Source organism: Trachypithecus francoisi, unplaced genomic scaffold (assembly GCF_009764315.1).
Source record: "Trachypithecus francoisi isolate TF-2019V2 unplaced genomic scaffold, Tfra_2.0 Lachesis_group16, whole genome shotgun sequence".
Taxonomy (NCBI): domain Eukaryota; kingdom Metazoa; phylum Chordata; class Mammalia; order Primates; family Cercopithecidae; genus Trachypithecus; species Trachypithecus francoisi.
In genome coordinates, this window is record NW_022681461.1 from 24,549,200 (window position 1) to 24,621,288 (window position 72,089).

At 36.0% G+C, this 72,089-nt stretch overlaps 1 protein-coding gene and 1 long non-coding RNA gene across 2 annotated transcripts in view; one reads left to right on the forward strand and one right to left on the reverse strand.

The window, feature by feature from the left end:
- Positions 1 to 13,230: 13,230 nt before the first annotated feature.
- ANXA1 (annexin A1) lies at positions 13,231 to 31,871 on the reverse strand. Its single transcript, XM_033237093.1, has 13 exons — positions 31,683 to 31,871; positions 24,987 to 25,066; positions 24,785 to 24,893; positions 24,162 to 24,256; positions 23,204 to 23,317; positions 22,690 to 22,780; positions 20,723 to 20,802; positions 20,051 to 20,107; positions 18,381 to 18,474; positions 17,403 to 17,498; positions 16,044 to 16,102; positions 14,469 to 14,591; positions 13,231 to 13,573 (listed from the first exon to the last, which is right to left on the reverse strand). Exons 2-13 carry the CDS (start codon positions 25,050 to 25,052, stop codon positions 13,517 to 13,519), a joined length of 1,041 nt encoding a protein of 346 aa, XP_033092984.1. The 5' UTR covers positions 25,053 to 25,066; positions 31,683 to 31,871; the 3' UTR covers positions 13,231 to 13,516.
- A 38,885-nt stretch (positions 31,872 to 70,756) lies between these two features.
- The window catches only part of LOC117099317, a 21,986-nt gene continuing 20,653 nt past the window's right edge, over positions 70,757 to 72,089 (forward strand). Inside the window, exon 1 of the long non-coding RNA XR_004443762.1 lies at positions 70,757 to 70,862. This is a non-coding gene — a long non-coding RNA (uncharacterized LOC117099317). The remainder of the gene's footprint in view (positions 70,863 to 72,089) is intronic.

Genomic DNA, 72,089 nt, shown 5'->3' on the forward strand with positions numbered 1-72,089 from the left:
TTTTACAATACCTTTATTAATTTAAATTTCCCTCAACAGTGTACAAGAGTTGAAATTGTACATTTAAAATCACTATCAATTATACTGCCAAATACTATAGCTAATGCTTATCAAAAAATATGCTGACATACTTGGGAAATCTATGGAAATACTGAAGCCAACAGATTAAAAATTACAACCTAGTAACGCTATGCCTGTTTGTATCACAGTTGTGTCTTTTACAGATCCCTAGAGACAAACTTACAAGCTTTGTGCATGATATGAGAATCATGTTGAAAATATTGTAGTTCATTTCTGTTCTTTCTGTCAGAAAATATGTTCTGCAAAAAGTACAATAGATAAATTTCTTTAGTATTCTAACATTCTTTATTCCAACACTTTCCTCATTTTTCTAGAATAATTGGCTAATATCAAGTAGTATTAAGATAGTACATCACCATTCTATAGTAAATATATTTACTAGCAGAGTTTTTTTATTTAAAATAATTTCACAGTTCTTAATTTTTGTGCCACCATTTTATTGGAGAAAGGTTATACTATTCTTTACTGTCAAATATGAGTAGTTATGATAGGATATTTTAGTTGTTAAGGCTTTGCACTCTGAATAACACCATTTATCCTCTTTAATCAAAACTCAGAGGATCCTTTTAACACCCACATAGACATATTCACCTCCTACCACAGAAGTAGGATAGTTTGGTGAAGAACCCAGTGAATCAGAAATTCCTCCTCTCAGGTCTGTTTTGATGTCATTTTTCACTAAACAGCCCTTATGATGATTTACCCATTACTTAACTGAAGTGGGCAATGCTGTCCTTAGCTTATGGTGGCAGCAGAAGCCATGGGCATATGTTAGATCAGACGCTATTTATTTTTGCTTTTATTTTTTGCAGATGGAAAATTCTTAAATGTTTTAAATGAAGGCCGAAGAGAACCAATAAAGGAAGATTTAAAGTGCAAAGGAGCAATAATATGCCCCACCAATGTCTTCCTGCTAAATTCATCAAAACAAGTCACAGAGAAACAATGGGCAAAATGTATTCACTTTTTTAAAATCTTCACTTAATACACGGTTTTACTGCGCTGTTCTTTTATATAGGAAGTCAAATTTGTAACTTTTAAATATAAATGAGATTTTTATTTGTTATCTCAAAAGTTTTTGCAAAAGTCACTGAAAGTATAAATAAAGATTTTTTCATACATTTAAAATAATTTTAGAAAAACTATCACATATGACTAGGACATACATTTACTATGAATCACAGCTTATATGTACAGCAAATGTACAATCCTTTTATTTTGTCATTGGTTATTCTGGTCTTTCTCCCTAGTTTTCATACACTAGAAAAAAAATAACTTTGTATCTTACCTTATTTAAGATCTGATGATGACAGTCCTTCTTGGAATAATGGCAGTCCCTCACATCCCAGTTAGCCAGCTGCAGACTTTGGCCTCCAATATCAAGGATCCCCCAAGTGAATAAGAGATGTTAACAAGCAAACAGTAGAGTCAGAAGACACTGGGTCAGAGATATCAACCCTTAAACTCTACAGTGATATCCGTCCCCCTGTACACACTTCTGAGCCAGGGAAGGAAGAGGTGGAAGAGAAATTGAAAACTAAGCCTTGTTTTTCTAAACAAATTGAGAAATAATAAAAGGTAAATTATCGGAGCTGACCTGGTGGCTCACACCTGTAACTCCAGCTATTCAGGAGGCTGAGGTGGGAAGATCACTTGAACCCAGGAGTTTGAGACCAGCCTGGGCAACATAGTGAGTCCCCATCTCTTCAAAAAAAAAAAAAATTAAAAATTAGCTGGGCATGGTGGCACATGCCTGTAGTTCCCAAAACTCAGGAGGCTCAGGTGGAAAGATTGCTTGAGCCCAGGAGTTAGAGGCTGCAGTGAATTATGATTATGCCACTGCCCTCCAGCCTGGGTGACAGAGCAAGACCCAATCTTAAATATGTAAATAAATAAATAAATAAATAGTAAATTATCAGATCAGAGTAAGAGTCATACCAGATGCCAATAAAAGTTAATGTCTCTCCTCCTTGAGTATGAGTATTCATTCAGGAGAATAGATTATTTTTAAGCAAAAAAAGGAACTGTATTCAAGGCCATCTTCATGGATGTGCAATCTGCACACCCACACTCACAGGGCCTTATGCTCAGAACAGCCCCACATTTCATTTACTAATCCACCCTCATCTTCTTGAAATTAGTAATTTCTGGATAGGGGCCCCCATATTTTTATTTTGCATTGTCCCCACAAGTTATGGAGCCATGCTTGACTATATTTTCTTGCTTTTTTCAAATTATGATGTGAGTTCAACTTTTTATCCCACCACACACAAGCCAAAACCTTGTATTCTTTCTCCCTCCCTTTCTTCTTTCTTTCTTTTTCTCTTGAGAATTAACATACAATTTAGTTTTCTCTGACTATGTAGACAGATACTGTGTGTGCTTCTTTGATACTTTTCTTCTATAGTAATACATTTAGAAAGACTAATCTAAAAGAAAGGTCCATAGATGATAGATAAAACAGGATAAAGATAGTTAAAGAATAAAGTTGAGGCATTTGAAATCAACAGCTGGTTTGCATTCTGCCAACATGGAGTTTCCAACGGTCACAATGTCCATGAAAATGGAACGACAATAATCGTTTCCAGTTAGACCCAAGAGACTAAAAGTGTATTTCCATTAGTCTGGCCAAAACCAGTCTGCTCTCCAGATGAGTTGTTTGGTTGATGACATAGCTTGGGGCTAAACCTGAATTTTTTATAGACTCCATAGCTGGAGCCTAAAAAAAAAAGAAGAAAATTATTAATATGCAGGTATATTAATGACATTTTCATTTCCTTTCTTTTCTCTCATATCTATTTTTTTGCATTCTACTCTGCTATTTTTCACAAACACATTCTTTACTCCTACATTGGAGCCATTTGTAGTTCCATATTTGCAGAAAAGAACAGCCTATAAATAAACTTTCTACTACTAAAAAGACTAACACTATTAACTTTAATCTGCAGTGAGACAAGAATATAATGAATATAACCCATAACTTAGCTTACTACATGTGAAAAATCTCATTACATTTTTCTTTGCAATAGCTGGAAATGATCTAATGTTTCAAATATTATAGGATATTTCATAATGCGTTATCTTGTTAAAGGAAGGTTTCTTGGTTGGAAATGCATTACAAGCTTCTTACAGTAGCAGCAGCTACTATGTATTAGTATTTACAGAGTGCTTTCTGTGTGCTAGATGTAGACTATCTCATTTAGTTTTGATCGTGACCTTCAATATCCTTATTTTACGGATGAGCAAACTGAGTTACGTAACTTGGCCAAGTTTCACCGCCAGTGAGGGGTCAGGCTGGGATTTGAATCACATAGCCTAATTCTGAGTTAGGGTTGTGAAGACACTGAACTCTGAGTCAATCTTCAGGGTCAAAAAGTAAGCAATGATAATAATTGTATGAAGGCATGTTGTTTACACATCAAAGCCAAAGAAAGGATTTAGCAGGCAGGTCACTTGACTACTGAGTCAACTTCCCACATCTTTACCATTGAAGTTAAGAGAAAAGGATCATTTCCACATGACTGCATTTTGGGTTTCCAGTTACTAAAAGCCCTTTCTCTTCCTGTATTTCTGGCAGAGCCTGTAGCTAGTACACAAACTCCAGTCCAAAAGTTCCTTCTCAGATCATTCTGTCTTCTGTACAGCAGTTGGTGGTAGTAGTAGTAGTAGTAGTAGTAGTAGTAGTAGTAGTATTTCACTGATGAGAAACTATGACTTAAAAGAGGCAATTACTATCTTTGAGGTCACTTAACCAATAAGTGGTGGAGGCTTGATTCAAACTTAGATCTCTGTGGCTCCCAAGTCACTATCTACTCTGCTCCCATACTATAATGAATCCTTAGCAAACACATACAAATTTTTTTTCCCTCTTATTGGCTAGCAATGTTTCATGGCTTTTGCAAAGGAAAATAATCATGATTCATCTCAATCTTCATTTACTGAGTATAATCTTCAGCACAATGTAGCTAATACATTAAGCATGGCTTGTCAGCATCCCCCCCCCAAAATATTGCTGAAGGCGGTTATTTCTTGGGTTACAATAATAAGCATACGAGAACCTTGGCTTTCTTTTTTAAAGTAATGATGATCTATGAATTTTCATAGCCAGTCTATGGAAGATATTGCAAATGAAGTACAAGGAATGTGATTAAATATATTGTTGTCCTTTATACAGGGATAATAGTGTTTCCTCTAAATGGTTGCAACGATCTCTCTGCTCTTCTCCAAATCATCTAGGATCTCACTACTCACCCTTTGAGAGGTGGAATCTAATTACTGTTGCTTTGAAACTGAGCCTGTAACTTGCTTGTAACCAAAAGAATGTGACAGGAATCATTTGTGATTTGTGAGACTAGGTGGTAGAAGACAGTGTAGCATCTGCCTCCGTAGCTGGAACACTTGTATTGAAGCCCTGGGCTGCTGCCTTAGTGGGCTTACTTCCCTGAGACTGTCATGCAGGGAGGACGCTGAATCTAGTCTCCTTGGACAAGCCCTGAGATTATTATATAAAGAAAGAGATGCCTGGCCAGCCCTGAGCTGCTCCATCTTCCATTTTTCCAGCTTCAGCCACCATTTGACTGCAATTGCAAGTGATTCCTCTAGCCAGAACCACCTGTCAGGAAGAGAAAGATTTGCATATATCTCCCTGCAGAGGTCTTGGTGACAGCAGAGTGGTGGTCTCCTGATTAGGATGTTTGAGCAATGAGAAAGTGGCTGTACGTTTGTTTCCCTCTGCTTCTTGTACTTCGTAACTCCTAAATTTCTTGCCTAGTTCTCCACCTGGGCTTCCAATCCTACACCCATTATGAGTTCTTTAACACTCTTATATGCTTCTATAAGTTCCTCTTTCATAAGTTCGCTCATCAGTTTCTCTTGCTTGCAACCAAGGACTCAACTGCTACTCCTCACATTTCAGCTTTTAGAGGCCTATTGCTTCATATCAGCATACTCACATAATCACCTGGTTTTGTTTCCAAGTAAAAGGATTAGTTTAAGGAGCCACTTAGTCATCACTTTTAGAACTGTATAAAATTTTTGGCTAAGTACCTAAATTATTTTCTCAAATTATCAGATATCCTGTAAGAAAGCATTTTGAATGTTTTTATAAAAGTATTCATGTTTCTATAAATTGAAAGACAATACAGGTTTCGATTAGATGTCACTAGATTAAAAAAAAAAAGACAAATTTCATTCAACAAATAGAAGGTGAAACAGCTTTGCTTAGCTAATAACATTCATTCCCAGAGCTCTTTGTGTGTTACAATGAATACATAAATAACAATACAACTTTCAATTTACAGAAAGCCTAATCTTTGTTTTGTGAATATGGAAGAATGAAGGAACGTAGACCAAACAGCAGATATAGGTAACACATATAGTATAGAAGGAATTGTAGAAATAGTAGTGTTAGATTAATGATTCTTTAAATCCAGTGTTCAAGGGAATGTAAAAGGGACATTCCAGAGGACCAGAAGAAAATTGTGTCCATGATGCTCCCATGGTGCTCTCCTGATCTTTCTGGTCCTATTTTGCTCTCAATCTGTCTCACATCAGCCTGGATCTTGTCTATGCCCAGACCTTCAATAGAGTTTAGCAATGATGTTCATTCAGCTCATCTTATGATTAGCAAAATACAAAATGCTGAAAACAAATGCTCGCTGTCAGTTGGGGCTATGTTGAAATGGTAGAACCACTCTATCCCTAAGGGATCTTATAGAAGCATACTAGTCCTTGATGTAAAGCAACTTACCTGCTGCAGTTGTGGCCCTGGTGGCTTCTCTAGAATGGATCTTTCCTCCAACGTGTTGGACTAACCAAGAAAAGAGAGCTACAGAGACCATATGACAATGCAGTGCTCTATTCTTGTATACTTGGTATTTGAGTATAATTCTTTTTTCTTTTTTCTTTTCTTTTTTTTGAGACGGAGTCTCGCTCTGTGGCCCAGGCTGGAGTGCAGTGGCGCGATCTCGGCTCACTGCAAGCTCCGCCTCCCGGGTTCCCGCCATTCTCCTGCCTCAGCCTCTGAGTAGCTGGGACTACAGGCGCCCGCCACCGCGCCCAGCTAGTTTTTTGTATTTTTAGTAGAGACGGGGTTTCACTGTGTTAGCCAGGAGGGTCTCGATCTCCTGACCTCGTGATCCACCCGCCTCGGCCTCCCAAAGTGCTGGGATTACAGGCTTGAGCCACCGCGCCCGGCCGGTATTTGAGTATAATTCTTAATGTCCACCAAATGCCTTAGCAGTAAAAAATAAACACTTTGAACTGACATGTAATAGTACAAGCTATCATTTTTGGTCATCATTTTACTAAGTACTAGCTATTATACCAGACAATAGCAATACAATAAAAGGCAAAAAAAGAAGAAAGAAAAGAAATAGTCTATGCAAACAAGCTGTTTGTATTCTACAAGAATACAAATATTATTCTTTGTATTGACAAATATTAACTAAATAATCACTTAACCATAAAATTACAACTCTGGCATTTAATATATTACAGAGATATGTAGTGTTAAAAGGGTCTATGAGATATTTGAGCTGATATTTGTAGGATTAGCAAAGTTAACAAGAATGAAATGAGAAAAATACAGTGTTTAGGCTGGGGAAGTCCAAAGCCCTTGAGGCAGGAGGAAGCATAGACAGAGTAAGGCTTGTAGAAGGCCAGTGCAGGGGAATACAGAAGGTGCTGGAAAGTATGCTGCCCAAAGAAGATGGAGAGCTGGATGGAAGCCATGCCGTACTGGCACTAAGCTGAGTGACTAATGAGACTGGCATTTTGTGGAACCACAAACAAAAGCTTCTCAGTATTGTAAGGTGCCACCCAAGGGGTTGCATGGGGCAGCCACATTAGCATCTGCCATCTGGGCAGAGCAAAGTGCGTGAGAGGAAACATGGACATTAGTCACTCAGCTTAGTGCCATTATTGAACTGGCAAGGCTCACACCTGCCCCTGGTAAGGCTCTGTCATCTTTAATCCATTCAAAGTGGATTAAAGAAGTTTCAACATGTGGTCTCTGGGAAAGATGGTTGCCCTAAGTTAAAGAAAAGATAGGAAAGGGAAAGGAGAGAAAGAGAGAGAAAAGCATAGCCTATGGTGCGGTAGGGAAGGCGAGTAGCTCAGGGAGGCCAGAGAAAGACCCACCCATTGTAGCAACACTGAATCAAAAGTTCAGGTGGTCGCTTGTCAGTTGTGAAGGGATCTTTTCCAGGGGTTCTATCAGCTCTCAAGGTTCCCGCTTTGGGGAGGAAAAAGCTCCCCATGTCCCATGATCCTGTACACGCCTAGTCCTTTCACCCATAGCCACCAGCAAATAGTGCAAGGCAGATTAATCCACAGAGAATAGTGTTTAGCATCCCATAGGGCCAAATCCATTTTTAACAAAGAGGGACTTTACTGAGAGGGGCCTCTAAGTCCCTACATTTTAGGAAGGACTCTAACCTTCCTATGCTGGGCCTCAAACCCAAGTTTGGTCAAACGTCCCTGCCTTTTATTCACGGCTGTAATCCTAGCACGTTGGCAGGCCAAGGCAGGTGGATCACCTGAGGTCAGGAGTTCTACCAGCCTGACCAAACTGGAGACGCCCTGTCTCTACTAAAAAATACAAAAATTAGCTGGGTGTGGTAGCACACGCCTGTAATCCCAGCTACTCAGGAGACTGAAGCATGAGAATCGCTTGAACCCAGGAGGCAGAAGTTGCACAGCCTGGATGACAAGAGTGAAACTCTGTCTCAAAATATATGTAAATAAATAAATAATTAAATAATTTTAAAAAGTGGGGGAACTTTAACCTTCTTTGTCTTAGGAGAGACTCTCCTAAGTTGGGCCTCTAACCGAATCCCATCCTTTACTGGGGTAAAATGTACCCGACCACTTGCTCAAAGTTGGTGCTGCAACCTATTTCCTTTGGGTCGGGGGTCTTCTCAGTATAGTCCCTTCATGGTCACCAGGAAGATGTTACCAGAAAAGGGTCCTGATCCACACCCCAAGAGAGGGTTCTTGGATCTCACGCAAGAAAGAATTCAGGGCCAGTCCACTGAGTAGAGCGAAAGCAAGTTCATCAAGAAAGTGAAGAAATAAAGAATGGCTGCTCCATAAGCAGAGCAGCCTTTTCTCCTAAATCTTGACAATAAATATATTTCTTTCTAATATTTGACAGTTACAACTCTCATGTGTTTTTTTCTTTAAACCTAACCATTTAAGGGGAATATGATATCCCCCAAAAAAGTGGAAAATATACAAATGCCCTTCATGGCCTTGTTTGTTAGATTTGCCAAAAAAAAATTCACTGTATCTGTAAGCAAAAGACAATATTTCTATTTTTACTTTTTGGGTAAAAAAGTACTTATTTATATATAGTTCCTAGGTTTTTATATATTTGAAAACATGATTACCATTTTGTTTAAGAGATTTCTCACTGCTTGTACAGAGTTTCCACTACTCCATGCCAAAACCAACTTATTTTATAATAGTATCTTGTAACAAGACCTGCCATCTGAAGCACGTTCTCATTTAGTTTCATTTTTTCCTCATGCCTATGGTCTTTCTTCTCACAATTTTCTTCCTGTAACTTTAGTGAAATGGATCCATAGTCAGAAAGCCTGTGTTCAAATTTGTGTTTATTCATTCACCTACTGTATGAACTTGGACAAGTTAAGTGAAATCTAGAAACTTTGGGTTCTTCATTTGTTAAAAGCAGATAACACCTCCCTCCCAGGTTTATTTGAACACTGAATAATATTTTTGTAAAAACGCATCTATTTATAGCTCTTAGTTCTTAATTCCCAATACAAAAGATAATTAATTCATTCAGGAATATGAAATGCCACTAGCCAATCAGGGTTTTGCTATTTTGTAGCCTTTTCTGATTCCATTACTCTCTCTTGATTTACCAAAGCACTCCGTATGTGCCTATATATTATATATGCCTATATATTACCCTTATTACATTATACCATCATCTTTTGCATAGTTTTTTTCTCCTTGGCTCTATTATGAGCTTTACAATTAGAGAACTATTTTGAATAGACTTTATTTTTATAGAGCAGTTTTAGGTTTACAGAAAAATTGCCCAGAAATTAGAGTCTCCATACACCCTTTCTATCTCTCCCTTATTTTTCCCCTGATACATTATCATTAACCAATATCCATAGTTTATATAAGATTCACTCTTTGCATTGTACAGTTCTACAGGTTCTTAGAAATGTGTAACTGTCATGTATCTACCATTATAGCATCATACAGAATAGCTTCATTGCCCTAAAACTGTTGTGTGCTCCACCTATTTATCCCTCCATTCCTCAACCTAACCCTGGAAATCATTGATCTTGTTACTGTCTCCATAGTTTTGTCTTTTTCAGTATTTTCAGTGTTTATAGAGTTGGAATCATGTAGTATGTAGACTTTCAAACTGGCCTCTTTCACTCAGCAGTATGTGTTTAAGATTCTTCCATGTGTTCTGCTTGATGGCTCATTTCCTTTTATTATTGAACAGTATTCTACTGTTTGAATGTACCCAGTTTGTTCATTCACTCACCTTTTGAAAGACATCTTGGTTGCTTCTAAGTTTTGGAAATGACGAGTAACCCTGCTATAATCGTTTATGTGCAGGATTCTTGCTTGTGAACATAAATTTTCCACTTGTTTGCATAAATACCTAGGAGCATGATTGCTGGATGATGTAAGACCATGTTTAGCTTTGTAAAAAAAAAAAATGCCAAATTATCTTCCAAAGTGGTTGTGCCATTTTGCATTCACACCAGGAATGAAGGAGAGTTTCTGTTGCTTGACATGGAATGGATTTTAGTCATTCTAACAGGAGTGTAGTGGTGTCTCATTGTTTTAATTTGCAATTCTCTAATGGTATATGAAGTTGGACATATTGTCATATGCTTATTTACCATCTTTATATCTTCTTTAATGAGTTACCTGTTCACATCTTTTGCTTATTTTTTAAATTTTTTAACTTTTTTTTTTACTGTTCAGTCTTTAGAGGTTTTTTTATGTTTTTGTATATCAGTTCTCTATCAGATATTTGTCTTGCAAAAATTTTCTCCAGGTCTGTAGTTTATCTTTTTAATCTCATAATAGTGTATTTGCAAAGAAGTTTTTAATCTTAGTGAAATTCACCTTACCATTTTTTCCCATGGATTATGGAAAGCTATATATTTTTATTGTCCAAAATTTTGCTTTTTACTGCTACTTACTGAGGTGGCTCTGCTATTCGTTTGTGTATCCACTTACCTATCACCATGTCTAGAATTTATTCAGGAGCCTTCCAAGTAGTTTTGATAAAGTAAGTAAGTTTAGCACTTTCGGAAGGTATATCAGACAGGGTCCTAGAAGGAAATGGCTAGTATAACAAGCTGGACATTTGAGGAGTGTTTTAATTAAGGGAGTACCGAGGTGTACTTCCTTAGACGTCTGGGCAAGTTAAGAGAACCCACATGCAATATTGCAGTATCCACGGACCAGCAGCAGCAGGAATCCCAAGTCCAAAGGGCAAGGAGAGGAAATAGTTGAGAGCTAGAACCTCAGATAAGGTGACACCTGATGGAAGTTGTGATTGTAGAAGAACACAAATGTTAATCAGTCTTTAGACTCAGGGAGGGAGCAGGAGTACCTCCACCTCATCTCCCATCTCCTGCCAGTTTCTTCAGTAAGCTGAATTCAGCCAGAAATCAGAAGGCAAGAGAACCTGCATGATAAAGCCTTCAGAAGTCACATTTCAGAGCAGAACAGAAAAGAGCAAATCATGGGCAGGGAGGGAAAGAAGGGCACAGAGAAAGTAAACAGCTCAGGCAGTTTCTTTAAAACTAATTGGAAGTAGGAAGAGGTGGGGATGCAATCTTAACAAAGTAGCTCTCTTACTGACTGGCAAAACTTTCGGCGGGGTGCGGTAGCTCATGCCTGTAATCCCAGCACTTTGGGAGGACGAGGCGGACAGATCACCTAAGGTCAGGAGTTCAAAACCAGCCTGATCAACATGGTGAAACCCCATTTCTACTAAAAATGCAAAAATTAGCCAGGCGTGGTGGCGTTTGCCTGTAATCCCAGCTACCCTGGAGCTGAGGCAAGAGAATCACTTAAGCCTGGGAGGCGGAGGTTGTAATGAGCTGAGATTGCGCCATTGCACTCCAGCCTGGGCAACAAGAGCAAGACTCCATCTCAAAAATAAAACAACTACAACAACAACAACAACAAAACACCTGTCCCCAATTATTAGAATAGTGCTGACAAAAGTATCTTGATAACTTCATCCTGCCTTGATATAACAGCTCCAGGTTCCCTCCGATTTACCACATAGGTGCTTCTTCCAAATCAAGCATAAAAAGGCAATATGGTATATAATAAAATCCAGGGCCAAAAGAGGTAGCACATCTGCCAACCCATTTGCCAGTATGCTGTGCATCTAGTAATCGTGACTATAACACATGATATGCAGGACAGGTGTGTGTAGCAGAAAGTTAAGGTCAATGATCAAGACAAGCTACAAGCAGGTGAAGGAGGGTTAACTCTGAATGCATCTCAGGGTGATCAGAATATCCCATGGCCAACTCAAGTCTTTTTTTTTTTGAGACGGAGTCTTCTCTGTTGCCCAGAGTGGAGTGCAGTGACTCGATCTCAGCTCACTGGAAGCGCTGCCTCCCGCAACCCAAGTCTTTTGAGGATGAATAAGTTGTTACCACCTTTATCCAGCTCTACCTGGTAAGAAGATGCTCACAGGAAAGTAACTCTTCCCATTGTCTTTTTAAAAAAGAGCTCGTACCATGGCTGATGCTCTTCTTGAAATAAACAGCGTGACTAAATTGATATCTATAATCTGTTCTTAGAGAATGAGAAATTGCAAGGTCTTATATTTTCATTCAACATAAATATGAAAAATTAAAGAAAGACCAACACAAATGTGTCCAATTGTTTTTGACAAAAGTGCAAAAGCAAATTAACAAAGGATACCCTTTTCAACCAACAACAAATGGTGCAGGTGCAATTGGACATTTATAACAACGCCAGCAAAAAAAGAACCAGACCTAAGTCTCTCCCTTTATACAAAAATCAACTCAAAATGGATCACAAATTTACATGTAAAATGTAAAACCATAAAATTTTTAGCAAAAAACATGAATTATTAAAGCCAAGGGTTAAAGAACTTGTAGACATGACGTCAAAAGTACAACTATAAAAGGAAAAGAAATAATAAATTGGATCTCATTAAAATTGAAACTTTTTACACTGTAAAAGAACCTGCTAAGAGGATGAAAAGAAAAGCTATAGACTACCACAGAATATTTGCAAACCACATATCTGATGGACTAATATCTAGAATGTATAAAGAATTTTCAAAATTCGACAATAAATAAAAAATAAGCGCTGGGCACGGTGGCTCATGCTTGTAATCCCAGCACTTTGGGAGGCCGGGGCAGGTGGATCACCTGAGGTCAGGAGTTAAGGCCAGCCTGACCAACATGGCGAAACTCTATCTCTACTAAAAATACGAAAAACTGGGTGCAGTGGTGGATGCCTGTAATCCCAGCTACTCGGGAGGCTGAGGCAGGAGAATCACTTGAACCTGGGAGATGGAGGTTGCAGTGAGCCGAGATCATGCCAATGCACTCCAGCCTGGGCAACAAAGTGAGGCTCTGTCTCAAAATAAATAAATAAATAAATAAGTAAATAGCAATGCTAAAAATACAAAATAGTGACAACTTCAAATGCTGACAAGGATGTGGAGAAACTGAATCAATGTTAGATTTATGGTGGTAAAGTGGAATAGTATTACCACTCAGGAAAACAATTTGGCAGTTTCTTAGAAAAAATAAATGTAAAATTACCATGAAACAAACATGAGAACGTTTTACAAATATTGCCATTTCATCTTTATACTAGTTAATGAAATACAGAATGTATCAAATTGTTAAAATGCTAGTGCAATACATTTATTATACAGAGACACCATCTCAATAGTCTGTACACAGACGATAAAATGTAGTGTCCCTAGTCAAAAGCTGTAACTATTTTATTCAATTCAGAATGTGAACTCTATTTCATTAAATAATTATAAGGTAGGATTCAGGCTCCTATCACTTAATGTCAAATTAAACCACTGAATTACACATTAAAAATATCAAAATACAAGAGTCAATGACACACCAATTGTCTTGTAATGTCATTTTATTTTTAGCTACATAGACATCTTTTTCATGTATTGTTACCAGAACAACTTGTATAGGGTTTCATGGTTTGGGGTAAACATTTTTAAAAAAGGAACTTATCTCTATTATACAGAGTTATAATATAAAAATGATTTATAGACTATATTTTTCAGCATATAGGTAGCTACACTGTAATCCTGTTGAAGAAACTTTCCTATTTAAGCTTATAGGATGAAAATATATAATTAAAGTCTTCTGATCATAGCTTGAGACCATCAAGGGAATGTTTAGTTTCCTCCACAAAGAGCCACCAGGATTTTTTCATAATCTCCCTTGGTTTCATCCTGTTGATTCAAAAGTAAAGTATGTTACTCGAAACCATAATTACTCTAATTTTTTAAATTATACAAGAATTATTTTTAGACTTAGCTGTAGATGAGATTATACATTACCATTCATTTAATTAAACAATATGTACAACAGATAACTGACATTTTTTGATCATTGCATAAAAAAGCAATAGCCTTCAAGACTGAGATTACAAACTTCTCTGATTTAATTATGTTTTATATTAGTGCCATTATTTTCTGTGAATGAAATATCACACAGAATTAAATAAGTATAACACAATATAATCTCATATCCTATGTGAGGAAATACCTGATTCACTCACTAGAAGAAGAGAAACGTATAGCACCTGTAATTTTCTCACGTTTTCTGGGTAGATTTTAGTCATCCAGTATGAATAATTAATTAAATTTAAATAGTTATCTACCTTTCAATAAATCCAAAACCCTTGACTGCTCTTTGTCATATTTTTTTAAACATTCTTATGAGATAACTGGAGCATAAGTTTTAAACATTTTACATGTGATAAAATTAAGATAAATATTTTGAATAAGAAGTTTCTAATCCTTTGACCAATATTAATAGCAAAATAAACCATAATGTCTATCTACTTTAGAGGGAACACTAGAATATTTTGCTTTCTGAATTTATGCATGAGAAACTAAATGTTTCCATGACTTTGGTTGAACAATGTACCTAGTATTTCAGTAGAGAACTCACTAGTAGATTTTACCAGTGAAAGTTCAATTTACTCATGAAGTATACACCATACTATATTAAATTAATCTTACATAGTAAATTTATAGATACAATAAGTCAATTCTTCTCTTTGAAGATCTTGCAAAAAGAACTTTCATTTGTGGGGATGGCATTAGAGGAATCACAACATACCAGGATGGCTTGGCAAAGGGAGATACCATACATCTTCTGATAGAATGCTTTGATATCATTCATGTCAATTTCAGAACGTGAAACCATAATCCTGATCAATGCCTTATGGCGAGTTCCAGCACCCTGGAGAAAACAAATGATGGTAAGTATCTCTTATATTCAGAAAATGCTCTCATTAAAGAACATGAATTTTAAAGTGAAGGCTTCTTACTCTTCCATATAATTTCTATAGAGAAACTAGCTATACATACACACACACACACACACACACACCCCTTACACAAATGGTAATGAAATGAAAATAAACAATCCTCTACATTAGCAGTAGGTATAGAGAGACGTCACAACTTCCTAACTCGTCTCTCACCATCCAGTCTCTGCACTGTTCAATAATTACAAATAAAGGGAACTTCTAAACTGCAAATCTAATAACCTAATCTATCTATTTAAAACACTGTCAGTGATCTTCTGTTGCTCTTAGGATAGAAACTAATCAGGGCTTACGATATCCTGCCTAATTCTTTTCAGGACTTACAATATCCTGCCTAATTCTACATCTCTTCCACTGTGCACCTTCACTCTATACTTACTGCCTTGAAAAGGTTCTGTTACCTTTTGCCTTCAAGCCTGTGTGTGGGTTACTTCCTCCTCTTGGATCACCCTTGCTTTATCCCCCATCTCTTCCACTCTTGCCCTCATCTGGCTCATTTCTATTCAGACTTCAGGTCTTAGTTTAGCTGACAGCAATGGTATATGAATTTCCAGAGTCTGGAGTATACGTCCCACTTTGCTCTTCCATGGCACCAGGTGTTCATCATTACTCAACGAAATATCACACTAGAGTATCACAGAAAGGGGCAGCAACTATGCTAACCACTACAGAGCAGTACCTAGCATGTCTATCATTTCATAGATGCTCCTTCATATTATTCAAATAGTTAGATCTTTCTCTCTTTCTCTCTCTCTGAAAACCTCTTTATTTTGGAGCTGCAAAGAAAAAACGAAGATAGCTTCATAAGTCTTCATTTATGGGCTCAAACTATCAGTACAGAAATGGCACCTTGTATAATACCATGCATGTCAGAGAGTAAAGTTAAAGTGACATAGCTGATCTCAAATACATCTTTCTACATCCTTAATCATAGAATGACATTTCAAAAGAGTCAACTATTAATCTGTGGCATGAAAGACAGAGTAATAAAAACGATAATTCAGACTCATAAAGTGGGAGATTATAAAACTCACAACCATAGAGGAAGTAGGCCACTAAAATTACACATTAAAAAAGAAAGTATATCACCTTTCTTGTGGTCACACAGGTTTTAAGCAAATCACAAGTGAGCCATAAATCACTTACCAGGCTCACTTTACAATCTCACCTGTAAACAAAAGGGACCTAATCTAACAGAAGTTTATTCTAAGAAGGTAGTGTATTACCTCTTCCATTGAATAGAACAATGATTCTCTTTAATGGGAAGATATTAAATGTGTGATTTTCAAACAATATGAGGTTTTCTGTTCTTTCTACAAATAATTCTTCCTCTAAGCAGGGCATATAAGTAGAATGGTACGTACTTTCATGGCCTGATGAAGTTTCTCTGCAAAGAAAGCTGGTTTGCTTGTGGCACACTTCACTGTAAGAGAAGAAAATTTTAGTTGATGTATTTACCATGAAAAAATGAAATATGCATATGAAAGAAACAGGAAATGTAGAATTTTGCCAACAGAATTCTATCCCTCATCACCATTCTTTACCTGTCATCTCCCAGTGTAGGGCAGTTAACTTATGAGAAGATATTTGTGACAGTCTAGATGGTGGTTTTGAATATTCTCTCCCCTGATGACCAATTTTTTATTACCTTAAATACATTTCAACAGCAATTTCAGTAGTTAGTGCTATTCTGCATATATTCTCCTTGGAAATGGAGAAACTGCTAGGTGTTCAAGACCACATAAGTATATAAGTACTTTATTTATGTTACTATAAGAACATTTAAAAAGAACATTCTGTGAACAACAGACAGTGCAGACTATGAGAGAGGGCAGGGAGAGAGGGGACATGGGTCAAAAAGCTACTTATTGGGTACTTTGCTCACTACCTGAGTGCAGTACACCCATGGAACAAACCTGCACATGCACCTCTGCATCTAATATAAGAGTTGCACAAACAAATAGGTAAAAATACATGAATAAATAAATAAAACACTCTGGGATAGGATGGGCTTAAATATAAAGCAGAGCCCAAATAATACTAGCACATGTCAATTCATAGTGTTCTTCACCTTGTTGGGATCTATGGACCAACAGCATTGGCATCAATGGGGAGCTTGTCAGAAAAGCAGAATCTAAGCTCCACCCCAGACCTGGGGAATCAGAATCTGCATTTTAACAAGCTTTCCAGGGGATTCAAGTGCGTAGTCATGTGTGAGAAACACTGTTTGAGAACATAGGTTCCCCAACCCTGATGGCTTTCTGAATAACCTGGGAAATCTTTAAAAAGTACTGATTTTTAGAAGCCAACTCAGACCCACTGAACCAGACTTTCCTGGACGTGCCCAAGATTGTACAGTTAACAAGCAGTAGACCAGGACTTGAAGTAATATTTATCTGTTTCCAGATCCTGTGCTCTCAATGACCATTCTGAATTGTCTCTGTGGTGTGTGCCCAGCCTGGTACATTGCTTGATCTAAGTAGGTGCTCAGTAAGTATAGTCTATCTCTCCATATTTTTGAAAAGGGGAATAATATCTGTTGTTATTAACGTTATCCTACTTTGCCAATCTTTTATGTTGCTTCAGTTGAAACAGATGCACTACTTCTGGTTGTTTTTTGTTTTCTTTTATTGGTTTTGTTGCTGTTATTGTTGTTAAGTATAGGATAGCATTGAAAATACAATTTCTAGTTAGAAAACTCTTTCAACTGCAGGACTACATACCGATAGCTGTGAGGCATTTTTCAATGTCACCCTTCAACTCCAGGTCCAGAACTTTGTTCATGTCATGCTTACTGTACTTGGTGTATTTCTGAAACACTGAATATTAAATTTAAACTAAGATACATACAAAACATCCTTTTCTTTAGAAAACTTTAGCAAAATCAAGGCCATTGACTCAAAGAATTTTTTAGTATAGCAACTTTGGCTACAACTTTTGAAGCAATATGCACAATTAATCATAACATGAATACTTAATCCTCTCCTAGGAATGTAACTCACATGGCCATTTTGGTATTCCTGTATATTTTGGGGAAGTGTTTGCAAGCGTTGACAGTTATTAGAAATGGCATGTGATTGACAACCGCAGCACTTCCTACAGCAGTTCTAAGAGCCACAGCAAATGGATCTTCCCTTATATAAAGACCTGTGCACTAAGTTTCTCTTACATTTAACAGTAGAAATCAGTATACTATTATAAGATGATGAACTTTGGTAATCATCACGACTTTTCCATTGCCTTGGATTCCAAGAGGCTCAGAGCTAAATCTTGCACTCAAATGCCGGACCTTTTTCTGAGTTTTGTCTTGTTGTTGTTTTTCCAAAGCACCTGCATATTTCTTTCTTCATTTAGCTGTAAGGGTTTTGTTTTGTTTTGTTTTGTTTTTCTTCATACTAATTTCATTTGTTCTGTTATGCATGTCTTTTCCCAAATATATTCCAAATCTTTCAGGGGAGTAAAAGCAGTGAAAATAACAAAATGATGTTCCACATGCCCAAGTCACAAAATGTATTAAATATTATAAAGTAGTGGCTGTACAAAATTGGACAAATGGACAAATAACGAGTTAGGAACGCTATATCTGTTTGATACAGGAGAGATACTGATAAAGGGTTCTGTTTTTACTTTCTCTTATTTGTTCTCAAAGAAGAAAATTGCATCTTCCATAAACAGATTCCAGAAAAAAAAATTATTGTTACCTCTGCGAAGATGTGGATAGCTTCTAGTGGTAAGGATGGTATTGAACACGTTTACGTCTGTCCCCTTTCTCCTTTCTCCTGCTTCATACAAGGCCTGTCAAGAAACACAAAAGTAAACACTTCACTATCTGCTGAAATGATATCTGCACAATAATGTTAGACCTTCTCAAAGATTATCTAGGCAGTCGCTTTGTGCCCAATACAATCAGAGTAGTCAACAATAAGATTGCAAGTTCTTTAAAGATAGGGACCTTATTTTGTTTGTCAAATATCTCCCACAGTTTCTCTCAAGGTGCCTTGTAAACACTAGAGACTGAATATATGTTTGCAGAATAAATGTTTGCTGAACTAAATTGCTTTAAGATTATGCTCTATAGCAAGACAACTCCAAGGGGATCTCTAAAAAGATTTTTTACTCTGTTGTTCAAAGTAATTGTCAGCAAATGTTACTTATAAATCAATAATTCAACCATAACCTGGACCTTGCATTTTGATGTTAGAATTTCTGGATTCAAATTCTGACTCTGCAATTTCAAAGCCATATAATCTTAGACAAATATTTCAACCTTACTAAATTACAGATTTTTTTCTTTTATATATGAAAAATATGATCTCTGCCCTATTTGTCACAAGCAGTCTCTATTAACTTTGAAATGTTAACTACCATCATTCTCTTGGGTCACACTAATCCATGTAGCCTCCATAAATATATATTAAGAACGCTGATAGTCTTAAAATGGAAAGCAAATTCAGAAATGTCAAAAGCAAATAAGAATTTTTTATTATGGGCAATTATTTAAATGCTAACTCTTGTTCTTTAATATGCTTGAACAATTTCTATTGAAATGATAAAACCTCCAATGTATGTAAAAAGTTATTTTGCACTTTTCAAGCAAATTGATCTGATATGTATGCATTTATTGAACAAAAAGTTCATGAGTGACAATTATGTGCGTGATAATGTACTGGTATAGCAGAAGTGGTGGGGGTACACAAAGAAATCTCTATCCTTAGTGAAGCATTGTAATGAATTCTCTAGAGAATACTGTTCCGTGAGAAGGCATAATGCAAACATTAGTTGTCTGCTTTAAATGGAAATTCCAGACTCTAAAATGGTATGATTTTTCTTATGTTGCCAGTGGTTTTGCATATAAATAACCAGCAATGTCACTGAAACTATATAAAACAATATGTTAGAAAGTATATATTATTATAATTTATCCTATACTTTTATCATTGCAGTAATATTTTAACAATATAAATCGATATCTATAAACCATTCCAAAGTTCTCTGTTAAAAATAATGTTAAGTATGCTTACTCTTTCCATTGCACATAATAAAAAAATTACATTTCCCTTTCTTATACTTAGTTCAATGAAAGGTCAGAGTTTTTTTTAACAAACAGTTCTTGTGAATGACAAATCAAATTTGTATTGTCCTTCTTTAGTTCTCTCTGGTTTTATGAATGATGAGAGATATTGAAAACTTACAAAGACTACGTTTTTTTCTCTTTTGGGCTACAGAAAGTCATGCCTCATTCAGGAAACGAACATTAAGAAGCCATTGGTCTCTCAGGAGATCTTAGATTTGCTTTCACAGGGCATCATGTGGTAGCCCCACCTAAGGTAGGAAGATGGACTGCAGCAGTATTTTGTAAGCACTTCCTTACCCTGGCATCTGAATCAGCCAAGTCTTCATTCACACCAAAGTCTTCAGATCGGTCACCCTGAAAGAAATCCCATTCTATTGTTAAGTTCTTCTCTAGCATGTAATTGCATGATTTACTTAATTCTCTGAACCTCAGATAAATAATATTTTTTGAGAAAAAGATATTCTACTACTCATTTCTAAACGGAGCTCAGATCCAAGATTTTATCTGCGATGGTTTTAGATGTTCTTTCCCTCCAAACCTCATGTTGAAATTTGATCCCCAGTGTTAAAGGTGGGGCCTAGAGGGAGGTATTTGGGTCCTGGGGCTGATCTCTCATGAACAGATTAATGCCATCTCTGGGAATAAGTTCTTGCTCATGAGAACCACAAGAGCTGGTTGTTAAACAGGCTGGTACCTCCCCATTCTCTCTCTTGCTTCCTTTCTTGCCATGTGGTCTCTGCACACACCAGCTCCCTTTCCTCTTCTGTCAGGAGTGGAAGCAGCCTGAGGCTCTCACCAGACACAGATGCCCAATCTTGAACTTGTTAGCCATCAGAATCCTGAGCCAAATAAACCTTTTTATCTTTAAAAATTACCTAGCCTCAGATATTCCTTTATAGGAACACAAAATGGACTAAGAAATTAGTCTTTATAAAACAAGAGGCATTTCCTAAATTATCTGAGTTGTACCTTAGCAAGAGAAAGCAAAGCGTTCCGAAAATCTCCAGATGTGTCTGAGGTTATGTCTTTGGCCAGATCTCTCTTCAGTTCTGAGAAAAGAGAAAAATAGATTTTATAGTAAACCAGTGATGAATAAGAAGAATGTCTGACATCTCTAAGTTGGTTGAAAATTCACAGTGCCATAGTGTTGAATGACTTATGGAGCATGTTTCAAAATATTATCATTTTTAAATAAGAAGAGAAAAATTAAAGCAGATAAATTTTTGGATTATTGAATTTATTTCATATGAAGCAATGGGAGCAATTTAGATAATACTGTGATTGAAAATTCACAGTCATAAAGCTTTTGTTACAAATAAATTGTATAGGTATACATTAGTAATTAATTCTGAAATACAACATGGCAGAATTTAAGCAATAGAATGAATAAAATAATTGTTTAAAAGAACAAAATGAGGTACTTGCTTGAATACAAATTATTTATTTAGTTTAAAAACTATAAATGTCGTATAAGTAACGCAGTTTGATGATTTATGTGTGTGTAAACACTTCTGCTTAACTACGTAAAATTATATTGTAATAGGAAAAATAAATTGAATTTGTAATTGACTAGTGCTATGGTTTTGATATTGTTTGTTTGGCCCTGCCAAGGCTCATGTTGTACTTTATTCTCCATTGTTGAAAGTGGGGCCTGTTGGGAGATGTTTGGATAATGGGGGCAGATCCCTCATGAATGGCTTGGTGTGAGTGATTTCTCATTTATAGTTTCTTTAAGAACTGGCTGTTTAAAAGAGCCTGGCACCTCCTTTTCCCTCTCTCCCTCTCTGCACATAATCTGCTTCTGTCTGCTTTCTCCCATGAGTAGAAGTAGTATGAGGCCCTCATCAGACGCAGACGCTGGTCCCATACTTCTTTACAGTATTTCCTTTCTTTATACGTTACTTGGTCTCAGATATTCCTTTATAGCAACAAACAGACTAAAACAACTTGAAACTGGGCAATTTAATAAGCCATCACTGGCCTATATCATGGCATAATGAAAAAAAACCACTTATTTTTATAAACTCTGTTTTATCAAACAGAAAATTATGATTATTATTATCACTGATACATGGATCTAACATAAACATTGGTAATTAAATAAGAATTGCAGAAAATGAGGTTTAAAAGCTTCCTTATTTTTATTATTTTATTAAATTCCTCTGAAAACGACATGCAAAAGCTATTGTATTCTCCATGCTTGGTATGAGAAGCAAGCAGAAAGATCTTCTATGTGCCACATATTGGGTTGGGAAAGCAAAAAAGCCAGCAGCTCAGGGAAATGAGAGAAGGAAAATGCTAACAGATTTGCAATTACCCTCTTTTTAGTGTTGAGCACGTCATTTAAATGAGATGCTTCACTGAAGAGACAAAGTAAGCTAAGACTAGTCTTTTATTCTGTGAATTTAACTGGTGATAAAGAGTGAGTTGCTTATGTTCATAATGATAAAGTTAAGGTTTCCAACAGAGAATTATAAGCACCTAATTCTTTACTTTTTCAAGGACAAATGAAGAACATTTTGTTAGAAGATTTTTTTTGTTATTATGTATTCTTTTCAAAATAAATGACATTTGGACATTTTTATAAAACACATTCCAGAATAATAGAAAAATGTTTTTCAGAAATTTTTAAAACTTCGGTGCTCTCAATTGAGGTTTCCATTATAATCGTATGTGGCCATTTATCCTAGAGGAAAATTTTATATTAAAACGCAAGCTTGTTGGGGATTGGGACACCATCTCCATTGTCAACAGCCTAGCAACACAAGCATTGCCTGGTAACAGCATTTAATAGACATGCGCCAAACAATAAAGAAATATTTTGATATGTAGAGATTCCAAAGCTGCCATAATTAACATACACATTCAATTTTAAGAACGTATATCAGATTTCCTTTTCAACTAAGGCACTTGGACTGTTGGACATTACAACTTACCCTCTCTGTAGACCCTGTTAATGTCTCTGATTTCTTTGTTAGTTCTTGATGCCAAAATCTCAATCAGAGTGTCTTCATCAGTTCCAAGGCCCTAAATTTGAAGAGAAGAAAAGGAGAAATGTAGAAAAAAATCTTCATTCAAGAGGATCAACTAGTTTTTGGTATTCCAAAATTTGTTTGACTCTGTCATTTAGTACATTTCACCCACAATATTTAATAATTACAATAAGCTCTATTACATTGCCCTAAAACAAAACAAGTTTATCATCAATATTTTGGGTAAAAAAAATGCAAATATATGACTCATACAGTGACATGACGTGGAAGGTGTTAGTGCCAACATTTACGTTTTCATGTATATATTAATTCCTTCATTGAGTTATTAATTTATTTATCCTTCAACCTCCCACTGATTGATAGGCACTGTACTAGATTTTGAAAAGAAGATAAGCATAAGTGACTTGCCCAATACATCCTCTTGAGGAAAGGAGTTTGCTTACATTGGGTGATTTACCTTCATGGCAGCACGAAGTTCATCAGCATCAAATTGCGCTGGAGTTTTTAGCAGAGCTAAAACAACCTCCTCAAGGTGACCCGTAAGGGCTTTCTTCAGTGTTTCATCCAGGGGCTAAAAAAAAAAAAAAAATAGATTAGAATCAGGGCTTCAAATAAGTAATGTGTACTAGGTTAAAAAATGTGGTATTACCTGACTTTAAGTCATCATACAACTCATCCCTAAACCCAACCATCTTTTAGAGCTTCTTTTCTTCACATACAACGTGTACCAAATATTTTGAAACAATATCTTATTCTTTTAGATCTAGAGGGATTAGAATAAAATTTACTGAATTCATCGATAACTTCTTAAAGGATAGGTTAGTAGTCTTTTATACAGGGGAGAAATCACAAAGCGGACTGTGTGCTAACAGAAAACAGAAGTAAAATTACTTTTAAAATAATATATTCATGTTTCCAATCTTTGAGGTTTGTACTTCTCAAATAAGCAGTATAATCAGATATTGAAATTATATAGTTTTCTAATTTCGTCGCTTTAAAAAACTCATATTTGGTATAAAAGACATAAGGTTTATTTTTAAAGTAGAATTATATATAAACTTTAGGCATTAAACAGCTCAGTTTAAATATTAGTACATTTCAATCAGACCATATTCTTTATTGACAACAGCAATCTTGGTGTTAATGTTCAGATTAAAAATTTGACCCCAGAGCACCACATCTGCAGAGAATATGACTTTTCTTTGACTTTTCCAAGACGACTAATGTATAAAAATAGGAAATTTGATTAAATGGATTCAATTGCAACAAAGTGGATAAACACTGCAATCCCAATCATAGATATAATGAGAAAACAGTGGTTAGAAACTTAAAGAACTAGGTAACTGTGCTTCCGAATCCATGGTTAAGTATAAATATGCTGAAATTAAATATCTAACTTTACCACTCTAACTCACCTTTCCTGTTTCCTGGAGATATGCTGCTTTGATCTGTTGACGCTGTGCATTGTTTCGCTTAGTTAGAATGTCAATGATGGTTGCTTCATCCACACCTGGAAATAAAGGGCCGACAGCCTTTAACACCAGTTTTCTTCATCGTCAGTTGACATAAAAGAATTCATTATTGAAATGTTCCAAATGAACTTCTTAACAAATTAAGAGGTATAAATTATTTATCAGCATAGAAAATCAATGTTATACTACATATCAAGGAAGAACTTGGGAGAATGACATTTCATTCATTTGAGTGAGAAAGGAAGAGACAGTTAACTTTTCCTGGCCCTCAGTGTTGCAGTGTTTGATCCTAGTTCCAACTTTATATGTGAACAGAGGTTTTAATTTCAGCATGGAGTTTCTACTAGAAATGAGCTAGTAATATCTGCTGTTACAGTAGAGATTCCACAGATTTGAACACAGTTTCCTCAGTGTTAAGTAAATAATTGTATCTTCATTTGGCAAAGAAATTTTTTATCTTCAAAATGAAACAGATTCTTCCCATGGCACATGTCTGTTTTTTGACAGTCATTCAAATAGCCATTCTGAAATGTCCAGGAGGGAACTGTTTTGAGGAAACACATTACCTTTAACCATTATGGCCTTGTGCAAGGCAGCGACATCCGAGGATGGATTGAAGGTAGGATAGGGGCTCACTGCTGATCCAGGACCGCCTTTGGATGACTTCACAGTTTGCTAAGAATGAGAGAGAAATAAATTAATGGCCATTTACTTATATTCGTTTTTATTTCAATATTGCAATCATCATTTTATTATCACTCTACTTACAACATATTCCTGCTCTTCATTTTCAATAAACCAGGCCTGCTTGAGGAATTCTGATACCATTGCCATTTTTGAAAAAGTGTCTGGAAAGAAAACAGGTAGATGCTTTTACAAAACAAATGCACCATACACAACCTCTCCTTCCTCACCTCTTACATACATAAGAGGCAGCATTAGAGAGTAGCCTTGCTCTTACTTTCCAGGATTAATTACATTTAGGAGCATAACAAAATGTAAGACGTAAGTTTATTTGTTTTTTAAAGGAAGCTTTTATCCTTAAAATGAAGCTATACCCTCCTCTCTGAAACTGAACTCTTTCTTGGCATATTCAATTCTAAACTTTAGGGATCAGACAACTACCACAAGTAAGCACACAGGCTGAAGAGAGGAGTTTGTGGTTCCCTACATTGTTCTAAATTTATAGACCATCCACCATATGCCAAGCACTGAGAGTACAAAAACATTGAAAAATCATCTTATGTACCCTCAGGACTTAAAGCTAGTGTGTGTTCTCCACAGGAAAACATAAAGGCTAAAGAAACTTCTTAGAGAAGGCCCTGGCTGACCCAAGCCTCTCTTGAAATGAGTCAAGATTAACCTGGCAAAAAAGTTAAAGAGCACAAACAAGAAGCTTGTCATATTTGGGAAGCTGAAGAAAGTTTGCTAGAGCAAGAAATGTTGGCAGAAACTGAAACAAGAAGTTTAAATGTGGCCACAGAAAGGGTTTCTTTTTATTTGTGTGTTTTTTTAAAGCAGCATGGTTTCATTTATGTTTCAGAAAGACCATTCATCCTGTATCATGGAGAATGACTAAGAGATAGACAAGATGGAGGATTAGAACACTATTTAGTAGACCATTAGACCATCTATGTAGAATTAATGAGAGCCTGTCCAAAAGTAATGGCTAGATGAAAAGCTTAATGATTGCTTTTGTTTTTGTTTTTGTTTTTGAGATAGAGTCTTGCTCCGTCGCCCAGGCTGGAGTGCAGTGATAGGACTGCAACCTCCGTCGTCTCCTGGGGTCAAGCGATTCTCCTGCCTCAGCCTCCCGAGTAGCTGGGATTACAGGCAGTGGCCACTACACCCAGCTAATTTTTGTATTTTTAGTAGAGACGGGTTTTCAGTATGTTGGCCAGGCTGGTCTTGAACTCCTGACCTCAGGTGATCCGCCCACCTTGGCCTCCCAAAGTACTGGATTTACAGGTGTGAGCCACCGCTCCCAGGCAATGATTACATTTATAAGGTAAAATAATCTATGACAACCTGTACAAGTGAATTCAGATTTAAAATTTTATCTGTAAAAAGATATTTCTCCCTGAATAATTTAGTTTCCTTTTCTATTTCTTGGTATAAAATTATTCAGCATTGAAATAATTGCCGTCTTCACATTTCTTCCTATTTGAGCTGTCTAAATAGTAGTCCTACATATTTTTCCACCCAACACAAAAAACCCAGAAAAGGATTATTTTATACAGGATTTTTGGTCCTAACGGGAAGCCTAGAGGTGAAATTGTAACATGCATGCTCTTTGGGCAAACTCTATCTTAAAGGAAATTTCTTGAATTGCTATCATGACTTGGCAATATTTTTATTTGATGAGACATATATTTTTAAGATCTTAAGTATATTAAAAATTAATGTATTCCCTATTTTGGCCACACACACACAAAAAGCCATCACAATCCTTTTAGTCTGGGGACGTTTTTCAGAGGCCTTGCTCAAGGTCTACACTGATCGGTCTATCCACACCATTCTCTTTCACCCCTCTAGAGACTACTCTCATGAATGCTTGTGAGAGGTTGAGAGGATAATCTTGGCAGTTTTAAATTCTTGATATGAAGATAAATGACTCATGAGGCATAAAACCCATAAACTAATTCCACAACAGCATGTTCAGACAAACCCTTTCAATTTACACCTGCTAAAAAAATAACTGGAGTTCCAAGTAATAACAATGAATGCATGAAAAAAATAATATCCAAAGCAGAAACCATCTGCACTTAATTCTCATGGGATTGCTCTTATTACTATTCTGTCATCTGTGAGAAGAACCAATACCTTTTCCACTCATTTAAAGTAGCCTCTTTCCTAAATTTAATCGATAAATTTAAAATTGTTTCCTGAGGTGAAGTACCAACGTGCAATTTTGCACAAGGTTTTAGTTCCCATTACAGTCTAGTCTGATGCAATTGCGGTTGCCACATGGAGTTTCATATTCCAACTTCTTAATTGGCACACCCAATACTTTAAAAGCAATTCTAGCAGCTTCAGACACACTAAATTTCCATTTTCATCATCTCATCCAAGCCTTTGATAAAGAAGAATCATCAAAATAAGTGTTATAATTCGTCATTTGGCAAAGTACTACTCCATCACTTATAAAAACATGTTCATTAATTCCATTCTTTTCAATTAGCAAATAAAAACTTCAAAAGAAAGCAAAACAAAGACTAAAGATATGGTCCAGTCTAAAATTAAAGGTGTCTCTGATAACTTCAAAATAAACTTTACAAAAACTTTACCATAGTAGTTTTTTCTTTTTTTTACTTCTAAAAAATACTTGAATAGTGTCCATTAAAAAGAAAAAAAAAAAAGCTAGAGAGAGCCTAGGAAAAGGTATACTAATTACACAACACAAGATAACAAAAATAAGTGGTTTAAGTCACTTATTTGACAGAGAGAGCATCCCTAGAGGAGATAGCTTTGTCATTTATATCTTCTAAGTTTCTACATTCCAGCCTGAAGTATTTGGATAGACTAAAAGCATAATCTAGGAAAGAAAAGCAGCCAATAGAGAATTTTCTTCAAGAAATCAATTAGAGAAAAACGGAATCTGAATTCAGCCAAATTCACCACTAGCTCTTAGCAAAGATTAAAGACAGGAGCATCAAAGCAGGATATAGAAATTGCTCTAAAGGAAACAGATGTTATCACATACAGCTGGTTAAGGGCCCAAAGCCAACTGCACATATTAACTGAGCTTCCTAATAATTATAATGCATCTAACAAATACTAAATATATTTTTTATATATATTGGCCAAATTCTATCCATAAGCCATTCTGACTCTTCAATACCTATACTCTGCATGAAAATCTACCTGCACCAATGAGTTCACAAAAGATTTTCTTTTTTCTCTCTTTTTGGTTGTAGTGTATAAAGCTTGCAATAGATTTTAAAGAGCCTGTTCTATCAACTTACAGATTTCAACTAACTCAATACAGATTTCAACTAACCAACAATAAGCTCTAAAACTAAGTTTATTTAAGTACTTAGCATGAGCTCAATGAAAGTGAAATTAGCCATTTATACATAGGCTAATCTATAAGGAAATTAACAATATTTCACATTTCTTCTAATTAATGGTCTTTTTGTGAACATGCACTGCCTACCAATGTCAACTTATCTATTATTTGAATGTATAACTTTCTAAAGAGTAGCATTTTTTGCATATTTATGTGTCCTAAAAGAGAACCCCCTTCATTTTTCCATCTCTCAGCCTCATGAAAGGCTACCTCTAGTATTTGTGACAGAGGAAGCTGAGTTTTGTGGTTGATTATATCTTCCTGGTTACAATCTAGAACTATCAGAGTTTTGCAATGATAGTAACAGCAACAACTAACTCTTGCTTGGAATAACAGCCTTTCATCATTATCCTCAGTTTCTATCTGGGAAAACTGAGTATTATTTTCAGGCAGTCTTCCTGCTAGTACTGGCAAGAATGGCGACATAAATCCATCCCTTTTGATTCCAAAGTATTGTATATTTTGGCTGGGCATGGTGGCTCACGCCTGTAATCCCAGCAATTTAGGAGGCCAAGGTGGGCAGATTACTTGAGGCCAGGACTTCAAAACCAGTCTGGCCAACATGGCGAAACTCCATCTCTACTGAAAGTACAAAAATTAGCCAGGCATGGTGGTGAGTGCCTGTAGTCCCATCTACTCAGAAGGTTAAGGCAGGAGAATCAGTTGAACCCAGGAAGAGGTGGAGTCTTCAGTGAGCCGAGATCATGCCACTGTACTCCATCCTGGGCAACATAGCAAGACTCTGTCAGAAAGAAAAAAAGGAAAGAAAGAGAGAGAGAGAGGGAAGGAAGGAAGGAAGGAAGGAGAGGGGGGGAGGGGAGGAGGGAAGGAAGGAAGGAAGGAAGGAAGGAAGGAAGGAAGGAAGGAAGGAAGGGAAGGGTGTTATTCTTTTAAATTAGTGACCAAAAAGAAAACGACATGATCAGTGTTCTTTTTAATAACTCACACCTGAGAATCAAATTCATTAACAGTCAACTTGTGCAGACCATGGCAAGTTTCACCCCAGCCTTAGGGAGTTTATTTTTAAATGCATGCCTTGTGCATAATTTTTCCTCAAATATATATTTCACAAGTACTTCCCACACCTTCCCTGATGAGAGAAGGCAATTAAGACTACACAGTGGCATGATTTACAAAAAGCAGTTTATGAAAGGTAGCCTCACTAATGTTTTGCTTCTGGGCTTTTCGATAGGCTGTTCTTCTTGCCTGGAATACTTGTTCCTTCTCCACATTCAGTTCTCTTTGCCTAACTAATAGCTACTTCTAAGTGAGGCGTCAGCATTGACCTCATCATGTTCTTCAGAAACCCTTCATTCGTTCCTCAGTCCTGGATTCGGTGACCTTCCATGCTCTCCCAAAGCATCTTGACTTCACCCCTACACCAGCCCCACCATTCTGTATTATCACTTTCCATTGGTTTATTTATATTCCCCAGGAGCAGGCCATGAGGCCTGTGCTAACATAATAATATTCATTATGTATGTACTTCCAATACCTAGCAAAATGCCTGGAATTTTGGATGTTAATAAGTACTATTGAATGAGTATCATGTATCATTGCTAATATTTTTAAAAACATATCTACACTAATTTAACAAACATTTTCTCCCCACAACTATAGGATATAAAATACAAATTGAAGTATACTGGTTCTTGATTATCTGGCGATCTGACCTCAAGAAAAACATTTAGCTTCTCCAGAGGGTCTTCATTTATAAAATAAAAATGTTGAAGTAATTAGTATCTAAGATCCATTTACAGCTCTGAAGTGCCAATCTTAAATTTTACTTCAAGTAGATGAAGATGAAGAAAACTAGCATAATGAAGGAAGGTATTGTGTAAATTGGATCTGTTCTGAGCTTCCTGATGAAATTCTCTCCAATTTTAAAGGAAAAGGAGATAGTTGACTTCAAAAAACTGTTTATAGTTTATCATTGAAAATATTGCACTGGTTTAGCTCTTATTTTAAATGTCATAAATTAATAGGCCTAGAGAGAGCTAATGACATATTCAGAAATCAACCTTTGCAGATATTTTGGTTGAAAAAGTATTTAATAAGCATGAAACTCTGGTTGGTTCCTTAATAATGTTATTATTAACTATTTTGTCAACATCTGTTAAATGCTGACTATGTGCCAGATGTGGTTGAGCCTGGAGCTAGGGTGGTAATGTCACTTTTGGGGAAGAGGCCATTTCAGAACTATGAAACCAACATTTTACCACATTTGAGTCATTTGCAATGTGCACTCTCTCATAGCTACCAAAATACTCCTGTGGAAAGAGGGTAACATTGCTTTTTCAAAGTTTATACAATCTTTTAGACATAACCAAGGCAAGAAAAATCTCATCCTTGATAATTAACTAGCAGTGAACATAAGAAATCAGAACATTTAATAAACATTTAAAATGACAAAACAGAAAAATCCTTGAAGGAATATGTTTAAGAAAAACTACCCAGATATATGGTCATGGTTTGTAATCTCACTTTTACAAATATATCCAACACCAGTAAATACTCTTCTTTAGTTTTGCTTTGCGCTTTTCTAAGGAGTTTTATGGCCATTGGCTCATGCAACACTCAAGTGGAATAGCTGTTAGAGGGCCTTACTGACATTCCCTTAGGCTAATGTCTCTGACACTACCCAGTAAGTATTTCCCTTCTTCTTAGGTTTTCCAGCCAGCATTTGAAAACCCTGTATATGACACAGAGCCTACAAGAAAAGGAATGTGACCACACCCTCTTTGAATGAAACAAGTAATAAGCAGACCTTCTTATTTTAAATAGCACGAGCAAGCATAACATATATTTTTAATTTAAATAGCACGAGCAAACATAACATATATTTTAAAATGTTTATTACAAAGGGCATGATTACCACTTTGAGGTCTGATCTATCTCGTTTTCCTTACAAAAGACGAAAATAAATTATGAAAGTCCTACTATTTTGAAACAGTTCCCTGCAGCCCACTCTCATCACTTTTGTTCTTGCCCCCAAAAGCAGCCCTCATCATGACTTCTCTGTAAAACACACACAGCTCTTGGGAATAAATATTTCAAGGGGAAGAAAAGGAAAAACACATTCTTTAAAGGCTACCAAAGGAAAAGCACATTCTTTCCTTCTTTCTTATGGTAACTTACCAAGAGTACAATGAGCCAGTATTAAGCAAACTTATCATATTTTTACTTGTATTTGTTAACTAAGAAGAACAAAAACATTGTCATTTGCGATTCCTAAAATATAAATATCCAATGTAATTCTACAGAAAGATTTATGAATGACTTATCATGTTAAATGCAACTAACCATAAATCCTGTAGAAGCAGTAACATTTAACATAGTGGTGAGAAAAGTTTTCAAAACAACCAAAACTAACTAAAAGGAAAACCAAGGCTTACCTTTATCTCTACCTTCTTGCAAAGAACTAAGGGGAAATTCTTCTCTGAAGATTTCACACTAGCGGTGGAGACTTGGGCTCCTGATTTTATAGGATTTGAAAGGAAGCCACACCTAGCAACCAGAAGTTAGTAATTGGCTGCCTTCTGTTTGAAGTACGTGGCTCAGCTATGTCCAAAAACAAAGTGAAACAAGTCTTGCAAAACTACTCACTAAACCAACTCAACTGGCATTACAAAGGAAAAGAAATGGAAGGACTGATTTCCCCCCCTCTGTATTTTGCACTTTTATTTCCAGATGGTATATTTATTTTGCACTTTTATTTTCAGAGTATACATCTGCCCCAATCCTAATACCACTGATTAGCACACTTTTGTAGTTAAATAGATTGTAGACTGAAAAAAGTATGTTACCTTCAAAACTAAACAAACAAACTTTTACATTTGAATTCCACCTCCACTTACTATTCTGTAACTTTAGGGACATATTTAATTTTTCTGAACCTGTTTTTACTTTTGTTTTGTTGTCTTTTTTTCCCTCCCTTTTAGTGGAGAATGGGTTCTCATTATATTGCCCAGGCAGGTCTCAAACTCCTGGGCTCAAGCTATCCTTCTGCCTCTGCCTCCCTAAGAGTTGGAATTACAGGTGTGAGCCACCATGCCTAGCTGTTTTTATTTTTGTATATAGGAGCATTATCTAAGTTGTCTACCCACTAGAATTCTTGTGACAATGGAGAAATAACATATATTTGTAAATTTTAACATTGCACAACGCCGAATGACTTTCTATTTATATTTTTCTTGCCTTCAAAAACAAAAGACTTTTGTTCCTAGATATAGCTTTTTATTATAAGAAATATAGAAGTAATAAAGTTCCAGATTGGCTCAAAATTTTGAGCAAAGGTAATGCCAAAAATTTGATCATTATGAAGTTCAATAAAAGCATTGACATTAAAAGGCCTATCTACATTAATTCTTTTAAATAAAGTCAGTTACATAGAACTGTATATAATATAGATCAGTTATGCATAAATTCTGATATGAATAGATCTTTGACATTGTAAACTGGTTGAGCAACAAAACAAGGAACTAGACCTATGAAATGAAAAGATTATTGGAGCAGCAACTATTACAGAACACATTCCATAAGAAATTTCCCACCTGATGGAAGGAAAATTGGTTCTGGTAACTTTCATAGTGGCTCATTTTCATTCTTCGTGAAACCCTACAAAATATTATACGATGTTTCCATTAAAGTGTACAAGTGTAAACTCTCACAGCATTATGGCTCAATTTATGCTGCATTTAGTGGTTTGTTATTTTCCTCTTTTCCTCATAGATATCTCAGGTAAAATACATGAAGTTCAGGAAGTTAATGAAAATACTTTCTAAAGATCGGCAGTATTTTATAAGACAGTCTAAGTTCTCAAGGCCAATATCAATGAAGTCAACATATCCTGAAGTAGGACGATCATCTAATCTAAATATTTCAGAAAATGTCAATATATGTTTTTACTATCATATGTGTAAGTTGAAAAATAATTAGTTATCTGCTAACAAGTTAACTGATATTGCACATTGATCTTGACAAATGTAGACTAACTTTCTAATACCATATTTATGTCATCAGGTGAGAAGGAATAAGACAATTACACAAAATCTGGTTTTCTTTTTGTCTTTAATTTGCATTTGTATTCCTAACTCTGGTAATGGAACTATTGGAACATTCCTGTACAGTGACGCTCTGTACAATGAAGAAAAAAGTTCACTTACTTTTTATAAAATATAACAACCTAGAAAACATATATAGTCTCGTTTTGTTGCTGCTATTACCAGTGCCATAAACTGAATGGAATTATTTTATATATTTGGATTTGTAATACATAGACAAACCTAAAATATCAACAATAAACATGGTCATTGTAGCAGAATTAAGAAAAAAACTGAAAAGAATGTTTTTCCAAAATTAACTTTCAGCTGTAACACTAAAGGCAAGTGAAACTCTTAAACATAAAACAAAAAGAAAGCCACTAATCATCTAGGTATATTGCTGTGAAAAATCTGTCAGAATCTTTTTCTTCACACAACAATAATGTCGAGTAGCTTTATGGAAATAAAAGAACAAGTAAAATATGTTATCATTAACAGTTAGGGGATAATCATGGGTTAAATGTTTTTTTGTGGGTGAAATGCCACATACTCCAGAGAAATGACTCACCACTCTTGCTGTTTCTACAAGATGATGATTCATCGGCTCCGCTTACTTTACAAACAGAGAAAATAAAGAAAGAGAAGGAAAGAAAAAAGACAGTTAAAATCAATCACTATATGCTACATTTTTCACAGCATGTTTATTTTCACTCATTTGGTTTAGAATCTGATAGTGAAGAGGAAACGAAACAAAACAAGGAGAGGAAATATGGAGTCTCTCACATACATCTCATTGTGCATAAGACTCTTGCAAAAGATCTGATCTTAGTAAGCTGTCCCCTCATTCTTTACGTTCAACTCTATCTAAGCATTACTTGTTATATGGAAGAAAGGGTGTATTCTGAATGATCAACAACAGCATTTCACTGAAATTCCAAAATCTCCCCACAGCTTCCTCATACCCCTATCCACAGCCAGTGAAAATCATTATTTTAGTGTGTATTTCTCATGTGTCCCCAGGTCAAAGCATTTTGAGAACTAGTGATATAAATGTTTTTCCCTTTGCCTCTTAACATGGCAAATAATTATCCCACACACACACACTGAGTTATTGGGATTCTTATTATTATTATTTCTCAGTTATTCACATGAATTAAAGACAGAATTTTTTTCAAATTTTACTCTTTCAGGTTAATGAAGTAGTCACGTGGGTAGCTAGAGCCAAAGGGAGGTACCTTTGTTGGACTTCACTTAGGGAAAAAGATCTTACCTCCCTGCCTCTCTATATTTCCTTTTGTGGGTGGAATATCTTAGAGAAGATAAAAACTCAAATTCAGTGATGGTTTAGTATCTATCACTGTGTGACTTAGGAAAAGTCAGCCAATGACTTGGTGATTCAACTATTATATTTCCAACATCAGGATCATGCTAGGATTAGTAATTTGTATTTCACAAGTCTTTTTCTATTTCCCTGAATATAGTATCCATATCCCTCTCTATATTATTCTAAAGTAAGAGAATAAGACCTTGTCACATTCACTATAATGACAAATTTTACTTCAATACATTTTCAAGAAGTTTTACAGAAGGAAAATTAAGATATGCGTTAAAGTCAAAAGGTCAAACTCTGCTTTCTAGGTTCCAGCTGTTTTAAAATAGTCTGGCAGTTACTTACAAAGATAAACACAGTCTTACAATGCAATCCAGCAATTGTGCTCATAGATATCTACCTAAATGAGTTAGGAAATCATGTTTACACAAAAACCTGCACATGTATGCTTACAGCAATTTATTCATAATTACCAAAAATTGGAAGCAGCTGAGATATTTCTCAAGCGGTGAATGAATACATAGACTACAGTACATTTATATAATGGAATATTACTCAATGATAAAAAGAAATGCTTTTAAACCAGGAAAAGAAATGAAGGAATCATAAATGAGTATCACTAAGAAAAGGAAGCCAGTATGAAAAGGCTATGTCTGTTTCATTCCAGTAAGATGCATTCCGGAGAACGTAAACTATAGAGAAAGTAAAAAGATCAATGGTTGCCAGAAGTTGGTGGCAGAGAGGAGTAATACATAAGAGATTTTTAGGGAAGTGGGCTGGGTGTGGTGGCTCACACCTTTAATCCCAGCACTTTGCGAGGCTGAGGCGGGCGGATCATCAGGTCAGGAGTTCGAGACCAGACTGACCAACATGGTGAAACCCCATCTACTAAAAACACACACAAAAAATTAGCTGGGCCCGGTGGTGCATGCCTGTAGTCCCAGCTACTCAGGAGGTTGAGGCAGGAGAATCACTTGAACCCAGGAGGCAGAGGTTACAGTGAACCAAGATTGTGCCACTGTATTCCAGCCTGAGCAACAGAGCGAGACTACGTCTCAGAAAAATAAAAGAGATTTTTAGGGAAGTGAAACTATTCTGTATGATACTATAATGGTGTTTGCATCTGGCAAAACTCATAAAAATGTATAACATGAAGAGTAAGCCCTAATGTAAACTATGGCAATTAGCTAATAATAATGTATTCACCAATATAACAAATGGACCACAATATTCCAAGATATTAGTAACAGGGGAAACTAAGAGCAGGCGGAAATTGAGTATATGAGAATTCTCTGTACTTTCTGCTCAATTTTTCTGTAAACCTAAAATTTCTCTAAAAACTAGAGTCTATTAATGAAAAAGAAGAAAGTTCATTTGATTATATACTTTCTGAGATATACTAGTACCATATAATTTCTAATACAATAATTCAAAAATTGTTATGTAATCAGAACACAAAAAATACAGCAAGTCTTCACATAATCATTGACAACTCCATGGATTTATGACATGAACCAAAGATTCATATCCTTCAATTTAATAATTTTTTTTCAATTTCTATTTTAACTCAATAGGTTTAAAAAGTGATTTAAAACAATTATTTAAACTGGAATAGTTAAACAAAAGCTGGATTCTTATACTATATTAAAAAATAAAAAACATGGATCTGGATGGATCTAGAATTAAAATGGGAGTAAATATATAAAACAAACTATAAACTTTACAAGATATTCTGTAAATATCTTGTAGCTAAATTTGTAATGAAAGATTTCCAGACCAAGCCACAATAAATGTTTGCTTTGCATTGGTTGCGGTGGATTTTGGTTAACTTTATTATAAACAGATAATTATCCAATAGAAAAATGACATTTTCTTTCAAAGAGAAACTTGATAAATCCTAAATCTCATTTTCTCATTTATAAGTTGAATATGATTATACTTTGTTAAAAGTAACTTGCAAAAGATCACTATTCAGGATCATCTATTCTAGGAATAATATATATAATCTCTGTGTTGGGAGACTCTAATCTGTGGCTGAAAGCCTGCTATTATAAAAGAAGTGAGAGGTGTTTTGAATATAGGCAAATAAAAATCCTCAAGTGGAAAAAATAAGCAAAATCAGTAGATTCTTACAACAACTTCAAATTTCTTTATATGCACTAACAAAGTGTTACTATCTATATTGTACCAGAAGCTCTTATAAATTGTAAAGCAAGCAACCCAAACAACAGCAAAAATGGATGAAACCTGAGTACAGTCAAATGCCTCCGAGTCAGCAGATATGCAAATCCACATTGCCAAATAAACAGCAAAAGTTGTTCACATTTACAGTGGTGAGGGAAATAGTGTTTAAAGAAATGATTGGATATGGATATATACCCATCAGGCTGGTGATGACCTCGAATTTTCTGTAACACCTTTACCAGCAATAATGGTAAATACTATTAGAAAAGGATACACTCATATATTGCTAGTGCTTGTTTGCTTGTTGGTTTGAGAGTCATTTGGCAGCAACTATTAAAATAAAAAACACACAGAAGAAGATAATTAAGAGGGGCAGAAAGCAAGCCAAGAGAATGTCATCCTGATGAAGCAACTGGAGGCGAAAGTGTCAGGAAGAAAGTTGTGAAAAACATTGCCAAAGGATACAAAATGGTCATTTAGATAGAGGCTCTAAAAGGAAGTCATTTAGAAATGGCTCTAGTACTTGGAAATTAAGAAAGAGGTAGTGGTATTAAGGATAAAGGGTTCTGGAAACACAGTGGAGAGAAATTGGTTTGAGAAGACCATAGGAGCTGAGGATATGGAGTTAAGTGTAAGCAACTCTTAGACATACACGCTTTCACTAAATGGTGGAAACCCAAAAGACAGTAACAAGATAATAATTGTGAGGTAGCATTGGGAAGTCTGAACATGTTTTCAGGTAGACCATAAGGAGCTATAGAAGAAGAGTGAAGTCACAGGAAAACGAACAAACAACAACAACAACCAAACAGAATAGTTGATAGAATAAGCTTCCAGAATATTTGGGAGAATAAGTAAACCAGTACAGAGAAAGAATTACTAGCCTTTGAGATGAGGGCCATTCCTTTCACTCAGGATCTCCTCATATCTTCCTTTCCTGGTTGGAGATTTGATAGGAGGAAAGAGATGAACCCTAGTCCTCTGGTGGGACAAATATAGTAATGGTGAGGGGCAGAGACTAAGAAACAGCACTGGCAAGAATTTTCAAAGGGAAGATGATGTGAAGACATAGGGAGAAGACAGTTATCCACAGCCAAGGAGAGAGGCCTGGGGCAGATACTTCCCTCATGGCCTCAAAAGGAACCGACCCTGCTAACTTCCTGATAATGGGCTCGTAGCTTCCAGAACTGTGAGGAAATAAATTTCTGTTAAGCCACCTGGTCTGTGTAGAGTTGGGTCTAGACACTTGTATAGTCTTAAGGGAGGCAATGGATGGGACAGAATGTCTCTTTCGTGAAGTAGCAGTGCACCTACAAATCTAAAGATCACCATAAAGTCCCTTGATGTGCACCTCCAAGAACATGCAGAATTGGTTATGGTTGAAGTGAAAAGACACCTTTTTTGCACTATTTTGGACAGTAAGCACACAGTAGAATAACCCTTTGGCTGATTTTTGTTCTTGATGTCTTGAAGTATTGATTATTATAAAGAATTTTGCAAGTAGTTGCCTAGGCTGGTCCAAGTATATTGGTGTTTACAACTAACTGAACACAATCAGTTACAGATTTCTTTGTTCCTTCTCCACTCCCACTGCTTTACTTGACTAGCCTAAAATAAATAAAATAAAATAAAATAAGACTTTGCCAAGAGTATTTGGTTATCTCTGATTTTGACAAGGCCCCAAAGCAACCTATTTCACTTTAATGCCGTAAGACAGATGTAACCATAGTTTAAAGGTAACAATGCTTAAATTTTGCAGCAATACATCTTTTTTTTTCTACATGCATAATGATAGCAAGGGATATAAGACAAATTTTAATAACCAAATAATTTAAAATAAAATATCTTGCAATGTCGTAATTGTACGGAAATATTAAAAGTGACACTTATGTAGCTACTTAGTATACAAAAATCATTCTCTTAACTTTTCAAGTATTTGTATTTTTTATATATCTATACAATTATGGAAGGCCACAAAACTGCCATAAAAAAGGGTAAAAATATAACATAAGAAGGGGGATAACCTGCACACTTTACATAACTATGATCGTCTTTAAGCTCAAAGCCAAACATGCAAATTCTAACATTTTCCCTAAATCTGATACATAACCAGGAGTCCTTTGGAGAGACTAAAAATAAGCAAAATGTGAAAAAGAAACAATTCTACATTCCACATGTAATAGCCAGATTCAGAAGAACTCTGAGAAATTTAAATTCAGCTAATGGATTTACAGTGGTCAATCCAGAGAATTAAAGATTCTTAGCCTCCATCAGAAACTCCTTTTCCTATTTGAAACTGTATCCTGTTGCCTGGTTAAGGTTTGGCATTTTTAAGAAGCTGTGGCAGGTGTTTATAATATGCACATTGCAGTTTTATTTCCATCTGGGTGAACAAGAAGTCAGCTGCCTGGAGCTGAGACTTATTTGCTTATGGACACAGGTAAATTTGCTTAAAGTGTTCTAAATGTAAAGAGAATAAAGGTTTAGTTGGGTGAAGGGGGAGCACCAAAAACTCACTGGGATTAGAAATGATGGGTTAGGCAAATATTTTCATAGTATTTGATATTTGCAATATGGAAATGAAATGCAGATCAGAGCTGCCTCATGGACTTCCTAAAATACAGTGTTTCCTAAACTTCCTTTAAACTGAAACATCTAAGTTACATTTCTATGCAGCTTGAATATACTAAACTTAATATAACTATGAGATATTTTTTAAAACTCTATAGACAGAGTTTTGTTAAAAATAAGTACTGCATTGAGGAGAACTATTGTATAGTGAATATCACTAACAGAAGAAACGTGTTTCTGGGAAAACTGATGAAGAGCCCATTTTGTGAACAAAGTTGCTTTTGCAGAAGAAGTTTCAAGAGTTCAGAATGTCTAACTGTGGTTTGATGAATCATGACTTTAGAATTTGCCCGAAGTGGGGAATTAAGGGAGAAAGATTTTCAGGGGATTGCATAATCCTCTCTGAAACTAAGTAATGGGAAGATAGTACCATTCCTGTTCTTGAAATACCTGTATATTTTTAAACAGGCAGTTCAACTTTAACTTGGCAGATGCTTTAAACTGAAATATGAGCTCTTTAGCAAAAGAAGAAAACAAAAGAGGTGTTTTCAAATTACTCATTTCACTTTAAAAAAAAGTGGTAGAAAAACCACATTTTTCCCAAAGGAGGGGACACTTAGAATTGCTTAAACTACTTATCTTGAAGATCTTACATTGCTTAATAAATTAAAGTTATTTCAGCTATTGAGACATTATTTCTGCTGGTCTTACAGAGGCTCGGAAGACTTTCAAACTGATTTCTGGGGCAAGGCATTCTCTGAGTTTGAGCTCTCTCTGTTGAAATCCTATTCACATTTTTAGGACCCAGCTGGAAAGCCAATCCTCTACAGTATAATTTCAAATCTTTATGAAAAGGAGTGGTGCTTCTCTAAAAAGCATACTGCACACTGGTTGGATCTCGAATACTAAGCCATTTTACTTGACTTTGTAGTGTACTTGTTTTTGTATTGTATCCGTCCCCTCCTAGACTGTTTCTTTACTACTCATTCACATTCATACCCGATCTTTTTCACAGGGCTTTGCACATTGTAGGTGCACACACAAAATACTCAACATTTATTCAATTATTTAGCAAAGCGATTCGACTGTGGCTGGTAACTATGTGTTAGCTCTTCAAAAAAAAAAATTAGCAATCACATGTAATAGGTGCTATTCCAGGCATTAGGGGTTCTGTGACTGAACAAGACAAGAAGTCTACTATCCACACAAAACTTACATTCTAGTAATAGAAGTTGTTGTTACTTACGTCAAAAAAAAAAAAAAGCTTAATCTTCATCTTATAGGATTTCCATACTCTACTCGTAAATAGTGCAGACTTTGAAACAGTACTTTTACCTTAAGCGGTAATTGCAGCCAACAGATCATAAATAGAAGAATGTCTCATCTTCTTACAAGCATAGCCAATATCTTCAATTAAAAAAAAAAAAAAAGGCCAAGTGCAGTAGCTCACGCCTGTAATCCCAGCACTTTGGGAGGCCGAGGCGGGAGGATCACGAGGTCAGGAGATTGAGACCATCCTGGCTAACACGGTGAAACCCCGGCTCCACTAAAAATACAAAAAGTTAGCCAGGCGTGGTGATGGGCGCCTGTAGTCCCAGCTACTCCAGAGGCTGAGGCAGGAGAATGGCGTGAACCCGGGAGGCGGAGCTTGCAGTGAGCTGAGATCGCACCACTGAACTCCTGCCTGGGCGACAGAGCGAGACTCTGTCTCAAGAAAAAGAAAAACCAAAACAGAATGGACTAATAACATTAAAGACAGTCATGATTAGATCTTTGAAGGCATCCAAATTTAATATCTGCCCCTTGTGGCCATGTTGTGATGAGATTACAGCATCCATTCATATTGTGGGCCCCAAAGGGCTGTGAAAAAGGGGCCATGGAAACGCCATTATCAGTGTTGTGTTTAAGAGCGAGAGTCAAATTGAGGAGGAATGATTCATTCTACCTGGGTCAATCAAAGCAGGGGCACAGAGCAGGCACATCAGAAGATAATTCAACTAAATCCAGCTGTAGTAGCTGTCAACAGCAGAGGACAGGGCGCCAGACCCTTCACAATGTATGTAAAAGGCTGGGATGGGGCAGATGGTGATAATTACTGACATTTATTGAGCTCTCACAATGGGCTGGGCTATAGCAAGTAGGCTTTACTGAAGGAGAGGGTAGAGAAATAGGTTCAAGATGGGTTCCGGAGAGCTTGACAAGGTAATCCATGCAGTGTCCTCAGCAACTCTCCTGGGAAAAGTGCCCTGTAAGCAAGGGCAGCTTTACAACCAGCATGTCTCAATTTTACTGATTAATCATTCCTTAATAGGATCCAGGGTGTCAATCGAGAAAAATGACGAGACAAGTCTCAATCATTTTAGATTTGCCAAAGTTAAGGTTATGGGTCCATGACACAGTCTCAGGAGGTCCTGACAACATGTGCCCAAGGTGGTCAGGGCACAGGTTGGTTTTATACATTTTAGGAAGACATGAGACATCAATCAATGTACGTGAGAAGTACATTGCATCCTTCCAGAAAGGTGGGGACAACTCAAAGTAGGGAGGCTTCCAGGTCACAGGTAGGAGAAAAACAAATGGTTACATTCTTTGAGTTTCTGATAAGCATTTCCAAAGGAGGAAATCAAAACACACATCTAAATCAGAGAGAGAGCAGAGGGATGACTTGAATAGAATGGGAGGAAGGTTTGTCCTGAGCAGTTCCTAGCTTGACTTTTCCCTTAGCTTAGTAATTTGGGAGCCCCAAGATTTTCCTTTCACAGTGGTATTATTGATTTGTATTTTTAATTATAAATTCCCCAGATTAGTCAGGATTACTAGTATGGAAGCTGAAGTGCAACAAATTTAGTCAGAAAGGGGGAAATGTACTGGAAAATTACTGGGGTATATTTTGTAATTCCACGTTTAGACTTGACTCTCAGACTCTTTTGGAACCAGGAATTTGAATCTTGCTGGAAATTTCTTTTTCTTTCACTTATCTCTGTATTTATCAGACTAGTTTTTCTCATCATGGTAGCAACATGACAGCCAACATTCTTATCCTTACATCTCACAGCTTCTTTATGAGGCAAGCATTGTTTTTTTCCACTGTTTGAGAAAATTAAAGTAAAAAACCTGTGGATGTATATTGATTGATCTAGCCTGAGTCAGTGGCCTACACCTAAAACAATTCACTGAGGACATAGAGTTGATGATTGTGATGGGAAGACCTCACTAGAACCACGTGGTTGGTTTTACCTGGAAGAAGATAAGGCTGTTCTTAACATCAGGGAGGAATACTTCTTAGACTTGGAAGTCGACAACATTCTTTCAGAAATGACAACCACTCACTGTCTTACTTGGAATCTCTAGTTTTATTATCTGAAAAAGTTTCAAATCCATGAAGTTTTATCTAAAATAAATTATCTATATTTTCATCCTGGTATTCCTAAAAAACATTATTCTGTAATCTAAGCAGTGAACTATGGTTAAAATGGAATTTTGAAAGAAGGAAAAAAGTAAGTATGTTACTTCCATTGGGTAGCAACAGACACATAATAAAATCTTCTATTGGTACTGACTTAATCTGAAAAACAAACTCACTATCAGCATAATACCATCTCATGACTATTGCAGCACTAAAAGTAATTGGCTTAATTCTTTATGCATTTGATGTTTTTGCAAAACTGGTAAATCATGTAACTACTTGTCATAATCAACTATAACATGACAAAATTTGAAAACATAAATAAGGCCTATCTTTTTATGATTATAAATCCTCATTTTCTTTCATTTGTTCTTATTCTTTATGAAATATCATGAAGATAGGCAACTATGGTTTATTTTATGCCATTTTATGATCTTTTTGTGAGTCTTTCATTCTTGTTAACACTAATCATAGCCCTTTTCATTTGTATAGCACTTCACTCTTTATGAAGTCCCATTATATAATCTTCTCATTTTGTCATGGTTGACTGCCAGGTACTTTTTAAAGCCCAGCTCAATCACAATGTAATGTAAAATACCATTTGGGCTAGATTGATGGACTTTGAATAAGGTGTGCTTCTTTGAACAACTATGGCTACTGAGAATCAGAAACAAAATAAAGATTAGTTCTGAATTTTTATGACCTTCCATAAAATGTACATTCAACTAGATAGCCCCCTAAAGGTAGCAAATTTGAGATAATGAGGACTTATTAAAATTACGCTCAGCTGGAAATTTTGTGACTGGTTTTGAAGATTTCTCCACTCTCCACCAGTTTACTGCTTAGTTTGGGGGTCCATTTATAGTCAGAGAAGATGAGTGTCCAATGAAAGGCTGCAACCTACCCAAAGTTCTAGAAGGTCCATAGGGACATAAAGTATATAGAGACAGAGAGTACTTGGGAATGTCCATTTTTTTTACACTTAGGGAGAGGACCACTTCTCATCTGGAATCTGAGATTTGTGTTCAGTGGAGTTCTTAGAATCTACACTTAAGTCAATAGTGTATTTACCAAAGGTATTAATTCAAATCACTTTTTGGTTATAACTCTAACCAATATATATGTCATTGATGGCTCCAAAGGAAGGTTTGATTCAGGTTTTAGACAATAGAATGAAATTGCCCGAAGCCTTGGCAGATAGGTATGCAATATTACATTTATATTTTCTTTAAGAGAAAAACAAAATCTAAATCAAAAACTTTCATTTTGTTTTAAGAAATCAGGAAGACATTGTTCCATTAAAATATAATGTATTCTTTCTATGAAGACTGGTACCTTGCTTTTCTTTCTTTTCACATATTACTGAGAACATTAATCAATATCCTCCAGTTTTAATCAGCATTAAAATCTTCTTTCTCTCCTAATAGTTGATCTTGCCTCATTATTTTTTTGCTGCCTGAAATAGTGATATCTTTCACATATATTCATTGCACTGGCATAAAGGGAATTATGATTTCAGAATTATGGTTGTACCTGAAAATAGATGTATGTATGTGTGTGCATGTACTCTATCAATGCTGAAAATGTACGTAAAAATATGTGTAGCAAAACAATAAAATCTTTCCTATTTCTAATTTGTCAGTTTAAGCAAACACCATGTTCATTAGGAGCCTGTTGTCCTAGCCCTGTACCTATTTTCAAATGAAATCATGTTTTCCAGGTACAGGGAGTAACTATTTCCATCATTTCTAAGAACACAGAACACAAAATGTATAAAGTACAAATAGAAGTTTCTTCATGTGCCTTAATACCTAAACAGACCTAAAAATGGGAAGACAGCATATTTAATTTCTTTTTTCCTTTTCAATTTGTAGTTAAGAGCTAAAATGGTGACGACTTGTCTTTTCCCTTCCCATTCTGTACCATCAGCTTCACATACATCCTCAGCCTAATGGAACCAGTTTCTCTACAATTTTCAAAATGCCATTGACTCTCATTTATGCACATTTGCTCATCTTGTTCCCAGTAAATATGGTCCTTTCATTTTTCTATAAATTTTTGCATTTATGAAAGTCCAGTTGCAACACACATTATGTATTTCTTAACTTTCTCATTCAATCTTTTGAGTAATCAATCTTATCCTTATTTATATTAATATTTAATGCTTCCATATTCTTAGAAACTTCATTAGCGCATCCGATGTCTTTTTAATGCCTCTTTGAACCTCAGAGCTATCATGTTGGAAATTATTACCATTTCTGTTTTTCTGATAAGAACTGAAACTCACAGAATTTTAGTCTTTCTTCCCTAAAGGCAAAGTGAATTAATTGACAATATTTGAATTAAGGCTAGTTTGCTTATGACTTTAAATTACATGTCCACCTACCACTTAGAGTCATGTTCAATATATAATAGGTATTTGAATTAATTGTTATCCATGCATTCCCATGCAGAATTAGAGGGAAAAATAAACTTAAGTCATATGACTATGACTTAAGAGGAATTAACTGAAGTTTTCTTTAGCAAATTTAGTTTGAACATATAGTTATTTGTGTGGTTAAGTCCATGTAATTACGAGTTTGATGTGTGTATCCCCAACAGACTATAAATTCCTTTGTTTCTTATTGTTCCCATTTCCTAGCACAGTGCCTGGTTCCTAATAGGCACTTAATAAATGCTTGTTACATTGATAATGAGTGATGAGGTGTCTCTATATTAGAATGAGCTTACATGTCCAAGGAGTTCTTTAATAATAAATAATCAGAGAGGGCAATCTTGTTTACTTTTCACCATTGTAAAGTTGGTAATATTTCTCTTACAGTAGCCCAAAAGGAAATGTGCCAGGAGTGCTTGAGCAGAATAAAGCTGATCCGGTACTGACCTGCACCATATTTCAACACAAGTCCCATGATTGAGCAACAGATATGGAAGATTAATATCTGTGAAATCAATTCTAGCTTCATTATCTGCATTCTAACATTCTTTTCCCCCCTTTCTTCATCTTAAAATGAAGTCCTTCGCTGCTAATAATATGATGACAATAATGAAGAATGGCTTTCTTGTTTAATAACATGTGAATATGTCATTAACAAAATTCAAAGTGAGCAAAATGGAATTTAGAATGATCTCATTGTCAGGAACAATAAATGTTATTTGGGTATAATTTTAAAAACTGATTGGAGGTGGCAGGGTTGTTGGGGGTAAGAACATATTAAGGATGAAGCTAAGTAAGAGAATCAAAGATAAAAGCATTGTTAATACCTCACTGACTTGGATAAGTTCCTGAGTAAATACTTTACAAGAGGCCAGTGCAGAGCCACTTGAAGTCAAATGAGTAAGGAGGGAATTCAATCCATCCTGGTAAAACTGAATGAACACTCTTTGTTTCTTTAATGCACTGGCTATTGGTATTATTTCTAATCAATCAACAGTGTTTTTGTGCCCATGACTCTGAAACTCTGAAACATAAAACTTTGCAGGGCATTACGCCCAGGTGGCAAGAGGCAAGGTAATGATGTTATTGTGTTTATTTATGGTTGACTAGCTGATTCTTTGTGGATTAATACTGAAATGCAACAGATCCCACCCTCCAGTGTACACTCTGCGATGTATTGAGATCTTTCAGGCAAGCTTGAACTTCTCTGAAAAGACCAGCGGCCCTATGACTATCCCTGGCAACTTTCAGGATTTAAGTAACTCTCGTTCTCTAATATTCTTACATTAAGCGATCCATTCTTCGGCAGTATAAATGTTTTACCTACTCTAACAAGGTTTGGCCATTTAAATTACAAAACTGAATTGGTATTGTTCTGCTGTAGTACAGACAAATATATGTGAATATGTATGTACGGTGTGCATTTTACATTCACTCAATGTCAAGGTTCATGGAAGAAGTAAATTATGTTTTCTCAATATTTTTGGCCAAATGATAATTGGCAGTATTAAATTTAGAAAAAACGTTTAAACACATGGAAGTAATAGACTCTGCGACTGGACCTGAATCAAGGAGACAACAGTTATGACAATATGTTCCTTCTACTCTGATTCTTGCATAGAAGCCTCATTGGCACTTTGCTGAACATCACTGTAGAGATTTTTCTAAGAATAATAAAGCAAATTTTGATTCAGAAAGATAAATCTAATTACAGTCACTATTCAATTTAAGGCCATTTTATATGGAAAATGCAGCACTAAAAATGTACTAATTAGAGCTAGTAAAATTTATTAATAAATTTTACTATGTAATACATATCAAACAGAGTGTTTCAACCTACTTTCTTAGTTGAATAAAATACATGTATTTATAAATGTGTGTTTATTTTTGAGTACAGATAAATTTGTCTACATTTGTCTACATGCCAACATTTAGGTCATTGTGCCACTAAAGTATGTAATTGACCACATGGAACTTTGTCTTCTGACTGCTTGATTCTCGATCTAGTACAAAACCACTCTGAGGACAAAGACATTGATAAGTGCTTAGCATTTTCCTCTCAAATATATGATTACGAAGTCTTTTAAATCAAAGAGAAAGAAGTGAAATCCTATCTGCTACAACAATCAAGAGTGAAACTTTCCATTGGTTTAATACTTCAGTGCTTATAAAACTCATGTATATTTATTTCATCTTCATAATTGTATTGTGGGAAGGTGACATGATCATTACACATACACACGTACATATACACACACACACATACACACATACACTGTGTGTGCCTCACTCTGTTGCCCAGGCTGCAGGGCAGTGGTGGATCACAGTTCACCACAAGCACATGTTACCCATGCCAGACATATATTTTAGTTTTTTATAGAGAAGAGATCTTGTTATGTTGCTCATGTGGGTCTTGAACTCCTGGTCTCAAATGATCCTTCCCCCTTGGCCTCCCTGTATACACCCTTGGCCTCCCAAAGTGCTGGGATTCCAAGTGTGAGCCACCACTGGCCCCTTGTACGTATTTCAAACTGAAGCCCAGTGAATTTTGGTCTTAGCTAAAGCCAGTGATTGCTAAATAAAAAAGTTGCCACTTGAATCTAGGTCTTTTACCTTCTCTGAGTGAAGGGCTCTTTATGCCAGATCATGATGCCCACTTTGCCTTTGACATTTGGAGGCATAAAATTATCTAAAATTCTATCTGGAAGGCAAAATTTTGGATTTATAATAAAATCAAATAGAGGCCAAAGTATGAGGACTTCAGTGACTATGAACCCATATACAGCTACCTTTTAGTGCTGAAAAATCACCCATGAACTCCTATATCTATAATCCCATAGAACTACAAGAATCCCCTTTGTTTCTCCATTTTGGGAGTGTGTGAGAACCTCAGAACTACACTTTTACTTCTAACTACTACATCATTACTCAGTTTCCTGTATAATTCTTGAAAAACCAGCTATTCTGGAGTTAGCGCTCATAGCGTGTTCACACTTTTCAAGTTTTTTCCTTTTGAAAACTTATTCTTCCCGGTAATTTTTCATACCTGACAGTTGAGACAAAGCTAGGTGATGAAATAATGAGACAGTTCAGCTTACTCATTGTCTTTATAATGAAATGAATGCAATGCGAAGGCATGGTGCATGCCTGGTTTTTGTCCATTTATGATCTTTTCTCAGGGTTGATTATTCTTGAACTCTATTTTTCATAATTTTCTTTAATGTAGTCTCTGAAATTCTTTCATTTCTCAAGTTAGCTTTTACCCTTCAGTTCTTATGTTTAAACCTCTTTTCATTTTTTTCTTAGCCTCTATTCACTAAAAGTAATTGACTGTAAATACATGTTTAGATTCCAATTTTTAAAAAGTACTTTGGAAAAATAAATAGGCCTGATTCTCCAGGCAACTTACTTTGTATTTCAAACAAATTTACAGTCCCTAGAAAATTGCCACATGTAAGTTATATTGATTACAGAAAATATAATACAAAATGCTTTATTCTGTCTTCAAAACAAACCAACCAGAAAAATAATTAAAGCATAAATTAAGTCAACTAGATAGATATTAAGATTTACTCTGATCTCAGATGTTTTAGAAAGTAATCAAATTCAATACACTTCTAAGTACTCTGCCACTCTGAGTCTAAAATGTAGTTAAATAATTGTTGACACTACTGGTTGAAATTCATGTCTTATTTATCCTTCTAGAAATTTAGAAAATTTTATAACAAAATACTTTGCTTACATCAATGATATCAATGTAAAATTTAAAGAAAGTATTAAAATTATATTATAAAAATATTGCTAATAGTTGAAGATCAAAAAATAATTTATATGATTTTCATCTTTCTTAGGCTAATAGTCATATATTTCAAATAATTCTTCAACATGAGAGCTCCCAAAGAAAAAAGAAACTTTACATTTTCTACATGTCTGGACTGAAAAAATGAAAGAAATTATTTTTTAAAATAACAACAACAAAACCCTAGGAAACACTGTATTTCTTCTTCAGGAAATAAATTTGAGAAATTAAAAAACAACAAATCTACCAAAAATAGTTCATCACTTTCAAATAAGAGGAGATTTGGAAACTTCTAATGGGCCATGGATAGATTTTTTTCCTAAGTGTGTGCTGAATTTATATTTCAGCACAATTTCAAGAAAAAGAGCAACAGAATTAAGAATTGTCCCAGGAAATACCTTGTGCCATTTGACAGGATACATGGCTGATTCTAGGATGCATGACTCCTCTCTGAAAGCATGGGGGGACATATGTGGAAACACAGGGAGTATCAGTCTGAGAGTACTTTTTGAAAGAATCCAGATTGTGAACCATTACCTCAGGTGTCATAAACACCCAAGGCTGCTTTGGTGAGCAAGAGGTGGAACATCTTCTGGGTACAGAAGCTGGGGCTTGGCTTGCTACCGCTGGTTCATCAGGGTGGGGCCATAATAGTCAACCAAGGAAAGCGCTACGTCACACAGAAAATGCAAACATCGAGCCAGTTGTTGGCCAGAGTCCTGAACATCTTACTGAGAAAGAAATGTCCTGGCTCACTGTGGTGTGTACAGTGTGAATCAAAATGTTCATCAAGGGAGCTAATTTGTATTGGCAATATGTCAGTTTCATATATTGGGGATAGAATTTTAAATATAGAGGCTACTCTATTCCTTTACCAGTTTGTTTACAGGATTGAGTGTACAAAAGAATTCATTCATCCAGTAACTTTACCTAGGTTTGTGTAATGAAATCTTGAATCATGAAGTTTTTTTTTTTTAATTAAACTATAACTTTAAACTTTCGATAAAAATGAAAATTAAGGCCAGGAGCAGTGGCTCACACCTGTAATCCCAGCACTTTGGGAGGCCAAGGTCAGGAGTTCGAGACCAGCCTGGCCAACATGGTGAAACTCTGTCTCTACTAAAAATACAAAAATTAGCTGGGCATAGTGGCAGGTGCCTGTAATCCCAGCTACTTGGGAGGCTGAGACAAAAGAATCGCTTGAACCCAGGAGATGGAGGTTGTAGTGAGCTGAGACCGTACTGCACTCCAGCCTGAGCGACAGAGTGAGACTGTGTCTCAAAAAAGGAAAAACCTAAAAGTAGTCAGAAAAACAAAAAAATCTTATAGTTTATAACAAACCTTATAGTTTTACAGAATCAATCACTACAAAGTAAATCTATAGGTTACAAAATAAAGCAATGGCGTTAGGTGACAATTTAAAGCTAGAATTGATTAAGCTGCTTCCAGTGAGTACCCATGCATTTCACTGTCATTTTCCTACACATCTGTGCCCCTTGAAGTGAAGATAAGCTGTTCATTTACACTGTCAGGGTGAGGGATGCCCCTTTTGAAGACATTAGCTGTCAGTTTAGGAACAAATGGAAAGGCAGATTTGGGTTGTTTGATTAATTAATTAATTAATTAATTAATGTTTATGACTCAGCTTCCAAGTTTAACTCTTCCCTTTTGGCATAGTGAATTTGGGGTCGTGAGCTTTTCTTTTCCTTTCACAACAGTAAGGAAAATTTTTTTAAAGATAAAAGTGAGTCCTGAAATCAGACAAGTTTAGGTTTTCTTTTGGAAATGGTTCTTTCACCATTTTTCATGTTTTATGATGAAAGAGAAGTTATTTTGGAAAAGAAATTCGTTATTGTGTTCTTTGAAGTTCTCTGAAAGTGTTTCTATATTTTTAAAGACACTTGATCAAATTTCTCTAAGAGTTTGGCCCATAAGGAAAACAGATTAGTAGATACCTTATGAAGCTGAAGGAAAACAAGTGAATTATTTATTATTCCACTTTTTCTAATGTATTGTATGTTCAGAACAACCACAATGCTTATCATGGTATTGTCAGAAGACTATATGTCATAAAACAGAAATGAAAGGACTGTTCTTATAAAAAACACTGAAGAAAGAGAAGAGGGATGTTAGAAAAAATTGCCAAAGATGTGGGAGGGCCGGAAATATTACAAATACTAGAAACTAATGAGGAAAGAAGGCAACAGCATGGGCTTCTACAGCTGTAGTGTTTAATACTGGAAACTCCAGGCGCTCCGAAGCCCCATGGCTGAGCCTGTCTCAGCATGTTTCTCTTTTGAGTCTGTGTGCTGGCAAGGCATTTCCTCAGCTGGTTGCTATAGAAATAATTACACTACACAACTTTGAGAAGCAGAAACAGACGGAAGTTGCAGCAGAAACACTGTCATCTTGGTGTTGTTCTAATAGCCTTAGGATTCGAAAATGAGACAAAATTGAAAACAAAAGCACCATTATTTAAATTGGAAATTTAGAAATGTGGGTTATTGTTTAACCAAGTATTCAAATTCAACACAACAGAACAGTTAACTGAGTGTTCTTACGCCAAACTCCTCAGAGCCACTGGCAAATGCTAGAGAAAACAGGAAGTAAGGACCTCTGTCAAGCAGAATAATGTCTGATTTTAATCAAGAAATTGAGGATAAGTATATTTTTGAAGGGATGATATCAACCAGTGAATGGCCTCTTTTGTTTGTAGTATATGCTGGAATGTCACCACCTTGGGAAAAAAGTATTCAAAAATTCATAGCCTTTTTTTTTTTTTTTTTTACTAACACCATATTCACTTTGATTCTTTCTTTTAAATTTTATTTCTTGTGAGATTTATCAACTATCTCTGTGTGATTGCATATGCATATTTGTATGTGCAGATATAGATATATAGATATATGTCTGTCTATTTTCTCTGTTCCCTTCCATCTATTTTTTGATCTTTCTCCTTCCCAGTTCCACAGTATCTTGATTTCTAAAGTTTTGTAATAAGTTTTGATGTCTGAAAGGGCAATTCCAACATCATTTTCTTCATGTCTCCCAAACCAAGAAGCTCACAGTTTTCCATTAGGAAACAGCCAGCCACGTTTCCCAATTTTGGCATGGTAACATACTGAAGACTCCTGTGATAGTAATTGGAGCTTTTTAGTCATTACAAAGTAAAAGATGACAGAGTTAAGCAAGGACGTAAACTGCAAGACCATTCATTAGTTCTACAATGGCTATCAATTTTCGTTTGACTCATCTGATGTTGACTGCTTACAGTCCCAGCTTCTAAACAAAAGTTGTTTAATCTATCTACCCAAGTTAATCATTCTATATTAAGTATTCCTATCTATTTTAGTTTATCTCAAGGATTTCAAGTAATTCAACCAATTGATAATCTAGGCTAAAGGATGGCTATAATAATATTTGCATTTTGAGAATCAATAATAAACAGGTCTACTCCAAGTTTAGTAAATGGAATAAATTAAATATATTAAATAGACAATTCAGTTAAGAGTTTATTAAGCACAGAGCATTGTAGTAAGTTCTGGGACATAAGATATTAATCTGTTTGCAAGGATCTACAAATATAGTTTAAAAAACTTTTATTTATATAAAAATTTTAACAACCATTCAAAACTGAATATAGTAAATGTTAAATGAACAAGATAGCTGTTTGGAGGAAGTGATTTCTGCTGAGACATAGAGGTCATTGAGAAAGGTTGCCTTAAGTCTTAAAACACAGAATAGCATTCACATAGAGAAGGTGCCAAAGAGTATTCCAAAGACGAGAAGCATCATTACCCAAGATAAAGAGACTAAAATATGCATAGTGGACTCCCTGGTTGTAATTCAAATTATAACTGGATTATTTGTAAAATATATAAAATTGTATGCACAGAAATCGCTGTTGTGTATGCTGGTAGCATTGCAGCTTCCTTCTTTGGGTCTGAGAACTGGTGCAGGTTTTTAAACTGGGTCAAGAAGTAATTTTCCATGGATATTGATGATATGAGGCTTCCAATTGCTCATCCAATTTTAATCATCCTTGATTACATATAGCCAACCATGCTCTTGTTGGCTATCCATCTATTTTTTCTCTATAAACACCTTGGGATATCAGCCATCACCATAGATCTCAAGCAGTTGAGTGTACTGCATTTGACCCATGATATTCTGGAATACAATCATTTCCATTGACACTAGGGAGTCCAGTTCTCTAACAATATTGCCTACTGTCAACTTTGGTCCAGCTACCACTAAGCTTCTCAAATATGCCAATCCCTCCATCACCAGCACATTCCTTATCAGCTTTGTGATGAGAATGTTCTCTGGCCCTCCAATGAACATAATCAGCTGGTAGTCTCTCTGGTGTTAAACAATAGAATCATTCTAGCATGCTCACTTCTCTGAGCCTTTTGAGCCCTTCTTCAAAACTCTGCTAAGACAGTTCTGTCATCTCTACTTAACTTAATGTGAGCCTTTTTCTTCCCCGTACAGAGCTTTTAGTAACCATCCAAGCAGTGTATTAGGACCATTCCCAGTCACTCTTATTAGGGAGTTTTCAGTCATGGAAGAATGCTTCCTTGTTGACAAATGTTCCTTTATCGAGTTTCTCTCTCACTATCCCCAGCTCTCACTCCAATCTAGCGCTATCAAGATATACTTCCTGGCATGCTCTCCTGATTCCTTTTGCTGCAAATTAATCATGTCTTGATGTTCTTTTGGAAAGTAATTTTTTTCCATTCCCTGGTTGTCCCATGCTGAGACTTAGATACAGAACCAGAAGACAGGAGACAAAGTAAAGTCAGATCTTGATAAGGACAAATATCATCGTCAAAGGCATCCATCTCAGTTGAGGTTTTGGTGTGGCCTTCAAGCAAGAGAAGGCTGCTATGTTCCAGCAAAACTGAATAGGCTGCTCTTATATGCCCAGGGGTTCAAAGGAATCTGGGAGTTCTATAATTTTGAGCACATCCACCTACAATTTTCTGCACCATCTCTATCAGGTTCTGACTTAGCATAAAACCTTGCCAAGGCTATTAACTCATCTTGTGTTCTATTTCTACTACTTTCACAGTCAAGTTTATCATCCAGTCTTCCTTTCTCTATCTGTCTTCTAGCTATACAAAGTATGGGTTTCTTTAAATGCTGCCCTGAAGGCCTCCAATCTTTCGTACCACACCCCTGGTTAGTAACGGACAAACCTGAGCTTATCAATTTTCTTCTTCAGCACAATGACACTTAGCAACAACCAACCAACTTACAGTCCTTATAATTAATAAATCCCTCCATAGCTCTGAAATGGTGCCATTCATATTGGATTTAGGGCCCACTCTAACACAGTGTTATCTCATCTTACCTTGATTACATCTACAATGATTGCATTTCCAAATAAGGTCATATTTGCAGGTTAGGATCTTAACATATCTTTTTAAAGGACACAATTCAACCCACAACAGCATTCAAAAGACAAATCTTGTGATGAAAATTTGTGCATAAGTTGTGTATTAGAGTATATTCCCAAGAAATTACAGAGAAATGGGAATAATAACAGAAGGTCAATCAAGGATGCGTTATCAAGCAATTTCCAATGAAAGATATCTTTTGTTCAAGCCTGTCATGCATATCTGGGCACAGTATAGGTCTCAACTCTGAATTGGTCATTAGATGTAAAGAAGCTAGATTAGTCTTACCTGTGCACCTACCAGTCATTGATTCAGAGCTATGACTGAGGGAATGTAAATTCCCAGGCCTATTTAATTCCCTTGTGTGCAGATAAAGTGGTTGTGACAGCCTGAATTGCAGTTCTCTCACTCAGATTCACATGTTAAGGTCCTAACCTCCAGTACATCAGAATGTGACTTGTTTTGGAGACAGGGTCTTTAAAGAGAAATGGCCTCTCTCCTTGCCATACCAGGTGAGAGAGGTTTCTCAGAAAAACCAAACCTGCTGATGCTTTAATCTTACATTTCTGGATTCCAGACCATGAGAAAATAAATGTTTATTGTTTAAGACACCCAGTCTGTGGTGTTTTGTTATAACACCCCTGGCAAACTAATACAGCCACTGACAATCATAGGGTGCTGTCTCATGGGACTGAGAGCACAGTGGGGCAGCTATGAATGTAGTGAAAGAGCAATCAGAGGGAAGAGCACCCAGGGTGTCTGCTCTGGCCCTAAGCCTTCGTTGCCAGGGAACTATTTGCAGGACACGTGCTTTCTGTCCTTACAATTTTCGCTTTTGCACCATTAGATACCCTGTTTTTTCCAGAAAGGGCATAAAAAGGGTTCTACTGGAACCTGAAATTGCGACTCATACTTGGTCAATGTAGGCTGCTCTACAAAGTTTACTCCATTATATAATGGAGGCAGTATCAACTATGGACCCGGGAAGATCATTTGGATAGATCTTGACGTTTCTCCACCTGCTGATAAAAGTGAATGAGTAAATGCAGCAGCTGTAGTAGGATGAGGGCAGGGTACCAAGAGCACAGTTCCTTCAAGGTTGAGGAAATGAGGAAATGTGTCCCCCACAGAATGATCAATTTTAAAAAATTACAATAATGATGATCCAGCTTTCAAACTTTTAAGAACAAAACACAGATGCAGTTCTTTTTTTGAAAGATATGCAAAATAATAAATGTGGTACAGCATTTTTTATTCAAATTAGGAATGTTTTGTATAAATGTATATAAAAATTAGGTGATTATATTTTTATTCTGTCAAACATAATAATGGATGTGAAATCATTTAGTACTATTTTTAATAATAGAAATTGAAAATTTTGCCTGTTACTTTATAAGTGATATGAGAAAATAATGTAAAAGGGACTTTGGGTTATCTTCAGGGATGAATTTATGTGGAGACATTATTTATATCCATACAGCAGAAAGTATCTCAAACACAATTCAACTGAGAATAATCTTCAACACCTTTTTGGAGCTAAAATAAACATTTAAATAAATATTGCATGGAAACTATATTTTGTTTGGGAAACTTTTGATGTTAGTTTCACAAAATGCTTTATTCACACCCAGTGTTAATTAACTTCTAAATCTACTAATTAAAACATCAAAATCTCATGTTGTAATACAATAAAGAGACAATTTTATTCCCAGGAAACTACGCTGAGTTAGTATTCAGAGCCTGGAAACTAAATATAGAAAAAAATATTAACTTTCCTACTCAGCCAACCTTCAATAAATATATGTAAGAAAAAGAGTGGGGGAAAGGGGAGGGAGAGCATTAAGACCAATACCTAATGCATGCGGGGCTTAAAACCTAGATGATGGTTGGGAGGCCAAGGCGGGTGGATCACGAGGTCAGGAGATCGAGACCATCCTGGCTAACACGGTGAAATCTCATCTCTACTAAAAACACAAAAAGTTAGCCGAGTGTGGTGGCGGGTGCCTGTAGTTCCAGCTACTCTGGAGGCTGAGGCCGGAGAATGGCTTGAACCTGGGAGGCAGAGCTTGCAGTGAGCCGAGATCGCGCCACTGCACTCCAGCCTGGGTGACAGAGCAAGACTGTCTCAAACAAACAAACAAACAAACCTCTAGGTGACAGGTTGATAGGTGCAGCAAACGACCATGGCACATGTATACCTATGTAACAAACCTGCACGTTCAGCACATGTATCCCAGAACTTAAAGTAAAATTTTTTTAAAATCTTAAAACAGAATAACTTCATGCTTACAGATCATAGGCTCATTGTGAGGAAAAAACACCCAAAATCCATAATCCTTACAAAGTTGGACAAGATGTGAACTGAAAAGGCAAACATTTGGTGAGCACACAAATCAGTATATATTTTAATATTATAATGTTATCTCATTTAAACCTGTTCTTACTCATGTGTGTGTCATCCTAGTTTTCTCTGACTTACAGCACCTCACCCTTATTCCTCATCCATCCATGTCTCTGAGTGTCTCCAGAGAAGCTGCAGTATTCAGTGGCTGAGAATAGTGATTCAGAGGTCATACTACTTGCATTCATTTATCTTTGCAACTGTATTGATTTAGCCAGGAAGTGTTTTAGGTACTGAAAACATAGGAGTGAAAAAGAGTCCGTACACAGTTAATCCTTGAACAACATGGGTTTGAACCACATAAGGGCACTTAATACATTAATTTTTTTCAAAAAAAGTTACATCTAGTATGCCTGCCCCTCCTGCCTCCCCTTCTACCTATCTACCTCTTTCTCTGCCTCCCCTGAGATAGCAACACCATCCCTTCTTGTTCCTCCTCCTCCTTAGTCTACTCAACATGAAGATGAGAGGATGAAGACCTTTATGATGCTGCACTTCCATTGAATAGATGGTAAAAATGTCTTCTCTTCCTTATGATTTTCTTAATAACATTTTCTTTTTTCTAGCTTACTTTATTACAAGAAATCAGTATATATACATATAACATACAAAACATGCGTCAATCAATGGTTTATGTTATTGGAAAGGCTTCCAGTTAACAGCAGGCTATTTAGCAGTTAGGTTTTTGGAGAGTTAAAAGTTCTACTCAGATTTTTGACTATATGAAAGGTTGGCACTCCTAATCCACATGCTGTTCAAGGGTCAACTGTACCTGTCTTCATTAAGGTGGTTTTTTAATGGTGTGATATACATAAATAAATTGAAAGATTCATAAATAAGTACATAAACAATTATCTTAACTTTCTGAATCTTTTACTTACTGTACAACTTTGAGTATCCTATTTAGCTAACTAATCCTCAGAATATTTTTAACCTGTAAAATTGAGATGATAATATTGAATACAGTTAAATATATAATATGAATATATGTGTATGTGTGTGTATATGTATATATATATGTCTTTATCCATTTGATGTTGCTGTAATAGAATACCCACAATCTTGGTAATTTATAATGAACAGAATTTATTTGGTTCGTAGTTCTGGAGGCTAGAAAGTCCAAGAGCAAGGTGCCAGGATCTGGTGAGGGCTCTCATGCTGCATCATCCCATGGTGGAAGGCAGAAGGGCAAGAGAGCATGAGAGCAAGCAAGAGAGCATCAAACAGGCTTTTATAAATTCCCACTCTTGCAATAACAAACCCACTCCTGCAATAATAACATTAATTCATTCATGGGGCGGAGCCATCCTGACCTAATCACCTCGTAACTGTTCTACCTCTCAATGCTCTCACAATGGCAATTCAATATCAACATGAGTTTTGGAAGAGGCATTCAAACCATAGCCATACACACAGAGACATGCAAACACACACACACACACACACACTATATATATATTCTTTCTTGAGATTAAAATTCTCTTTTATTGAAAGGTAAAAATAAATAACAGTCAGACTGACCAAGGAGGCTTAGATAGATAGAAATCAAACTTATAAAACTAAACGTATACTTCACTCAGGTTTTGTCCTATACATTGCCTTTGTTGACATGATGAAATAGAAAGAAAATTAGAACATTTCTTGTCCTTTATCATAAATTAAAGATTCTTTCTTCATCTTTTTTGACATCCATTGTAAAAAGATAATAAAGACTCTCTGATGCACCAAATCATTTTGCCAAAGAGGCCATTATTTTCTGTTAACTCTAAAACCTAGAAATCATTGTTTGTTTTTTAAAAAGTACTGAAATCTTAACTGTCTATTGTATGAGATAATGTTGGTTCATATAGTTTACCATTTATTAATGGCAGTTTATGAATAAGTTCAGGGCTTTTTTTTCTTTTCTCTTATTTGATCTTCCAACAAATCTGTAGCCTCATGTATGAGGAAAGCAGTTCACACAGGAGCAGCTCATCTTATGAAAGTGTAAAAGGCAGTCTTTGTCTGTTTCCTGACTGTAAACAAAATGCAAAGCTTTATTTCTTTCATATTACCTCACAAGCTTGTTCTGAAGTTAAAATGAGATAATCCATACAGAATTCTTTGCACAGTGCCTAGCATAGAATAAATGCTCAATAAATGTTGATAACTGATCCCTCTCTATCTCATCTCTCGCTCTATTGTCACTGAGCTTATCATCATTTAGAATATCACTGCTTTTGCCTTGTTATATTTGCCATAGCCTTCTGATAGGTTTTCCCTTCTCTAATGTTACCTTTCTCCTCTTCCCTGTAATTATGTGTTGTCACCAGATTAAATGTCCTCATGAGTAATTCCGAATTATCCAGGTTTCTGATCAAACACCTTTAATGAGTTCACACCTTGATTATTGAAGAACACCACTGTCTAGATCCACTGTCTAGATCCACTGTCCCTTTCTAATTTAGTGTCTTCTGTTATGCTTTGTAATGACTCTTGTGTTTCAGATAAAACAACTTGTTTGTTGTTCAAGTGTCTCAAAATTTATTTTCCACTAGAAACGCCCCCACTTACTATTTCACCCCCAACAGGCACAGATGGACACATCAGTCCTCCAAATGTCTTCTTATAATCTCCTACCCGAAAAGATTTTTTTCTCTTTTCTTATCTTTATTATTACTTTTCTCATAACCCTTTCTATGCACAAGGACTTTTTACATTCTAGTTTCTAGCGTTGCTACATGTGTACATGGTGTGTTTCTCCTAGGAGAGTATACTGTCCTTGAAGGAAAAACTGGTATCTGGTTCATATTTTTATTCCTGAAGTTTCCACATTGAATCAATATTTATTGATGAAATGGATGAATTAAGTTTTCAAATTCTTCAGAAACATTAGAAATTTAAACACCAAATAAAAAAATAATACTATAAAACTGATTTTTTAACCAGGTAGATGTGACTTCATTTTTGATATGATTGCTGGAAAACATGGTGATTAACTCTGTTCCAAAATGACTCTCAACCCCTTATTCCCCCAGTAGAAAGCAACTAGAAGTTGATATTCCTAGTCTTCCTGATGATGGCTTTATCACATCTGATTCAAGAGACATACACTTGCTTGTTTGCTATATTATAGGACACAAAACAGACAATAAATAGTAAAATGACACTGAAGGTGGATGTAGAATCATGAAGAAGACACACTTTGCCTACATAGGACTTTTGAAATGGATGTCTCTGGTTTAGTATTTTGCCGCAATTTAATTTCTCAGTAGAATGTGTCAGAATCTACCTAACCTGAAGTAGACTGCCAGCAAGTTTCAAGAACCTGTCAGGTGGCAGAATCAGAGGGCACAGCTGACTGACAATAATTTGAGGGGATACGAAGACAGGTATGAGTCTATTTGAAGCTGGGCATGTTACAACCAGGAAAGAGAAGGTGGAGCTAGAGCAATTCATATTTCTTTACTTATGCAAATTCAGAAGCCACTATTGAGTCAAACCAGACATGAACAGTCACCCAGTACCTTGAAAAAAATTTCGGAGATGTTAAGGAAACAATTATGCTAAATAAGGAAGAGAGAGTCACTAAAGCAAACTCAAAAGGGAAACAACCCAAGTCAAAGGAGGAGAAATATTGGTGGTTGCAAAGTAGCAAAGGAAATAAACATATAGGGCCCATATGACCTTGTGTTAGACACTGCATTGTTCCATCCCATTTGTATTCCTCTTTATTTTACACATAAAGGTCATCAGCATACCTTTATAAGTTCTTATAATTATGACATATAATTTATGTTACCCAAATACCTCAGATCAGATTGATATGAGACAACTGGGAAATTTATTAAGTAGTATATTATTTTTATTGCTAAGTCATGATGGCAGCCACCGTTTGACTGGTAGAAAGTAATGCCCTTGAAAGTGCATGATCACTTAAAAAGTGTCTCATATGTACTTGAAGTCAGTTTTCGGCTACAATAAGGACATGGGATCTGCAGCCAGTACTGTGCTAGAGTGGCTTCCTAGCATCTCAGCAGAGCAAATTGTGCACATTTCTTCCCAAATCCAAGTTCAGTGATTGTTGGTAACTTGAAATTGGCTACCGTGGGAAACATGACAAGCTAGGGCTTTTCCCAACATTGGTGAGGGGTTGTTAAATATTACCAACGTGTCACCATGGCTGTCCTGGTGTTTCTTTCTACCAGGTCTCATTTGTGGTTTAATTTGAAGACCTTTGAGAAAGCCTTACCATTGCCACTCATCATGATGAGTTCAATAGTTGTGCCAATAGTATTGTTTCCAGACACTTTAATCGCTTTCAGTCTTGGAGTTGCCAAAATATTCCTGGATTCCATGCAGAGATAGGGAAACTCTTCATTTTTACACCAGGGTTCTGAAATCTCTTTATATGCATCCCCTGGTTTCTCACTGTATCTTACTGACTTCTCCATGTTGTCTCAAAATGAATCCAATAAACCCTGTAAGAGATAGACATTATTCCAACTTTGATTTGTTTTACTAAAGGTCCTCCTGCTAACCTCCAAAATATATTTCTTCTTCCCCAAGAAAGCATTCACATATATCAGTAAATGAAAACAATGTAGGATGTATGAGCCTATGGGTAAATGAGAAGAGAAGAAATGCTGTCCGGTAAGAGGGGCATATGGAGTCCAGCTTAGCCAAAAATCAGCCATGGCTTTTAATTGTTTTAATTGTATAATTTGCTAGATGTTTCTGTTTTTCCTCCTTTCTCAAATTGACTCTTCACAATTTTTTACCCTGCTGTGCATTCTGGGCAGTTGATGTTTAGGAGCTACCTTGATGGTTTACTTCCTCTCTAGCCTCCTGTTCAGTTTAGCCATAGGAAGACACAAGCAGGAGATTTGGAGGTTTTTGTTGGATGGCCTTCTCCATATAGCTGCTCTCTCTGGGCTATGATAACTGTTCTTTCCCTGGTCTCTCCGGCCTGAGGTTAGTAATAGCTCCTTGCTATTGCTAGTCCTTGCACACAGCACTGTCCTTCATTGTTTTTGGAAAAACCGCATCCCATACCTTTAAGAAACTCTGTCTGTAAAAATCTCATCAATTATCTGGTTTAGGTATGGCATCCCTTATTCTGCTGGAATCCTGGATGATACACCAATTAACCTAAATCATAGCCCATGGGGCTCAATGTTCTTTTCACTAAAGGTATTTCTATTTAGTATATTTATGAATCCATACTTACGGTGTTTCAACTGTGAAGAAAAGTTTAAAATTATTCTGCCAAAGAAAGATGTTTATTCGACCCTAATTATTGTACATTTACCCTACCTGCAATTTTATTAGATCTTTTCAGAGTTTAGAATTTTTTTTTTTTTCTTGAGACGGAGTCTCGCTCTGTTGCCCAGGCTGGAGTGCAGTGGCGCGACCTCGGCTCACTGTAAGCTCCGCCTCCTGGGTTCACGCCATTCTCCTGTCTCAGCCTCCGGAGTAGCTGGGACTACAGGCACCCGCCACCACGCCGGCTAATTTGTTTGTATTTTTAGTAGAGACAGGGTTTCACAGTGTTAGCCAGGATGGTTTTTCTGAATGAATAACTCCTCTTGACATAAGTATTGGAAGAGAAAATCAAGGATAATGGAGGAACATGGAGCATATTTAATCTTGTAATACATATAACACATTGGTTTGATATATATTGATATGAGAAAGAAATCCAACAGTTTTATCAGAGTATTAAATATGTAGCGATGAATTGGAAAAAAAATGGGCTCCATCTCCTCAACATTGTCTCTGGGTTCATTTACATTCAAGTGAAAACTTGATTGTGCAACCTGAGTTTAATGTAGATGCTAGAAAATCCACTCATATTATCAGGATCTTGAAGCTCACCTTACTGGGTTGAAAAGTTTCCAGAAAAAGATTTTCCTACCCATTAATGAAAACCAACAATTGGAATAATGCAAATCAGGAATTAACAAGGATACATTTAAGCTGCCTAATCCTCGAATGCCCTAGGCAATCCTGAATCATTCATCTAACTAAGGTGCTGCTCCAATGATCAAGCAGTTTCCAGAGTGAGAAAGGGCGCCCTTGCCCTGACCTGCAACTAGAAGACTAGGAGAAAGGTTACATTATATGAATGATTCACGTGAAAATGTGGGAAGGAACTGCTGTATCATTTTATCATATTCCTGTGATGACATACTTTGTAAAACCTATGTTTCTACTATGAGGGAAATGTTAACTTAAAATTTCCTGCTTTTACCATATAATTTCTATTGTTTTACCTATTGGCTCCAATGAACGTGATCTTGTAACTGTAACTCTGTTTTTAAATGTAGTTTAAGAATGTGGGTACATGAAAGGAAAGGCCTAAGATACTATCTGACCCTCCCCAATCCCTAAAGGGCCTAACGTAATAATTTCAACATATTTAGACCTCTACACTTATTTATTGAAATGAATACAAAATATTAAAATGTAGTTAAAATCATATTGATTATTTCTGAGAGCAGTCCCAAACTTAAACATTTGGGTTTTTTTCTTTTCACAAATAAAAAAATAATATGCTTACAGTAACTTTGTATCTGCAAGAAATTCTATGACTCTCTCAAGGAGCTGAAGATTACCTAAAAAGATTTATCATCAAAGGCGTGACACAAGCAGTCACTTCCCCTGGTGCTCCCTTGCCTGGAATTGTTCCCGGTGAAACAAAAAATTACCCACCCTGTGTGACTAAAAGAATTAAAAGCAATAAAGAATATGGACAGGGTAAGCTATGATTAATTGCTTGGTGAGATGAAACTTTAATCCAAAACATACATGAATCCTGGTATTTAATGCTCATGGTTTTTAAAAAAGTAATCTGAGGTTTTAACACACCTTCAAAAGCATGGATTTAAATATATTCTTTTGCCTTCATAAGAATTTCCACTTATGAGTTCTCAGTAACAGCAATAATACTAGAGAAATTAAATAGTCTAATCAGGCATAAACTTTCCGATGTCATCAAATTTATCTAGCATGAAGAGTTTTGATTAGATCTAATTATAGTCCTAATTATTAAGAGTTGCCTACAGATCAATATCTTCCTGCTTCTCTTCAGCAACAAGAAAACATGTTCCTATAGAAAAATAAAAATATCAGAAAGCATTGAACTGAGAAGAGGTAGGAGAATGCATCGAACCAGGAAGAGCCAGGACAAAGCTCTGAATCAGTACAGCGCTAAGATCGTTGTAAAAGTTTCTAATAAATCTGAGGGATGACTCAAGGATACAAAAGATAGAATGTATAGCAAAGTTGGTGATTTGGAGAGGCAACACAAGAAAGAAGACACTTTCAACTCGATTATATACTCAAGATAAGATAGACTATATTGTGGTAGTGAAATGAACCCTGAAATCTCACAAGCTTAATATATAAAGCTTTATATCTTGTTAACCCAAAGTCAGCTGTGATTTGGTAGCTCTCAAGAACAGCTCCCTTTCCTTCATACCACAGGTATCCGCGTAGAGCTCTTGTAGCACCACCATCAGCAAGGGTTGGTTTAAGAGTTGTGTTGAGAGAAGAGGGAGCTAGGAATTGTGTCAAGGGAGTTGTTTCTGGACTCTTTCCAGGTGAGGATGTAAAGGGGCAAGTGGACAGAGGTACAAACCTTAGAACTCAAATATCCTTTGTGCTTCTCCACATTTCCCAGTCTCCATGTAGTTATTTTAGGACAATAAGACTACCTTGACCAATGGGATATGAACAGCAATAGTATATCACCTATGAGATGAGGTGTTTAAGAGACAGTGTGAGTTATTTCTCTTCCCTTGCCATGGTGATCACTGCAGTCCCAAAAGATAATGCTAGAAGATTTAAAAAGAAAAAGAAAAGGATCCGGATCTGCAAGTCACTGTTTGGAAGGAAGCTATCCTAGAGAGTTACTTGAACCACAAATGACTTTGTGTGGGCAAGAGAGGAGTACATTTGTATGCAATAAGTCCTGAGTTTTGAGGTTTGTTTCCCATAGCATAACCCATCTGTCCTTACTGATACCCTAGTGAAGATGAGTGCTTCAGAACTAACTTCTCCTATGGAAGATGTTCTGGAGATCTAAGTTTATTAGAATCCTACAATGGTTTTTTTTTTTTTTTTAAAAAGAAGGCATTACAACCCAAGAGTAAGCATTACATGATTACATGAATGAGAATGAGATTACGTGGCTAGAAATGTGTCTATACAATTTAGAAGTTGCAATACATTTTCAATATAACAGCTAATTTTCCCAACAACAGACTTGATCTTACTCCTAATCATTTTCTCCACTTTTCCTTTAGAATCTATAAAATCCCTGCTGAGGTTATTTTTACCCCATGGTCAATACGTGTTTTCCTAATAGACCTGAGTGACCATTTTTTCACAGTACAGAAGAATAAAGTTTCATCCATCAAGTTTTTTATTAAAGATCTTCCCAATTGTAAAATTCTGCCATATGGAAAATAATTTCAAATATTTTTAATTGAGCATGATATAGATGGAACAAATTATTGATTCATTGTCTAATTGCTACATAAAAGACATTATTAATATGTTTTAATGTGTTTGCTTCAGATGTGTATTCAGATAGTCCAGAAGTAGAAAGGGCCTGATCTCTAAAACTGGAAACAATCCATACTAGATATTCCTAGCAGAAACAAGGTTCTAAAACGATTTTAATAGGCCTGCAGATTTTAGTTTAAATAGAACTAGTACATGGTTTGAGAATACTTAAAGGAAGATGAATATCTTTGCCTCTGTGAGGGTCGAACCTCATGATTGGGAAAAGTGCAGTCAGGGAAACCATGAATTACATTTATAATTTTGCTGTGAATCTTGAATCCCTTAGTTTCAGTCAAGATATATGAAGTCAGGTTTATGACTAAGAAAGCCACTGTTTCTTTCATGCAATGAATCAGAGGGAATAGGCAGTTAGCTAGAGCTAAGCATAGATTAGCAGAGACAGAAATGCTGAGCTGTCAAATACTTCAAAACCAATAGCAGCAAACAAAATATCCAAGTGCTGCTGGAAACTTATAAGACTATTACAGACCTAGGAATTTTCAACACCCAAAGCAACCTAAGTCTTAAAGGTATCTTTCAGAATATGAAAAACCAGAGTCATGCTATAAAGTGATTGATAATAAGATATTTCTTCCTTATTTATAGTTCTTTAACACTTGCTTTTAAATATAGCATTCTTTTAAACACATTATCCCTTGCTATAATACAAGAAAAATGACAGATGAATACTTAGAACCTCTCACATTTCTCACATGTGAGGAGAATTTTTTTCTTATTCGTATGGCCTGGAGTAATGAGTGAGGAAGAGGAAAGTAATACCTGTCAGTTGAAATCTACCAGATTGATTTTCACTGCTCAGAGCCGGGAATTATCTGTAACAAAGGAAGGGTAGCAACACAAAGATGAGAGGGAAGAGACTGGGCTGGGTTGAAGGAAGAGATTTGGAAACAATTTAGAAACTGAGGAATGGGATTAGTACAAAGCTGCCATTTTATGATGATTGGGTTTTTATTTGTATGAATGGAAGTCTTCTTTTGGAGAGGATTCAGTAAAGGTTATCTCTCTCTCTCTCTCTGCCGGTAAAAGATAGTTTCCTAAAAGTTAAAAAAAAAAATTGCTGAAATGCGCCAAAGAGTGACCAGTTTGATAGACTGTTCTAATGGTTTATAAATATTTTAATTTTCTAGAAAAATATACTTAATCAGACATCAGTGTGCTATCCTATGCCAGCAGGAAAATACCAAACAGTGATAGACCAACCTGGTCATCAACTTAATGAAAGATCTCAAAATAACAAGCAGGAGTCAGGACGTGTTTTTCAGTGAGGAATGCTCCCACTAACAAGTAACAGAAAGTTTAACAATAGAGTGATACTTTTCTTATATAACAAGACGTCTGAAAATAGATCTCTGTTGGCATTTGTTCAGCAGCTCATTGTGGTCAGGCCTAGCATCTCTGTTACTTTCTTTGTCTTTATTTTATGATTGAAAAGTGTTGCTGCTTCATAGTGTCAGGTCTTTGAGATGCAAGAAAACAAGGTATCCTCTTAGGTCCTCCTTAAGGTCCTCTTAGCTCATAGCAAGGAAGGGGATGACATGGGAGGCATGGTAGGCCTGAGAAGGTAGCCCGAGAAACAGGCCTGGGAAGACAGAAGAAAGCTCTTGTGTAGCTCAACGTTATCTATATAAGTTTGGTTTATACAGGTGTTCCATAGAGGTTATATTTTTGGCTTTTTATGATTTCCATGTGAGTATTCTCAATACTCAAATATTGCTAATTAACTTGGGAATAAGAATATATCTGGGCCCTGGAGCATAACTCATTCCTTCTATCCACTCTCTTCTTTAAATTTATTTCACAAAACAGTATTGATGAAAGCAATTTGGCACATATTTATACCATTAAAACTCAGGCTCTTTAATTCTCAAAAGAGACTGCCCCTTGGGTAGAAAGAGAGGTGAAAGTTGTATCATCAAGTCCTTTATTGGCCATATATGTAGCAGCCAGTATATTTTATAATCCCAAGATCTTTAACAACATCAAAAATGGATGTTCTATATGCACACATTGAGTTTCATTGGGGTTATGACTGAAACCTGTTATATTTCAAGCTGGATGATAGAGGTGTAAAAACTTGAGAGGTTTCCAACAAAACACAGTAAAGTCAGCATAATCTATGCTGTCTACGAACTAAATGCACCTTCAGGCATGTTTAAAATAATGCAATACATTATAGCTACCAGTATCTTTCATTTTGTGCAGTATTGCTTTTTTTTCTACGCACTGTTCTGGCAGAGTTTCTCCAATCTGCACCTGTTCAATAATGAACATCGTTCATCTGAGAGATTAATTCTGGGCCATAGTGAGGAAGTAGTAATTAAAGCAGTATTTTTATCTTCCTTACTCTGTGGGACTTCTTACCACATCTTTCAGTTAATGTTGGTTTGAGGTTAGACCTTGATCTCTTTGAAATACATTCCCATGAATGTTTTTCACCCAAGTTTACCTATCCCTTTTGAAGTTGAAGAGCTGGGAGTGCCCTGGATGAATAGATTTGGCATCAACAGAAAACTTAGTTTTTTCAGTTGGTTCATTAGACACAAAGAAAAGAATACAACTATGGACAAAGGTATTTTATTATACAACATGCAAATATTTTTATTAACTGGTAGAACAAGTTTGATAAAAGACAATCCATACCAAGATAAATAACATACAAATAGTCTATTCCACCAGCTAATTACAGAACATTGAAGAATGTGTTTCAGGCAAGGCATGGTGGATCATATTTGTGATCCCAAAATTTTGGGAGGCCAAGGCAAGAAGATTGCTTGAGGTCAGGAGTTCAAGACCAGCCTGGGGAATATAGAGAGACCTCTGCCTCTACTAAAAATACAAAAAAATATATATATATATATTAGCTGGGCATGGTGGCTCCCCACTGTCCCAGCTACTCAGGAGGCTAAGGCAGGAAGATCACTTGAGCCCAGGAACATGAGGCTCTAGTGAGCTGTGATTGCACCATTGTGCTTTAGCCTGGGCAACAGAGTAAAACCTTGTCTCTAAAAAATTTAAAAAAAAAAATGTGTTTCTATTTGCTTAACAGTGAGTATTCAAAAAATAGTTTTTGTGCTGTATTGATAAAACCTGGAAGTGGTGGGAATTGATGTCATGTAAAATCGTTAAGAATAAGAATAACTGGGCGCAGCGACTCACACCTGTAATCCCAGCACTTTGGGAGGTCGAGGTGGGCAGATCACGAGGTCAGGAGTTCGAGACCACCCTGGCCAACATGGTGAAACCCCGTCTCTACTGAAAATACAAAAATTAACTAGGCTTGGTGGTGCATGGCTGTAATTCCAGCTACTCAGGAGGCTGAGGCAGCTACTCAGTTCAGGCTGAGAATCGCTTGAACCCAGGAGGCAGAGGTTGCAGTGAACTGAGACTGTGGCAGTGCACTCCAGCCTGGGTAACAAGAGCAAAACTCCATCTCAAAAAAAAAAAAAAAAAGAATAAGAATAAATCTGATACAAAGAGGTATCTTTATATCTGTTATATTAAGCCAACAAAATAAACTATTTTCCATGATGAGGCGGATAATAATAATTGTAGCTACCTTTTATCGGGTGGCCTAATAAATATCTGGTGACATATTAATTTTACATCAGCCTATTAAGTCACAAATCCCCTAAGCAGTAGGTATTACTTTCAACAATTTACAAATGAAGAAAAAATGTCCTGAGATGGGTAATCATTTGATTAAAATCAAACTGATTGAATGTTGTAGCACTAGGAAAGCAGATCAGATTTTTAATACTTCAAAATCTTTGTATTTAACCGTTATTTTTTTTCTTCCCAAACTTTTGAATATATCCTAAGAGAATAGTGAAAAAGCATGAAAAATTAAGTATATGTATCTGCTTATTCAAGCATTATATATAATAGAAAAAACTTTGAAGTAATTAAAATGTATTAAGAATGCATTAATAAGTAAAAAGGCTTATAAGAGGATGGCAAATGGAAAAAAGCTCAATTTACAAAAGATATCTGATCCAGAGCATAAGAAACAATATAAGCAATAGGCAGTATTTGAATAGACAATGAGCAATAATTTTCCAAAACTCTTCCATGGATTAGAAGGAGCAATACATTCCAACTCATTTTTTGAGGCCAGTATAACCCTGATATCAAAACGTGACAAGACATATTGCCAGGCGCGGTGACTCAGGCTTGTAATCTCAGCACTTTGGGAGGCTGAGGCGGGCGGATCACGAGGTCAGGAGATCGAGACCATCTTGGCCAACACGGTGAAACCCCATCTCTACTATAAATACAAAAAAAAAAAAAAAAAATTAGCTGGGCGTGGTGGCGGATGTCTGTAGTCCCAGCTACTCGGGAGGCTGAGACAGGGGAATCACTTGAACCTGGGAAGCGGAGGTTGCAGTGAGCTGAGATCCCGCCACTGCACTCCACCCTGGGCAACAGAGCGAGCCTCCGTCTCAAAAACAAAAACAAAAAACAAACAAAAAAACCTGACAAGAAAGATTGCATGGAAGGAATATATAATAGCTCCTCTTTATCGGTAAGGGATATGTTTCAAGATGCCCATGGATATCTGAATCCGAGGATAGAACTAAACTCTAATAGCCATCACTAGGACACGTTTCTATGCATGTCTTCCACCCACAAATTAAATGCCTTTTCTATGTCAACTAAGTACTTACCACACACCGTGGCTGCAACTTTTGCAGTTTGAGGTGTGGCAACAAAACTAGTACAAATTTCTTTTTTCCTATTTCGAGATTTCCAGGATAGAAGATTCATTCTTACTGTAGATCTTAGCAACCTCAGCCTACAGTTTTCCTTTCCTTAAGTCAAGAACTAACGGCTGGGAATGCCTGCAGCTCTACGGTGTGGATACTCTGGACAAGGGAACAGGCAAGACAGAGGGTGCAGGACAGCTCAAGATTTCATCACGCTACTCAGAACAGCATGCAACTTAAATCAGGAATTGTTTGCTTCCGGATTTTTCCATTTAATATTTTCAGATCACAGTTGATTACAGGTAACTGAAACTGTGAAAGCAAAACTACAGGTGAGAGGGGACTATTGTAGAGCAATCTCATTCCTGAACACATCCTTTATCAAATGTAGGTATTATTTATTTGAGCAATAGCTGATAGAAATCCTGATGAAGATGAAGCAAAAAAGCTAAAATAGAAAATGTTAATGTAATTTAGTTATGTTCATGTTCATTTTATATATAACACACTGTATATGTAACATTATATATATATTTCTCTTCACAAAACATGCTTCTCAGAGAACCAAGAAATATAATACTATTCTTATGTTTATTTTATTCTGCCTTTACGTCAACAATGGCCAGTGAAAACAACTTGGGAGTAATAATAAAGATGGCCAGCGAGCCGAAAGTGTTCCCAGCAAAGCAGCCCTCTGATCCATATACTTTAGTTACATCTTACATTACCAAGGTAAATATGCGCTCCATGAAAGAAATAGGTCCAGCAAATGTATTTTGTTTTAATTTTTTCTGATTTGTGTAGGAAAAAAATGCACAAAAAGGCATTCATATCTTTTAGGAATATAGGCAATTTTTGATTTTAATTTTGTCTTTTTTTTTCTGATTTGTGTAGAAAAAATGCACAAAAATGCATTCATATCTTTTAGGAATATAGGCAATTTTTGAACATTTACCTATGGAATTAAGTGACATCTACCTTAGAAATAATATAACATTCATCCCAGAAATCTATGAAAATACTGTAAACAAGAGTATACCCTTGCGAGCATTTGGTAAATATGAAAAACAAAGCTCAATAACAAAGATATATCATAGTGTTGTTTTGAGGGATGCAGCCCAGATTCATGATATTCCAAATATTCCTGTAATACCAGTTCAGTGACACTTGGATAAAAGATGGACAACTTTTTTTCAACCTATAACTGTCCCCAAAAGTGAAGAATATATTCATTCCACAAGACATTTTGAATATATCCTAAATTAATGTTACCTGTTTAGAATTTTTTAATTTTAGAATTGACAGGCAAGAATGCATCTGAAAATCATTGAATAATGACTGGAGTTGGAATATTTTCCATTTTGACTACTTATTCATATTTTTAGTATATACTTAGTATATGTTAGGCACTACACTAGATGTAAAACCAGTATGAAAGGAGACAAAGAGAATTGGGTTTAGAGGTGCAAACAAATGAGTTTCTGTAACTAGATATTTGTTACTAAAATTGAAAGCCAAAAATCTTGAAATAGACAATATTTTTGATCAGTTGGAATTTTGAGGAGGCTCCAGTTCCAGCATATTGATATGAGGAAATAATTGAAGCAGTAATTGTAGTTCTATTCATGGATGTAGTGCTTGAATCTAGAATACTACCCGTCATATAACACAGGCTCAGAGAACAAATGCTGAATGAATGTATAAGCTGCTCAGGATTTTACAAAGATCTAATATTTGAGTCTGTTTAGATAATAACAGAAAGTACCAAATACAGCTCTTATTTTGTCTGGCCAACTTCTAGGTGTCTTATTCATATTAATTTGCTTATGCTTATCAGTCCTATGAAATTGGTGCTGTTTTTATTCCCATTTCATAGGTGAGCATACAGAGACTTTAAACAACCTGCCCAAGGTCCCACAGTTAGTAAGCATTGGAAATGGAATTTGAACCCAAGCCATA

Excerpts from the sequence above, each read along its gene's own strand:
- ANXA1 (XM_033237093.1), bottom strand. The coding sequence starts at position 25,052 with ATGGCAATGGTATCAGAATTCCTCAAGCAGGCCTGGTTTATTGAAAAT. Across the intron at positions 22,781-23,203 it reads AACTTCGTGCTGCCATGAAG|GGCCTTGGAACTGATGAAGA; the intron begins GTAAATCACCCA and ends CTTCAAATTTAG. Across the intron at positions 13,574-14,468 it reads CCCTTTGCCAAGCCATCCTG|GATGAAACCAAGGGAGATTA; the intron begins GTATGTTGTGAT and ends TTGAATCAACAG.